At 40.9% G+C, this 72,089-nt stretch overlaps 1 long non-coding RNA gene across 1 annotated transcript; it reads left to right on the top strand.

Moving 5' to 3' along the window:
• Window positions 1-11,585: 11,585 nt before the first annotated feature.
• Window positions 11,586-67,118, top strand: LOC141572789 (uncharacterized). Its single transcript, XR_012498284.1, has 5 exons — window positions 11,586-11,659; window positions 38,334-38,469; window positions 40,979-41,039; window positions 43,459-43,540; window positions 66,787-67,118. It is a non-coding gene; the product is annotated as an uncharacterized LOC141572789 (long non-coding RNA).
• The last annotated feature ends 4,971 nt before the right edge of the window (window positions 67,119-72,089 follow it).

Genomic DNA, 72,089 nt, shown 5'->3' with positions numbered 1-72,089 from the left:
TATTCCATCCTCTGCTGCTAGAACACAGAACTCAGCTCCTTCTCTAAGGAATCTGTTCTGATCTACACTTTTATCTATCTATATCTTTATTTTACTTTTTGGTAAAACAGGGAGGAGGTCTTCTCATGAAGCACCTGGCCATCTGTACTTTACTGGCTCTTCCTCTCTCATTCTTTCTTACTCTTTCTTCTTTAAGGCAAAGCTTCCTCATTTTCCTGAACCTGAAGTTCTCCACTCATTGAGCTCCTTGGCACCTTAGCTTCAATTACAAGTAGTTTGCAAGGAATTTCTTCTGGACAAAGGTATTGCTGTCCTTCAAAGGAATCCTGGTAAAATTGATTTTCTCAATTTTGTTACAACTATTTAGTGTGAAAGGATTGAGCACGCAGTAGAGGATGTATCAGAACTCTGATGGAGAGGGCTTAATGCTCATGTACGTGTATTGCTTGTGAAGTGCCCATCACAAATTGGTCCCGTTTGCATCCCTTTCCAACAGTGCCCTACAGCCAAAATAAACTTTTTTCCCCCCAGTCTGTCCTTTCATCCCTCCCTGCCTCTCCTCATCCTGTTTATGTTCATCCTTCCTCTTCTTTTAGAAAATTTCTATGATTTTTTTAACACCCAGATCTATCGGTCTTATGATCTCTTTTTCTGTGAAAACTTCCCTGACTTCTCTTATCAGAGTAGATTGCATTCTTCTCTTAACATGTGATACAGACTCTACTATAGCATTTACCTTGTTGAATTTGTTTTTGCTCTTTGCTCCCTGCCTTCTTATAAAACATGAGCTCCTCAAGAAAAGAGGTGATCAATATACATGTTTGTGTCATTAGTTCCTAGACGAGTATTAGGCAAACATAGGGGTTCTGTAGATGTTTGTTGAATGAACTGAAGCCTACATCATGTCAACAGGGGGACAGAGATGTAACCCATCTGTTTTAACTAGCTTAAGGGACCAAATCTCTTTGAGCTACTATAATCCAAAAAGTTTTAAACAGGAGACTGAGAAAGGCATGTCATAGTTTTGTACATTATACTTGGAAAAAATATCCCTCTTCCGCCCCACTTCTTCAGATTGTTCTCTGCTTTGCAGGTAATTTTCTAAAAGTTCAGCTGGAAGAAAGGGTTACTCTGTGTAAAATTCCTGAAGAGCTTGCTAAACACCTAGAGATGTGGAGACTGGCTGAAAGCATGAGGCCAATGGCCTATGTGCTAAGAAGTAGGGTAGGGTTTGGCAGAAAACTTGCCCTTACGAATAGATAAAGGAAGGAATAGCCTTTCCCACCGTTCTTAATAGTATCTCAAGGTCTTTTTTAGGAACATAATATAGCTGTGATTCCTGCGGATGCCACATGAATGACATGCTTTGTTCTATCCTCTCCTCCGTTAGCATACCTTCTGTGGCAGACATCAATAAATGATCACAGAGCTCTCTCCGCTGAGCCATTCAGAGGCTCCAGAATCCTTCCCAAGATGGGATTTCAGGCAACCATCACCCATTAATCTGATCTGACACAGGATCCATGAGCTTAGACTCTGTGTTGGCCACAGAAATAGATGACTCGCCTCTTATTTGCTAGACTTCTAGGGCAGTGTTTCTTTCTCATCTCACATGCAGTCTTTGGTTAGAGGCTTTGCAGAACTTCTTGCTTGACTACCCTCAGACAGATAACTCCTATGACTTGGATACGTGCCATTGGGAAATGTGTTCCTCTTGTGCCTTTCCTCTTCTTGTGTAGACATCCACCTTCCAGGGGTTGAAAGAAGAAGGGTATAGATATGAATTCTGGCTATTTTCTCTTTCATATCCTTTGGCAAGTTACTTTAACCTTATTGCAACATTGTGAACTAGGTTTTATGATTTAATTCAACAGATTTGGAAAAGAGAAAGTTGAGTTAACATAAGCAAGTGCCTGACACAGGTCCCAAAACATTGGTGTTCGATCTATGTTAGGAGAAGGGCAGGTGGGAGGGGAACACACTGAAGTAGACACTATACTTATGTATAAGCAAAATAAAACAAATAGAAAGTCAAAACCAAGCTCTATCAATCTAAACCAAATTAAACCAAACAAAAATAAACTACAACAACAAAAACCCTTGCAGCTGAGTAACTCTGCAGCCATCTATTATCCAGCGAGACTGAAGGGGACTTTTCTTGCTATTATCCTTCTTCGCCCTCTGCCACTTAGAGGACCGTCTGTTCTCTATAGCTAATCATTAATCAGCACACACCTACAAGTCTCTTCTCTCTAATTCTCTGTTTCCCAATTATCCAAGGAAATAATTTGGCCAAGTGATGAAAACAAGCATGTTTGCTAACCAAGGGGTACTTCTGTCTCTGTGGAATAGAAACGAGGATGCTGTGAAATATTGTGTAAACAATTACTGTGGCAATGGGTGACCTGGAGCCCCCTTGGTTCTCAGGGAATCTTTGGTGTTTAATTATGCTGAGGATGTCCAGAATCAGCCTCTAGCAGTTTCCTCTGAAAACACCTTTAACTACTTTATGGAATCTAAGTAGAGGGATCAAGGTAATAACAGCTCAAAGAACTGATTGGAGTGTGGGATAATGAGCCAGCACCGGGTCCAGGAGTCAGGGCTCAGTTTAAGTACCAAGGACCATATAGATTAAATTTCCTTTAGCACCAGGGAGTGTTTGTTGTATAAGAGAGGACAGCCACCTTGGCCCCAGAAAATTGCCCCAAAGCACTATTTTAGCATCTACCCGAGGCCTGAGCTCCTCAAAGATAGTTTCCTGAAAGGAGAAAGCAGGCCATGCCTAACTGGCCTAAAACATTTGTTGGGTGAGTGGGCACCCGAGTCACTTCTAAATAGTCCATTTGTCACTGTGTTTTTTGTGATTCTAGGAAAACCTCCTGGTTTATTAGTAAGATTAATAATAAAGATGATGATATAACTGCTAACAGTTATTGAACACATTTCAGAGGTCATGGCATGTGGTAAGAACTTCACAACGTTTTTACTTTGAATCCTTAAGAACACTCCATAGGGAGATACAATTGTCTTCCATATGTGGCAGATATTTGAGACTTGGACCTACCTGAGCCTGAAACGAGTCTCAGATAGGATGATACCTTGCCCAGGGCCTCACAGCCAGGAAGGTGTAGAGGTAGAGGTCTGTCTGACCCGTGTCCATGTTCTTAACTGCTAGGTCACACTCTTTCCTTTTACACAACAGGGGATTAATCATCCACTGAGTATGTGAAGCCACTGGGAGCAGTGTAACCGGGCTGGGATGTGGCTAAGAACCTCTCCTTTTGTATTAGCAAATGATGGCAAACATTCGGATTCACATTGTTGACCAGGTGGGAAAGACTCTGGGGCTTCAAAATATGTTCTGTGTCTTACTATTTGGTGGCATGCTTTTGTGTCATTCAGATATGGGGCAAATTATGACCTGTTGGTGATGCTCGATGTGGCTCTCTGTTTTACAAGCACAGTAGTGAAAAGTGGCAAAGATCTGAGAAATCACTTGCTCTTGTGCTCATTTTCCACAGTTGAGGAAGACATCTTTGCCTTGTCCAGGGTCATGCAGCTCAATAAAGGAGGAGTTAGAACCAGACCCAGCCTACATCCTTCCAATACCCTGTTTACGATGTCAGATACACTGCTCCTCTGAAGTGGGATAGTAACTCACAATATTGTTACTTTACTGTGGCAGCCTTGGGGAAATCATTCAGAATTTAGGAGAACCAGAGGCGTATAGGGAAGGCAATGTGGTTGGTGGAAGGTAACGTGAAATGGATGCTCGCTCATGTTTTTCATTCATTCTTTCATTTATTTATTTGTTAAACAAATACTGAGTGGAAATGCTGATTCAGGAACCAATTCTAGTGCTAATTGTGTCATTTATGTTCAGCCTCTGGTTTCTCGCCTGATAAATGAGAATAACTTAGATATTGAAATACATCTAATCATTGAAATATGGAAACACGTTTGATCTTATTACTGGTCATAGAAATGTAATTTACGCACTACCGAGTTGCTAATTTTGTTTTAACCTATTAAAACAACAGAAACACATGAAAAGACAGTACCTAATGCTAATGAGGATGTGATGAAGAAAGCAGTCTCTAATAGATATTCGTCTACATTTTTGGAAAGGAGTGTAATGGTTTAGTAAAGCTCTATTAAAAGATCTATGCTCTTTGACCCGGTAATTCCATTTCTGGGGATCAATTCTAAGTATATTCTAAGAAAGAATCTATGTACACAAAGACATTCAATGATATTTTTAATATGAGATGAAACATGGAAACAACCTAACCACTAGATCAAATGAGTAATAGTTAAATAAATTATGGTCTATGCACACAGAAAAATGATTATACACCCAATGAAGAAAATGACCATCTTGAGGTTTCTATGGTAACATGGAAACTATTTGCTATAATGCTAATTGAAAAAAAGAAAATATTCATGATTATCAGTAGTATGTAAAATAATCAGGTTCTCAAAAGAGTTGTGGTAGGTGGCTTGATGGGTTGTTTTTATTTTCTACTTTCTGAAGATTTGGAAATAGGTTTACGTTACTGTTTTCTTTGGAGGCAGAATAGTGTTAAAGAGCTGGGCCAGGGTATCAGACAGATTAGATTTGAATTTCATCATTGCCACTTTCGGCAGTGTGATTGTTTAAGTTTCCTTCTGTGTGGAATGGGAGTGATAATTAGATATATTTCATAAGGTAGCTGTGAAGATTAGATAAGGTAGTGAATGGTGTTTGCACAGTGCTCATTGGTTGAAATCTGTTAATAAGTATTAATTATTATTATTTTATAAGGAATTTTAATATATTTCTGGCCACCAATGATGAAAAAAAGAAGCAAGTTGATCTCTAAGGGACTTTCTTGTTCTAAGTTTTAATACTTCTCATTTGAAATGTGTTGTTTAAATGGGCTTTTCATGAAAGATATATTTATAGATTAATATGGGGCCCAAATGTCGTGCCAAAATTATAGAGTTTTGAAAATATGGTTTTCCCCAGAGAATAAAATGAAATTATTTGTGTCTATTTATAATCTGAACTGGCCCTTTCTTGGGGACATGATGGAACATGTAGAGTTTTATATTAAGGAATTTGGGAAGCTGGTTGGTTAAGAAATGGTCATTTCCCTCACTTTTTTCTTCTAATAGCTGCCTTTGGTTCTATATAAAAATAAAATGATGGGTCATTATTTGTACTCTTAGGAACAATGGAAGAATCTTTATGATGTTATTTGTTTAGAGCAGTCCTAAATCTTGCATTTCCTGAAGGTTTTGATGTATTGGGCATTTGAATGGTCGTTCTTTTGGTATAAGAAAATTTACAATATCTCTTAAATATTTCTAAAAACAGATGTATAAACATTTCTTTGGAGTGAAATGGTTCTTTCAAAATGACTTTTGGATGATACATGTATAAGTGAATCAGACAGATATTGATTAAACATCTTTCCAACACAAAACAAATTGACCAGACGTGCAAAGGTTTTCACCAACCCCCAGCATTTGATATCCCCCAACGACATTTGGTTGCTGATTTTTAGCTAAGACTTGAAAGGTAGAAATTTTGCTTGGAAATGTTTTAGTGAAACAAGGAGAAGGCAGAAAAGCAAAGAGTCAGCTCTGAGGCAAGGAGAAGCTTCCAGCCATTTTATGCATATCCATGTAGATATTAAGCAAAAAAGGAAATAAATAAAGTGAACTTGGAAAAATTCTGAATCTTATGTGCTGATTTTCTTCCATCCTGGTGAGACAGCATGAAGGAGACTCAATGGCTTTAAAACCAAAGGCAGAGACTAGGTCTAATTCTGTTCAGAGGAACTTGAGAGGGAACACTGACCCTCTGAAAATGGAGTAAATCCTACATGAATTTCATAGTGTTTTACAGAATGCAAATCCCTCTCTGTCTGGGCCATCACATCATTCTTATCTGGTTGTACTCACTGTGGGTCTACCCTTGAACAGATGCTTCAATTCATCTGACGGTGATACTTTTTCAAACTCTCTTGCTTGCTTGTAGCAAGTTGGAGAATTACCAAACAGTGGTAGCAACTCCCTTGTATTTTATCTCTGGGGTTCCTATCAGCTGCGAGAATTATTTGAGCATCCCATCCAGGCACTCATGGGCCTTGGTGACCAATATTCAGGCTTGATCAGTGAAAGATTGGAGAAAGGCCAAGGGAAGTGTTTTCCAAAGACGGTGGTAGAGATGACTGCACACGCCACCTTAAGATGGGTCTTAAATGCATCTGGGATAGCACTTGATTCTAGAATGAGTATTTATGAGTGTCTTTGAAACTTGGGTCATTTTGGGAGAACATGTTGCAGGTGTGAGGTTCAACATCACCTACTTGGATAAACATTCATTATCACCTTTAAATTGTATCCTTTTCCAGCCATGTTGTTAAAGCCTGTCTTGGCCAGCAGCTCCCAGGTTGGTAATAGAGGTGTAAGCGCTTCAGGGGGACTCCTGGGATTTCTGCTTTAATCTGCTTTAGCTTGACTAAGGAATTCCATTTATGCCAAAGGTGGCACTTAGAGAGTTGGGAACCCAAGTAAGTATACAAGGTAAGTATTTGTTTTCAGTTCTGCCTGATGGACAGAGGCCATATCAAAATCCTCTGGAGACAAAACCAGCTCTTTCACTGTCCCTGACAAAGAGTTGTCCACCTGTTCCTCAAGATTTATACCACTCAGCAACATTTGGAGAATAGGACATTGTTAGTGTTGATGGGCTCCTGTTAAAATATCTTGGGTCACGTGCCTCTGGTATTGAGTTGATCATGGGGTCCTTAATTTCTGGCTCCAATGCTGGACCAAACATCCTTGACCCCTATTAATTTGGAGAACATAAACCTCTTGTTATCATGAATTGGTTGCTGAATAATTGACAGCTTCTATTCTATCCTTTCTTGTCCCTGGGAGACCCAATCTGAGCATGATTGGGAAATAGGTGGATTTTCTTTTAATGTCTCCAACCAGGAAAACTATCCTCAGATTAAATTAGTCTATTAAACTCTGATGAAATAGAGAAAAACACGATTGCCTCAGTAGTGATTAGTAGATTTGTGCAATGGCTAGCCCCTCACACTGTGGTGCTGCCCTGAATTCTCCCAGACCAATCTCACCAGGTCACATGGTCACAGCAGAAAGTGTGTTAACACTGGAGCAGAGGGAAGCACAATACATATAGGAATCTCTTCTCTCATTCCAAAGAGACCATGTTCTTGGGCAAGGCTAATGCTTATTGTCTACCTTGACAGATCCTGTGCTATTCTCTGATGAAGAACCCCAAAACTAGTACAAGAACCAATGAAACCTCCCCTCATCTCCACTGTTATTTTTGAGGATGGTCTTAATCTGTCCATGTTAGAATAATAGGATGGTGCTGAGTTGTGATACAGACTGAACTAAGGACTTGTAGGTAGATCAAAGGGTAGGAGATGAGCTCATGTTGTCCAGGGAACACAATTTCAAAAGGAAGCTCCTTCGGCATTTCTTCTTGCTGTCTTTATTTTAAAGGTGAAGAAGCCAACCAGGGAAAGCTGATGCAGAGCTTTTTTTTCTCCAAAAAAATATAACAGGGAATGGTTTGCTGGTTGCAGGGTGGGGATATTATCGCAATTCTATTTATAGTACCAAATCTCTATAATCAATCTTACCTTTATCATCTCCTTCTCTAACTGATCTATCTTCAGTTTGTAAACTGAATAGCAAAGAAAAGGACAGAGTAATATGAGAGGCATGAGCCCTCATGTGACACGTAAATAACTGATCAGGAATGACATTTCAAGAACAGTGTAATCCTTGGTAAAGCTGGTTTCAAAGATCAAAGCTAAAATACGTTGTACCCTGGACATGTTACATTGGGCCATCATATCTCATGATTGAACACAATTCACATGCAATTTTCCCAAAACATTCAGTGACTGGAACGTCTGATTTTATCAAACTCTAAAATACAATGTGGTGCTTGGGATGTCCTGGGGCCAGAGAGGCTGGTTGGGAGAACTGGTTTCACTACTTACCAGACGTTTGATGTGGGCCAAGTTACGGGAATCACTTTGCTTTCTGTAAAACAAAGATAATCTTCACAACCATGCACGGAATAGACACTGTTAATCAGCAAGTTAGTGTGGGCAAGCACTTAGGGCTAACATAATGCTTAGATAGTGTGGTTAGCACAGAATCAATGTCAATGATTACGATTAATTAGTGAATGCCTACTGTCTACAAGACCTGGCTTGTATCAGGCACAAAACTAAACTCTCTAAGGTATCAAAGCCTGTCTTGAAAAAATAATAAGGCTTTCAGTGCTACTGTTGACCTCCTCAGCTCATGAAGCAGAAAACCAGATAAAAGCCCTTTACTATTTGTAATGAATTCAAGCTAAATTCATGAACAAAGAAAGTTCTATGGATGTGAGTAATTGCTCCAACATCTGCTAAAGTTTTGAGTTCACTGAGTATTCCTTGGATGCCCTTTTAAATGACTAATTTTAGTGTCAAAATTACTATTTATTTCTGGTGGTGTAAAGTTCCACACCTCACTGCCATCCAAAGGTACATCTGTCTCTCTCTTCTTTGTGTCCGTCTGTTCTCTTCTTAGTGATGCTTGCATTAAGATGATGCTTTGTGCAAAATTGGACTTGTAATAGATGATGGAGTGAGAGATTGGGCACAAAAAAAATTAGGCTCATTTTTGGTGCATTCAAGTGCTAGCTACTGCCCCAAATGGTAAATTACAAAAATGACTGTGGTGCCCTGAAGAGCTGATGGATTTCCTTCCTCAAATTGCTAGACAGTCACATGACTGAGGGTGATTTTCTTAGTGTTAAGACTGTTCCTTTGGGGTGATTTTAGACACCTTGGGAAGCTGCATTAACTACTTTTGGTCACTAGACAGCCATTGGTAAGTGGGCACTTAGGTTTTCAAATGGCTGTAAAGTGGTGCCACAGTAAGAATAATTAGCAAAGATCTTTGGGGTGATTAGCAAATGCCTGGGAAGTTTTATTGGAAGAAATGTTCCGACTATATAGTTCTCTTGAAAATGAACCTTTCCAAAGATAAAACTTGTAGGTCAGAAACAGCTTGATGCTGCTGTCGGTCTTTATAACCCCTGCTAGAAAATCAGGCTTTATGGATTTCAAAGACGTTTTGTGAGCATTAGCTCACTGGTTAATCACAACAGTACTGTCAGCTAGGTTGGGGGCGGCGGGTAGTAAGATGTTGCTTTACAAGCTGAAGGCTGCAGGACTTCATAGGAAGAGGGGTGAATTTAGAATCAAGGAAACCTGAGCTCTGACTGGGCTTGGCTACTTCCTACTCATGAGTCCTTAAGCAGTTCATTTCCCCTCTTTTGGACTCAGTTCTTGTTTGTAGAACAATGGGATTGGATTAAATTAGGGATGGCACATTCCTGGCTACTATGCTACCTTCATCTCAACCTGTACCCTTTACAGACGTTGCTAATTGGTCAGGGCATAGTTTTAGGTTGAGCACCAAAGGCCTTAGGTCAACTTCACCTCTCTCCCAAGGTCAACCACAATATTGACCTACTGTGTAGGCATGTGTAATGGGAACAAGGAAGGTTACGGGAGATGCTGAAATGAAACACAGAATGCAGTTGGTCATTCATGCTCAGGTAATTATGAGTTGAATTTTTCCACCTTGACAACTGAAATCCAATATGCATTATGCACCCAGACGCAGAATGAGGAGTAGTGAAGAGCGTGGATCCTGTGTTCAGTTCCCAGCTTCACACCTTCTGAGCTGGTCACTTAACCTCTCTGTGCCTCTGTTTCTACCTCATAGTATGGTTGTGAGGTTAGGCTAAGGTTAGGTATGTAAAACATTCATGACAACAACTGAAATGCCGAGTAAATGCTAGCAGTTCAGAGCCAATCTTTGTTTTCTGGTGGGATAGTTAAGAGTTAATGAAGAAGACATTAGTTCAGGTAATTGCAACCCCTTGTAAAGTACTCTAGCATTGTTTCTGATAACATTGAATCCAGGAAGCCCTGTTCCAAAAGTGGCACTCACAGCACTCCAACCTTTCATTAGTGGCTATTAATTGACAGGATTCTTGGAAATGCTTTTGTTTTATTTTTGGAAAGCAAGCTTTTGGTGAAGCCTTATTTGTATAACCCCCTCCCTCAAATCCTGCACTTTAGTCACAAGGCTAGCATCTGTGGATTTTCATCCCCCTCTGAAACAGAAAGTGGTAAAAATTTAAAACTGCAAGGAGAGTGACTTGAATGTTGGGAGTTTGTAGCTTCTGCCTGGGTGATCCTCCGTCATTCTGAAGTGGTTCTTCTTATTTTTTTTCTCTCAGAGTGGAACCTCTTTCTTCTTGTGGTTCTAAAAATTTTTATCGTAATTTCTTACCTGTGAAAAAGACTCCATACTTATGTACCTGGTCAAATAAGTTTACTTATGTGTCTAGTCAAATAAGCTGTCACTGTGGACCTTCTTTAGTGGCTACCCTAAGAGAACCTCCCAGTGAGTTCAAGCATTTTTATTCCATGGCAGACCCTTCACTTCTGATGTAGAAAGACAACAAGCCAGACATGAAGCCAGTTGGTAAGACTGGACCTCCCTCTGCTCACAGCCAGCCAGACCCCAGGGGCTCTGAAGGTTCCTTTTCACCCTGCACAAGCAGATCAGACATACATTGAAAATTACAGAATGCTACCTGACACCTGGCGGAAGGCTAAACTCTTCCAAGACAAAAGGGGCTCTATTCATAGATGAGGAAATACAGGGGAAATGGGGAAGGCTATGTTGCTGAATCCTGGAGCCCACCAAAGAATCTTCTCCGGAGAAGCTTGACTATAGGCTGCTGGTGCTTCAGTGAGGAGACCAGAGGAGCCCTCCTCCCCACCCTCCCCCAATTCTGACAGAAGTTATTTCCAATCAGAGATGTCCTTGCCCACTGACTCAGCCCTGGTTTCCCTACCCTGCCCAAGCCTCTTGGGTTCTAGTCCTGTTTTATGAAATGTCACTAAGCCGACCCTGAATAAAACATTCTATGGATGTTTGAGAATGGCTACAGAACAGCAGGGGTTTTTGGTCTTTGTTTTTATTTTTGTATTTTTTCAAGCAAGAGCCACACTGTGCTCACTGGAATGTGGAGTATTTCCATAGAGTCTTATTTGCCTGCTGTTTCACATAATGAGAAGTGAAATTCCTGACATCTTTACCTCAGAACTTGTACAATTTTTATTTCTTTACCAGATGGCTCCTTTTTGTCATAACTCTAAATAGATAAATTTTACCGTGGATGTAGTTCCACTGCAGTTGACACCTCCTACGGTACATGCTTGATTTAGGGGTGGGGGGTCTTTATTATTTGGTTTAGAGACATATTGAGATTTCTACCAATATCTTCCTATCTATTTTTCTACTAATTCAAATTATTTACTTTCTAACCTTGCACTTCCCAAATAACTCTCCATTTATTCAACACATATTTATTAACTATTGTGTGCAAGGCATTGTTGTAGGTGTGGAGGATACAACAGAAAACAAAACAGAAAAAAATAAAAGCAAAATCACTTTCTCTCTGTTGTGGTCAATTGCAGGAGGAGGATGGAGCCCAACTGAAAATTTGGTTTGGCTGTAAAGACTGATAACGCCATACACACACCAAGAGGTAAAGAGAAGGGTGATTATTCACATAAAGAGATTTTCTGGGAATAGCAGGAAAGATCTCAAGCATATTCAAAAGTGGCTTAGAGAGCCAGGAAAGGAGACTGGCTTGGGTTTCTTATGGTGGTTAGGGACTGGGGCTGGGGCAAGGGTTCCACACTTGGTTGGGGGCTCCCCTCAGCACCAAAGTAGGGGCACCCAGGCTTTCTTACCAGCTTGCCCAGATGTAGGGCAAAAGGGGAAGAGACGGCAGAGAGGCTTAAAAGAAGTGAAAACAGTCAAACATCAAAAAATGGAGTTAGACTCTAGCTTATATTCTTTAAGTTTTTCATTTTTTATTTTAGTACAACACACACACAGTAAGCACACAAATCTCAAGCATATAGTGTATGAGTTTTTAAGTACATATGGACCTGTGTAGCCGTAATTAAGAAGAGACATAGAATGTTTCCAGCATGCAGATGGTAGCCTTGGTCCCTTCCCAGTTGTCACTCTCCCCCGAGAAGTAACCACTGTTCTGACTTCGTCATCAAAGATTAGTTTTCATAAATGGAATCATAGAATGTATACATCCAGTGATGCCTTGATCTTTAGTTACATGACCATACTTGTAGATCTGCTTCTGGACTTTATATTCAGTTCTATCCTTGCACCAATAGGACACTGGCTTAACTACTATAGCTGTATAGTAGTCTCAATATTTGGTAATGGAAGTCTTTCAACTTTGTTCTTCAGATTGTTTTCTATATCCTTTGCATTTCAATAAACATTTTAGAATCAGCTTCTCCATTTACACACACACACCCATTGATGGGCTTTTGATGAAATTACATTGAATTTACACATCAATATGGGGAGAATTGACATCTTCCAATCCATATTGACAATTTAAATCCGTTAATATGGACTATTTTCCTACTCATTTAGGTTTTTTAAAGTTTCTCTCAGCATTATTTGTTAATTTTCACTCTAGAGACCTTCCACTGCTATAATTAGATTTGATTTTTTAAAATACTCTTGTAAAGGATACCTTTAAATTTCATTTTCTAAGTATTTGAAGCATCTATCTATCTATATATGTATATATGTAATTGATTTTGTTATTGAGCTTGAATCCATCTGCCTTATTAAATCCACTATTAATGATATTAATGTGTATATCATTTTGCATTTTTGATGTGCACAATTATATCATATGTGAATAATGACAGTATTTCTTCTAACTTTCTAATCTTTGTATCTTTCTTTTTCTTGTTTCATAGTGTTGCTGGAAACCTCTTGTGCAATGTCAAAAGATGTGGTAATAGTAGCTACCCTTTTCTTGTTTCTGACCTCAGGGAGAAATATTTTCATATTTCACCATTAAGTACAATGTTGACTATAAATTTTTTGTAGCTTTCTTGGAACAGATTGAAGAATTTTCTTTCTATTCCTTATTTGCTATAAGCTTTCCACCTTAATCCTGAATAGGTGTTGAATTTTATCAAATGCCTTTCTGCCTCTGTTGAGATGATCATATAGTTTTTTTCTGTTATTATGCTAACGTGGTGATTTACGTTGATTGATTTTCAAATATTAAAATGTCATGAGTATTTGTAGGGGATTAGAACATGCCACCCCAAATTGTGCCTCTCTGCATGAGGATCATTTTGAGCTAAAGGCAATTGAAAAAAAAGCAGACATAGGATGAGCTCTCTGCCCTCCTCCATCTGCCTGAAAATTAGGGTATGAATTTCACTTGTGAAGGTTCTTCCCCACCCTTTTCTGTACCAGGAAGGAAAGAACAAGCTTATTACCTGAGATGAGATGGCACCACGAAGAGTCTCCATAAACACGCCTTATTAAAATAACCCTTACCTACCATTGGTGTTCCCTGTATATTTACCTCCCACGACATACCACCCTAAAAAATCCAGAAGCCCCTTTCCCTTATCTTGTCACTTCTCTACAAATTTGTCATCCTTTGTCAGAATAGTGTAAAAGCCTCCGAGCCCCGTATATTCTTTGGGGGTTTTCTCTTTTTCCTATGAAGCCCCACTCCCATCTTGTTGCCACATAAAATATTTAATATCGCATACAATTTTTTATGCTTTTCTCTTGTTAACTTGTTTTTTTTTGTCAGAAAAAGTAATTTCTCTCCTACATAATCTACTTTTGTAAATTGCTGGATATCAGTTTGCTGATATTTTATTTAGAATTTCAATGCTGGTTGTTTATGAGAGATATTTGCCTATAATTTTTCTTTTCTGTACTGTCTTTCTCAGGCTCTGTTATTCGGGTTTTCCTGGCCTCTGAAAACAAGTTGGGGCGTTTCCCTATTTTTTTGTTTGTTTGTATTTAACTGTTACAGTTTCTTTCTTAAATGTTTGGTTTACATTTTTTATCACCACAAAACCCTGTGAGTTTCTGTGATAAGAGACACTTCTGTTTAGCTTATCTTCAGCTCATCACGCAGAAGTTGCTTTCTCCTTGCTGATGAAATGCTGAAATATGCTCGGCTCTGGGCCTGGTTGACAAGTCTCGTTTCTGACCCCTCAATTTGGAAAGTGTTTACATTTTGTAAACACCATAATGATGACAGGATGGTCCAAAGACATTTTATTCTGTATCTACTGTGAACTTAGGATGGTGCAGCCTGAAACCCAAATCTGTGAGACTTGGAGTCATTTATAAGTTCACATTTTTTAGGGATTTTAGTAGAAAATGTTATGAGTGTTCAAAAAGATCGCTAAGCCAGAATATTAGGATAAAGTTCTGTGGTGGAAGTGGAATGAAAATGGGATTTCAAGGAAATAAATCAACGATATAAATTTTCTGTCTATTAAAAATACTGTTCAGGTATTTTAAAAATGGATAATGATGAGGTCCAAACCACTGTGGTATTGAATCCCATTGAATGTATTTTAAAGAGGGATCCAATCGTTTTATTTGCAAATGTCAATATTTGCAATATATGCTGGAAAACTGATTCTTTGTTACATTTGAACATATATAATGACACATTTTAGAAGTCAACTTAAGCATGTGAAGTTTTTTGCTTACAGACCCTCTGATAGAGTCTTGAAAAAGCTTTGAATAGTAGCCTGAACAAAATTGGGATTCTGAGAAGGAAGACGTGAGGAAAGGATGCTGGGTGTGCTGCCAACCCTGCCTGCTGCATCTCAGAGTCTCATAAAGACTTACGATGCTTATCAAGTCCGGTCCAGGGTCCAGTTTAGGGATATCCTTGAGTACAATAGTAAATCTCTTCGCCCTTCTCCTCTGTAAAATAATTACTGTAGCATCTACCTCATAGGGTTGTTGTGAAGATTGAATAAGATAATGCAAGTAAAATGCTTAGCACAATATTTAGTACATAGTAAATGCACAATTAGCCAGCTAATTTCCTCTACAAATGGAATCTACTTTGTACCAATCAGATTTCATATTTGGAAGCCTTAGAAATTGAGTTTGGATTGATTTAAGTAGAAAGACATATATTGGAAAGATACCTTACAGAATTTCTAGAAATGGTGATGAGTCAGGCTTGTATGCCGCACAACCATGAATAATGCCCAAATCACACTTCAGAATGGTTCTTGGGATGGCTGTGCCACCACCTCTGCCAGCCTTTGTCACGATAGCATAGAACCCTGGATGGTGGCCCTAGAACTGCTTCCTATGCTGCTTCTAGAAACCACAAGCAGTGGTTGCCACTGCCGCCACCTGTCACCAAATTTCATTCTAAGAAGTCCCAGCTTCATCAGGCCACTAGCCTCCGATTGAAAGTTGAGGGCAGTATAATTCAAAGTTGAGGTCACACATTCATGCTTAAGAGGCAAAGGAGTCTGGGAAAGTGAGTAGTTGACATTTTCAAATTCTACTGTGGGAGGTGTTCCTCACCCAGGCCTAGACCTCTGTCTTCTCCTTATCAGTCCCTGCCTCTGAGACCCCGTCTGCATCCAACCTATGGCCTTGTAGCTGTGACCCTATTGCAGTAGTAATAGTAAACACTCAATAACTGTTGCTGTTGTACCAGGCACTGTGCTGAGCATTTTGCATGCATTAACCTACTCAATGTATCCCCATTTTGCAGAGAAGAGGACTGAGGTTCAGAGAAGTTAGGTGAAATTCTGGTATAAAGATGGCAGCATAAAGTAATCACTCCACCCTCCCTACCCCCACACTACCCGCTTTTCTTCCTGGAAAGCATCCAAAAGCAACGTGAAAACATAACTTTATTTTTGATGAGGTTAGGAGATAGCTGAAACTTTGCATTCTGAGAAATTTCACAGCTGCCTTTATCTACTAATTGAGAAATTATGCTTACAAAAGTGTACGTATGAATTCAGAGACAAAAAGGATTATGTTTTGCTAGGAGCATGGCCCCAGTTCTGCCCTCACACAAACTTCCAGCCAATAACTTGTTCAGGAAAATCTCTCCTTTGGAGACAGATGCTAAAAAAGAAACAAGCACACAATCTATACAAGATGCTACAAAAAAAGAAGTAAACATTGGGACAAACTATGGTAGAAACCAGAAAAATATTACCATGTGTAGAGCTGATAAAAATTGTCACCAAAATTTTAACCATGATTTTTGAGGGGGGGTTGGGGGAAGAGAGAGAGAAGAGAGAGAGAGAGAGAGAGAGAGAGAGAGATGTGTTGTCAAAACTCAGAAAAGAAGTATGCATGTGTATGTGTAGGTGGGGGAGAAGAGATATAAATCATCATGGAAATGAAGAAGAAATTAGAAAAAAACACAAGGAAGAATAGACTGCTGAAAACATGATCAAGGACTGAAAGTAGATAGAAGAAAAGTAAACAACATTAAGATGAAATAGAGAAAGAATTAAAGCAAGTTAGAGTGAAAGTGATAGTAGGAAGGCAAATTAAATCCAAAGTATGTACAGTTGTCGTCCCCTCACCACCCCCACCAGGAGCAAAAGGAAAGTGATAGACAGAACAAATATTTTAAAATGCAATTTTAAAAAACTTCCCTGAAATAAAGTTGAATTTACATAATGATAAGATAGACAAACCCCAAAGGAATACAACTTTGGCAAAATTTTAGAAGCAAGAGGAAAACATGGCTAAGAGGAACTAATAAAAATACTATAGATGAGCTAGTCTGTGCATGCTTGCGTTGCTGTTGCTGACGGGGGCGGGGGAGGGGAGAGAGAAGGAGAGGGCGGTATCGTGGGGCAGACATCAGCCAGAGGCAGCGGAGAGGTTACATTGGAAGAAAGCTTTGGAGTTCTGTTCTTGCCTCTCCTCTCCTCAGGATTATTCTAAGGCAGCCATAGACCGCCCCCCTCATCTTGGATAATCAGTCATCTCTTGAATACATCAACAGTCACTATTGTTGACAGTGGGGGCAATAACAAAGTAATACAAAAGTCCTACTGGGGTTAGCAGATGGGGAAAAATTGTGGGCTGACTGTCTTCCCTCGATCAGTCCCTTCTTCACCTCTTCCTCTTGGCACCCTGGACTGGTGGGTTAAAGTATAAGGATACCGGGTCGGACAATTAAGTTCACGAACTTGTTGCAACAATGTTGCCAACCTTTTTTTTATATCAGAGGGATTCATTAAGAATTTGTTCCAACTGGACAAGCAGTTTACGAAGTTTACTACTTGGAAGTACTGAAAAGGCTGAGTGAAAAAGTCAGACGACGTGAACTTTTCACCAACAACTCATGACTCTTGCATCATGACAATGCACCAGCTCACACAGCACTGTCTGTGAGGGACTTTTTAGCCAGTAAACAAATAACTGTATTGGAACCCCCTCCCTCCTCACCGGATCTGGTCCCCAATGACTTCTTTCTTTACCCAAAGATAAAGGAAATATTAAAAGGAAGACATTTTGATGACATTCAGGACATCAATGGTAATACGCTGACGGCTCTGATGGCCATTCCAGAAAAAGAGTTCCAAAACTGCTCTGAAGGGTGGACTAGGCACTGACGTCGGTGCATAGCTTCCCAAGGGGAGAATTGCGAAGGTGACCACAGTGATATTCAGCAATGAGGTGTGTAGCACTTTTTCTAGGATGAGTTCACAAACTTAATTGTCCGACCTTGTAAACGTCCTCCCAATACTGTTTGTTTTTACTAAGTTTAAAATGAATCTAGGATCAGAAGAACGCTTGATGGGAAGGCAGCAAACAGGGAGACCCTCAACGACTCTCCAGTGCTTAGGACTCTCTTTGTCTTCTCTCTCCTTAACTCAATGGACTAAGGCTTGAACTTCAGCGCTTCCTTCTACTGAACAGAGTAGTTGTTACCCAGGGGACATTATCTCTCAGGCTAAAATAACTAGCCATCCACTGAATATAATCACTATATAAGAAAGACAACAAATGGAATGACAGATGCCAACCAAAACAGAATCATCAGAATGGATGACACTCCATGGCCTGTCTCAATATCAAGTGCTGTTAAGGGCCATGAGTACTGATGAGTGTCTATCTACTCCACTCTCCACATGACAATTGACCACCTAGACATCTGGGTGAAGCCAACCCTGGATATCCTACCTTGTCCCCCATTTTCCACCTGATCCCCCCACACTTTGTCTTAGATTCACTGTTCTTCGTTATAACTCTCTGTGCAGATTAATCTGAGCTGCATCTTTACTCTGTGCTCGTCCAGGGGACAAGCATTACTATCAGTACCAACTGCTGGAAAAGAAGGTTTTTATCACCTGCCTCCCTTTGTTGGGGAGGGGAGGGCAAGGCTGTTCTCCTTCTACTTCTTTCTGTGGTAGGTACTGCCTGGCCTTGGTGCCAACCCCCACTCCCCAGTCTTGAGAGACAACTGTCTTGTCTGCCAAGAAATGAGCTCCTTTTAAATTGCCAGCTGAGGTAAAGGCTGTGCCACAATTAAATAAATCTATAGCCACACAGCGATGTGGTAAATAAAGAACATTTCTCTTGCCTAAAACCAAAGCAATAGCCAGCAAAACGCGAGAACTGAGCATGTGCCTACATACACTTCTAGTGGTAGATCAGCAAACCCAAGCCAAGGATGACAATTTCTCCCCTACTTTCTTCTCTTCTGTTTTATGTGGGAGCCCTTGTTGCAGAGCTGATGTGCTGGGTGAGCACAGGGTGTGAGGCATCGGATCACTGAAAGAGTGGTGAATCCATGACAAAGTGAGCTGGTATCATTGGGGGAGGGGAAGACAAGGCAGGGGTGTCTGGGGAGAGCTACTCCCAGACATCCAGGGAGACAGGTGGCATCAGCAGGGGTTCAGACATTCTCTGAGGGCCTTTTGTAAAACTTGCCCTGCTTGGAAACTCAGTCCTTGATGTCTCCTCAACTGTAGGTTTTTGAAATCAAATTCCCTCTTGGAGGGGCTGGTTTCTTTCTGCAGAATGTAAACACAGCTCTTTGGACCAAATGATGTTTTATGGATCACTGAGGTCTTTTACATCGAGAGTGGGTCACTACGATAAAGAAAAGATATTTAAGGGAAGAGATCAGCTAGTAGATATGGTGATGAAATTATAAGGTGAGTGTTGGGTATTCTTTAAAGCTTGTCATGAGTTAATTCTTGGAGCTGGTGCTAAATTGGTGACATTTCCAGAGAGCATAATTTGAAGCTGATTGGGCATCTCACATCCTTTGAAGGTAGACTCTTAAAATGTTAAAAAACAAAACAGAGGAACTTAACGCAGAGAGCGGCAGAACAGTCTGACTGTTGACACGTCCATCTAGCATCACTCAGGATGAACAATGTGTCTGTTTGGATTGGTTTTGAGATGCAGACAGTGAGATGGCCAAATTGTCAGCTGGCAAATTGGATAAGCGTGTGATTCTGGCTCTTGGGAAGGATGACATACATTTGAGTACGTCTAAGACTTGTTTTGAAAATTCTCTCCACATTTAAAAAGCTGGCTGGGCTGTTCAGATTGCTAAAACAGAAAAGATTCACTCAGCAGCCAGCTCCCCCACCCTCCCAAAAACCCCTAGGCTATCAAAACCCTGTGCTGTGACTCACCAGGCAGACCCAGACCTTGGCTGTCCAGTTGTCCTGGGAGACCATGAAACAGGTGGTCTACGGCTATTCCAGATCATGGTCTTCTCTCTTCTCTAAAGGGTAATAGGAGATGGTCAGGACCATCGCAAGGGAAGATGCAGTGTTTGCTGTTCCTGGGACTGGGAGAAGAGAGTAACCGAATGACCATCTCTTATTCAGAATAATATTCTCAATGCCACAGTCCAGAATCAAACCTCACCATTCATTGGTCCAGTTGAGCAATTTCATGGTGACAACCTTCTGTCACTCTTTGAAAGCTTTTAACCAGTTTAATGAGAAGATGAAACTTTTAAAAATAAATGTTTATATTGGAATAATTTTAGATTCATAGAAAAGTTGCAAAGAGAACAGAGTTCCCTATGTATCTGTCAACCAGATTTTCCTAATATAATCTCATACATGACTGTGGTTCATTTGTCAAATCTAAGAGATAATTATTGGTATATTACTATTAACTAAACTCCAGACTGTATTTGGATTTCACCGGTTTTTCTGCTACTCCGTATATATATAGTTTTCTGTTTCAGGATCCCATGCAGGATACCACATAGCTTTTATGTTGGATGTCTCTGTGATCTCCTTTGGTTCTTATTAGTTTCTCAGTCTTTTTTTGTTTTTTATGAACTTGACATTTTTGAAGAGTAGTAGTCAGGTGTTATATAGGATGTCTCTCCATTTGGGTTTCTCTGAGGTTTTCCTCGTGTCTATATTAGGATTATGAATTTTGGAGAGTACCTCAGAGGGGAAGTGCCCTTCTTATCACATCATATCAAAGGGTACATGCTGACATGACTTGTCATAATGACACCTTTTATCCCTTTGATTCCAAGGCTCTCCATTGGAAAGTTACTGTTTTTCCCTTTCCATGGTCTTTGGAAGTGAGTCACTAAGTCCAGGCATTATTCAAGGTTTGGGGAGGGAATTAACCATCACTTTCTGGATAGGGGAGTATCTACATATGTTATTTCAAATTCTATAAAGAAGATATGTCTCTTCCATTTATTTAGTTAAGTATTTATTTATATTAGCATGGGCTTACGTATATTTATTTTATACTTTGAATTATGATCCAATACTATAGTCTTTATTTTGTTGCTTCAATTGTTCCACTTTTAGCCATTGGAAGCTCTTCCAAAAGAAGAACTTGGTTTCTATGTACTTTTGACAAACCCCCATCCTTTTGTATTTTCTTGAACACTTTCTTGGCTTTTGGCACAATAAAATGCCCCAGGCTCATGTGTTTTCTTTGTCTCCACTATAGAATCAGTCACTTCTCCAAAGAGCTCTGGCGCCTTTTGTTGAAGAACGGGGTTAGAAACCAAGATCTGGGCACAGGTGTGCTGGTTGCTGTCAAGGTGTCACTGCTTCTAGTCCATCTCAAGGACAAAGCTAGGGAGCTTATGTATGTACACTAATCAGGGTATACATACCTATCTATAATTGTTTCTGTGTATGTTTATCTGTATATGAGGTCAGGCAATTAAGTTTGTCAACTCACCCTAGAAAAAGTGCTCCATACCTCATTGCTGAATATCACTAAGGTCACCTTTAAAGTTCTCCCCTTAGGAAGCTATGCACTGATGCCAGCAGCTTGTTCACCCTTCAAAGCAATTTTGGAACTCTTTTTCTGGAATGGCGCTCAGAGCTGTTGTTGTATTACCCTTGATGTCCTAAATGTCATCAGAATGTCTTCCTCTCAATATTTCCTTTATCTTCAGGTAAAGAAAGAAGTCACTGGGGCCCAGCTCAGGTGAGTAGGGAGGGTGTTCCAATACAGTTATTCGTTTACTGGCTAAAAAGTCCCTCACAGACAGTGCTGTGTGAGCTGGTGCATTGTCGTGATGCAAGAGCCATGAATTGTTGGCGAAAAGGTCAGGTTGTCTAACTTTTTCACTCAGCCTTTTCAGCACTTCCAAATAGTAAACTTGGCAAATTCTCCGGTTATTCATAGTGAATAATCCTTCTGGTATCATAAAAAGGTTAGCAACATTGTTGCAACAAGTTCGCAAACTTAATTATCTGATCTCATATATTAAAACTACATGCATACTAAGCAAGTACCAGAAGTTTCACGCTCTCCTTTCCCCCTTGCTTATTTGTAACATCTTTCTCTGACAGTGAGAAACTTGACTCCATGAATGAAAGATTTTGATAGTTCTCATATTTTTAATTATTTGTGTTTAGAAGATTTTGATCCTTCTGCATATATCTAAATGTTATCAAGGAAGTTTGAGACAAAGTCATCAATTGCTGGCTCCATAAAAAATGACCATCCATATACTTGTCGATGACTGGAGATACTAATGGAGTCCAATGTGCCCTCTGATGCATTATGAAGTTTATATTCTGTTCAGTGGAATCTTCAGCATATTTTATTGTTATCAAATTCTCTGCACATTAGTAAACTCTCAGGTGATGTGTGAAAATCTCAGTTCAGCATGGTAGAAAGCAGGTATAAATATTACTAAGTGAGGCTGTAATTTTCTTTAACAGCTTTATTGACATACAATAAACTGAAGGTATTTCAAGTGCAGAATTGATAAGCTTTTACATAGGTATACATCTGTGAAACTATCACCACACTCAAGATAAAGAACATATCTTTTATCCTTAAAGTTTCTTCACAGCCCTTGGTAAATTTTAGCACGTAGGTGAATTTGCAATTATGGAATCTGAAAATGAGGGTTGGCAGTATTTGTCCATCTTTACACTAATACTACATTGTCTTCCATTACTATCTCTTTATGTTACGTCTTGAAATCAGGGAATGTTAGTTTCCTCTTTTGTTCTATTTTCTCAAAGTTTTTGGTGACTTGAGGTCCTTTGAATTTACATATGAACTTTAAAATTAGTTCATCAATTTTTACAATTGGGATTGTAATTTTTACAACTGTTGGAATTCTGGTTAGGATGACATTGAATCTATAGATTAATTTGTCTATTATTCCATTTTAATTGTTTTCTGTTCTGATCATCAGTATTACCTTTCTTCTACTTATTTAATTCTAATTTGGTCTCTTTTTAAAAACAATATATAATGGGGAAGCTGAGATAATTAGAGACTTCTAATCTACTCATTTAATGCTATAAATTTCCTCCTAAAGACTGCTTTAGCAGTATCCCATGCATTTTTATATGTTGTGTTTTATTTTCCTTCAGCTTAAAATACTTTTTAATTTCTATTTTGATTCCTTCTTTTGCCTATGGGTTTTTAAGAGGTGTGTTACTTAGTTTCTGAATATTTGGATATTTTTCAGAGATCATTCTGTTACTGATCTCTTATTTAATTCCATTGTGGTCAGAGGATTTACTTAATATGACTTAATTTCTTTACATTTAGTGGGGCTTTTTTGGTGAGCTGGAATGTGATCTATCTTGGGAAGTGTTCTACGTATATTTAAGAAGAATGTGTATTTTGCTGTTCTTGGATGGAAAACTCTGTGTCAATTAAGTGAAGTTAATTGATAGTATAGTTCAAATGTTCTATTTCTTTACTGATTTTATCTGCTTATTCTTTCCATTATTGAGAAAGGGATTCTGAACTACATCTCTATATTGAATTATATTGAGTAAAATTGTGGATTTGTCCATTTCATTTTACAGTCTATTAGTTTTTGCTTATGGGTTTTGAAGCTCTGTTATTAAGTGCATCAATGTTTAGAATAGTTATGTGCTCTTGATTAGTTGACCCATTTATCATTATAAAATCACCTCATTTATCCCTGTTAGTTTTCTGTGCTCTAAAATCTACTTTGTTATTAATACTGAATCACCAGCTTTCTTTTTATTAGTGCTAACATGCTATATGATTTCTCATCTTTGTACTATGTTATACAAACCGTTGTGTATTTATATTTGAATTGTATTTCCTATAGGCAAAGTATAGTTGGGTCTTGCTTTTTTTTTCACTTGAGTCTGATAATCTCCACCTTTTAAGTGTGATGATGTTTAGAGTATTTCCATTTACTATGATTATTGTTATGGCTAGGTTTAAATCTATCACCTTGTTTTCTATTTATCCATATGTTCTTCACTTCCTTGTTTCCTGTTTTTCTGCCTTCTTTTTGATTAAGTAAATACTTTAATATTTTGTGGTTTATTTTATGTCCTTTATTGACTAATTAGCTATAATGCTTTGCTATTGTCATTTCAGTGGTTGCTTTAGGTTTATAGTACATCTCTTTAACTGACCACAATCTACCTTCAACTGATATTTTACTACTTCATATTAATAAAGTGATGGGTACTTTACAAAGATAATCTAATTGCCCACAAACTTCATGTCAGGCAGGTATTCATGTCCCCATTTTAACAATGAAGGAGTTGAGACATAGTATTTTTAAAAATCAATAAACTATTTTGACATGAAAGTAGAATTTAAATTTGGGGAATGGAAAATGAGACAGTATCACTATTTTTCAACTTGATAGGTTTATAGGCGGAGAAACAAAAATGGCTATGTGTAGCATCTTAGCTAAGGACGTAGCATAAAGCGGCCCATCTGTTTCATAAATCTCAAATGTTTGGGGACCATCTGAAAGAAATAGTGAAATGTAATTTTATCCATTTTTAAAACTAGAAATAAAGTCTATTTACTACCAAGATCTAGCTAGATATGTATGTTTTCAAAAAATAAAAGAATAAAAGAATGGATTCCATGCTGCCGCTAATGTCCTTACCCTCCCAGAAGTTGCAATTCTTATTATTTTTTTTTTTTTTTAAGGTTTGATGCTTCTTTATCTAGGAGTCAGTTTTCTCCTGTATTCTATTTCAATTCATCCCAACTGTGATGGGAAACATATTATCTGCAGAGGACGCCAGGAAGCTCCCGTAGTGTCTGGAAGAGCAGATGAATGTGGGAAGAGATGACAGATACCAGTGTGCCATGTTTTGGGAGAGAGATAGGAACATTTTCCAATGTGGCCCCATTTATAGGAAGGGGGAGCGTATCTTTAGTTAATTAATATGTGACCCCCTCAGCACAATTCAATAGCTTAAGAGAATTTAATTAGCCGAAATTCAATGAGTAGTTTCCATGTGAGGCATATAGACCTCAGAATCACTATTTTATACTTGTACTATTAAACATCCAGGACCAATGCTTTTATGAAGGGTTTAATCATTTGGCTATGAAAGAAAATCTAAACCAGCAGTTATTAACCTGGGGTCCCTGGAACCTCCAGGAGTCTACAGATATGCTTTAGGTACATACATACATTTTTCCAGGGATGAAGGTCTACAGCTTTCATCAGCTTCTTAAAGGTGGATATAGCCCAAGAGAGCTGATGATCTTTTACACGAAAAAGACTTTTCTCCAATTATAGAGAAAATATTCAAAATAACTCAATAAAGGTGACAAGGTTTAGTTAATGTAATTCAGGCACCATTTCAAACATATCCATTTGGAACTCTAAAATGGATATAAACTTTGTCTTGACTGATAGGGTCTTTTTTTATTTATTCAATTAGCATCAGATTTCTATAAGCAAGTAAAATGGAATAAAAATTTAATTAGAATACTCAAATACTGTTTCTGGCACTCAATTTTTCATATGTAGGAAGCAAGTGACAAGAAAGATAATTATTATTGATTAATCAAAATCATTTCTCTAAAGTATTTTGAGGTCAGGTGACTTTTGTTTTTGGTTCCTTGCACAGAACTATAGATGGTCAGAAAGGTGACTCTGAGGCAAAATGTGGTCAAAGTCTTCAAAGAGTAAACTTGGTTTCCAAGGAAGCAAGCTGGGCTGAAGCATGTTAGAAAGATTTCAACAACGGTGGAAATAAAAAGAGGTTTCTCATTAACTCGGAAAGCATGAGAAAGTTTCGTCTCTCATTTCCTGAACACTAGCTGGTCAAGGTTTCACGATAAGAGAGTGTATTTGTATAGCACTTGGTACTTCACAGGGTTCTTCATTTACTTTTTCCTGCTCTCATGCCGGCCCTTTGCAGATAGAAGGCATTTGATGAGGAGGGGATGATCTCACTTAAGAATCTGAGGGGGAGATTTCTGATGGCCCCAATGTCAAGAGAGGGAGAAATGGTTCCTAGCCGCCCCAGCAGCAACCAACACAATAGTAATTATTTCAACACAACCACTATTTCTGGAGCACTTGTGCCATGCCAGACACCATGCTATGTGCTTCTCCTTCAGCCCCTAAGTGAGATAACTCAGGCAGTGTTTCCTTCTGATAGGAAGAAACAGATGGCATTCTATACTTCTTAAATGGGGATCATTCCAGTGTGCTGGGTATTTGGGACCTCATCTTTCAATTACAAATTTTCCCCTCAGATGCACACATACAGAGTTTTCTGAGACTTTTTTCTTCTGAGCATTTCAAATTATGCTAGCTGAGGAGAATCATAGCATTACCGTGAAATAAATTTACCCTCGACACTCTTTCTGGTCAACCGAATTAGACCTGCTTACCCTCTCTGCTCCCACAATGATAATGCTATAGCTAATATTTATTGAGCACTTTCTGTGTGTATGGCACTGTCTGATACAGTAAGTGCACTTTCATTATGTATTGAGTAGGTTCTCTTTCCCAGCTCCATTTTCATATGGAAAAGCCAAGGCTTGGAGACGTTATTTGACTTGCCCAATTTAGGGAAGCCAGGATTGCTATCTCCAGCAACTTGGCTTTTCTCCTTTCACACCCACTTCCCTCCCTCCCTCCCTTCCTTTTCTTTTTTTGGTGTATTGTTCTGTTATTGCAAATGTTAAACATTTACAAAAGTAGACAGAAAGAATAGTATAACAAACTCCCATCTAACGTTTACTCAGCTTAAACAGTTATGAGTTTCTGGCCTCACTCAATTCTATACCTTCCTGCACCCCCTTCCATATTACCTAGAAGCCAATCCTAGGTGGGCATATAGCGTTTCATCTGTAAATATTACACTATGGATCTGTAGGAGCAGCTCTTGGTGCCCTGTGTCACATCTGCTTGTCTACTTCCGATTTCAGCTGTGGCTGTGGCAGAAGTTTTAGTGGGAGCTCAGCCTCTTGGTGATAGGAGCAAAGCCACTCCTCCCACGTGTGCTGTGCATGCTTCTCATCCTGCCTCAAAGTCTTCTGTGAAATGTGGGGTGTTATCAACACTGGAGTCAACGGCTCATCCGAGGGAGAATGGGAGGGGAGAGTAAGTCCCAGACACCTGTGTGCACATGGACAATTCTGGGGGGGGGGGCACTCTGTGCCCTTCTCAGAGGTCTGCATAGACTCAAACCCCATTGCCACTGCTGTGACCTTGATAATACACCCTTTGACTGGCGTTTGTTCTTTCTCTGTCTTACTTTCCTTGATTCCTCACTGTTTACTCCTGGGATCACCTCAAAACTACCTGAACCCAGGTCCTCTTCTCAGGCTCTGCTTTTAGGAATATTTCTAGACCTTTCTGAGTCTTTTTAATGAACAGAACTAGGAAATATGTTCTGTTTTGTTTGTTTTAAAATAAAATACACCTTGAGTTCATACTGATCCTTCTTTAAACCAGTAATGTTTTTCTTCAGATATTGTATCTCACAACTCTATCTCTTTTCCCCTCTCTGAAAAACCCAGTTCTCAAGAACACCTGTGATATTGAATTAGAATATCACATAAATACTTGTTTGCTTTATCCCACAATACACATAAAAATCTCAAAATAACAATTTCAACTTCATCACTAACAATATAATTACGGTAAACGGTTTAAAATTTAGATTCTTGTTTTTTAGCATTTCTTCTTCATCCTTAGGGTTTATTCTGCAAGGGATGTGCCTCATAACAGGCACCTGAGGCTTTTAGTTTTCTGTGTAAAGGAGCATGAGGTATAAAGGACTCTCACCAGGAAACAGGTCGGTTATCCACACTGCCATGTCTCTTTGGAATTTAGGGCCTCCTGTTGACGTAGTAGCAAGCAAGAGCAGCTGAATTTGATCTTGATCGAGGCTGACGTACCAGCCGTCAACTGGGACTATTTCACATATGAGCCTAAGGAATTACACTGAGAGGTGTGGCTCCTGTGTCCCTCTTGAGTTGACAACAGAAGCCCAACTCAAGGAATTAAGGAATTAAGAAATTCCTTGTATCAGAAGCCAAGCAGACAGTCTCTTCTTATCTATTAGTTTGGAGCAAATCTGACTTTGGAGATAAAGAATCCCTAATAGGAAAACAAATCTTTGCCTCATACGCAGCTGTTCTACTGAACTGCTCAGGCCCAACTTCTGGGACCAGGGAGTCTAGAAACAGCCTCTTCCATCAAGTATTGATCCTAGTATATTTATCTTTTTTTCTTTTTTTGAAGAAAGGAATTAAAGCTAAAAATAATTAAAACCTGTCTCTCGACCCTATATACACGTGATCTATCCATGAAGCTGTCATAACTCAAAAAGACCCTCCGTGAAAAAATAATCAACTCCTCTATGCCGGACTTTGGGATGCAGAGAAAAATATGGCGTAATTAGCCTTACTTATTGCGATGCTTGTGGATTTGCTCTTCTCACTGCTCTTATTACCCCAAGTTGCACAGGCAGTCCAGAAACAGAAGCTCTACACATGTTTGGTGTAGATCAGTATTCCATTCTCCATCCTTGATCTGCAAAATGACTGCTGCCCGTGGGAGTGAGGGGGTGAGGCAAGGATATTGCAAATTATCCCGGTGCCCCTGGCTTCCAGTCTTTGTTGTGCATTGATAAGTGGTTTCAGAAGATGAGAAACATTGACAATTGAATACATTGTAATATCTGGAGGGGGCAGATAATCAACACTCATTATGTTTGCCACCAGGTACAAATTCTTGGGGTCTCTGGTTGTCTCCATGCTGCTCTTTTTGTGTACCCTCCAAACCCTGACAATGCCTCTTGTGAAGCTCCTCTGTGTGGTGATGATGAATTTCTTTTTCGCTGGTTGGAATTTACAGCAGGTGAAATTGCAGGACTTGAAGAGCATGGACTTAATATTGAGAAAAGAGTAAGATCCCCCATCCACACATTTTGATCTGTAAAACAGTCACTGGGAAGAAAATAGAGAAACTGCACTGGGAACCAGGCATATTAATTCATCAGTGTGGTATTAAAAAAGGAAAGAATAAAAAAAGAAAAAGAACCCTCCCATTTTCTCCTTTGTCGCATGGTTGTCACCATGCCCAGGGATAGGCAGCACAAAATTCAGAATTCAGGAAAATGCACCATGAACTTTCCACCATCAATTTTAATTCCCTCTTTTCTCCCCTCTGCTTCTTTCACAGAAACTCAGAACATGTCCCTTATCTACTTGGCTGGGATTTTCTTCTACCCCTCCTTGCACTGAAGCCCACACTTTAATCACATTGACTCCCTGAAGTGTCCCCTAAATTATGCCACAGTCTCTGCCCTGGAGCTTCCTTCCCTGCTTCTCACCTGCTAATTTGCCCTCATCCTTTAGGTCCCTGCTCAGACATCACCCCCTCGGGGAAGATGTTTTCCCTGAACTGGATTGGCTGTCCTTCCTCTGAACTTCCTTGACAATGTCACAACGCAGATGATGATCTTTTTAGGAGTCCATCTCCTTCTCAAGACCAAAGGCTCCTTGAGCGCTGGCCTGGTCAAGGTTGATGCACCATGTCCCCAGTGCCAAATCCTACAGCTGGATCATGGGAGGAGTTTGGTTCAATTTGGTGACTGAAAGATGAATTGAGATGAATGAGTACCTGTCAGTTGAGAAGAAGGCTTCCCTGGAAGCAGACACTAATGACCATGATTTAGCCATCATGCTTGGATATCTGTGTGGCATCTTTTATACAATTCATTGAACAAGTCCATCATGTAAGGTCTTTCATGCTGGGGGTGTTCAGTGTTATCTGGCAAAGAGATGGCCCAGTGAGATCTCATTCCCCTCCCTTGGATTGTTTGGATGCTCCCTGCCTTCAACCAGCAACCATAGTGATTTTTCCAATGTAATTATCTGGCTGTGTCATGCCTCAGCTTAGCATCCTCCTATGGCCCCTCACTCCCAACTCATTTACGTCTCAGTGACTTATTGAAACATCCACCTCTCTTTGTAGTTAGAACTCAGGTGGCCTTCCCAGCCCCACTTTGTGCCTCTGTCTCTCCACTCTCCCAGAAACACTTCTTCAACTCCAGTCCTACATATGAAGTGATTTCCTTTTTCAGAATGTCCTACTTTTCTTCTCTGCCTAGAGAATTCCAACTCTTCCTTTATGATCCAGTGCAAATGTCACTCTCTCTGAGAAGCCTCTGCAGGTTTCTTCAGAGAGCTCTTCAGTTGCTTTTCTGTATAGCCATAACTGTTTTTCATGTTGACCCCAATCTAACTGGAGAGCTAGAAATTTTAAAAGGGAAATCCTACACAGTGTAATAAGCACTTATTTTTCACACTCTGTGCTTTAACCATTAGAGTACACTATTCCTTCTCTCCACATAGTCTATGATAGGTCCTCAATCAAGGCTTGTTGCAAAACAGAACAACAGGCAAACATAACAGGCTAGAGAGTGTTCCATAGGGTCTATCATTCCTCCAGGAGAAGTGAGGGATGTTGCTTCACGTCAGTAAGGAGACAAGTCTCCTTCTCATCACTCAGATTTCTGCTCCCAAGGCATCTCCTCCTAGAGGCCTTCTGTGACCACTTGCCTAGAGTCGCCCATTGTTCTACTTTGTTTCTTTGTGATACACCATACCATCTGAAATCACCTTCTACATTTGATTGTTTACATGGGTGTGGCTGATGTATTTCTCCCCAGGATGTGGGTCTATGAAGGCAAGGATTTACTCTCTCTTATTTGCCACTGTGTCACCAGCCATGGGAGCAATGTATACCAATTGGTAAATATTTCTTGGATGACCAAAACAAAAAGTCACTGAGGAACACACTTCAGGAATCACTGGGGCTGGTGGAGAAACGGCTGCCTCTTATAAGGATATTGGTGGGATTGTGGGGCTCTACACAGGACCTGGAAGTGACTGTGAGTACCCCACCTGGGCTAACTTTCTACTAAAACAGATATATCTCAAGGTGAAATCTGAGATGCTTGGAGCAGCATCCAACCATATGACTGCCGACTACATCTGCCATCTAAAAGAGAAGATCCATCATACTAACTCCTGTAGATTTCTATAACCTGTGATTGTTCCCATTTTTGTTATTTTTTTCTCCCCAAAGATATTCACCCTAAATTCCTTAAGTTGGAAAATAGGAGTACGATGAGAAGGAGGAGCAGGAGGGCGGGAGGGAAGGCCAGACATTTAAAATACATTTGGCTTCTCCTTTTTTTGACTTTAGATTTGGGATTACAGGAGAGTCATGTTGGGTGCATTTCACCAAAAACAGTATGCTAGCTTAAAAAGAAAGGGAAAAAACATGTTTTTCTTACTTATCCACCAAAGCCCAGCTGAAATATCATCTGTTCCATGGCCATTTTTGACTACACGAGCCTTTCTTTTTCTTTTTCTAGCCTGAATTCCCTACAGAATTTGTACCTCTAACTTGGGCCCTTAATTAAAGACTGTATTGAATTAGTGTCATTTTTTAAAAAATTAGTTTATTGGGATGACAATGGTTAGTAAAATTACATGGGTTTCAAGTGCACAATTCTGTAATACATCATCTATATAATCACATTGTGTGTTCACCATCCAGAGTCAGTTCTCCTTCCATCACCACATATTTGACCCCATTTACACTCTTCTACCGCCACCCTCCCCCCTTACCCTCTGGTAACCACTAAAACTAGTGTCTTTTTTTTTTTTCATGTCTCTACCGTGGGCTTTTTGCTCACTATGGATTGATGCTGTGCCTTGTGGATCAATATATTTCCACTGCAATTGCACCAGGCTGGGCCCTGACCTCAGATGTGATGGTTGACTGCTGCCAGAGTGCACAGAAGCCCCTGGCCACAGTGCCTATATGTATACAGAAGGTGCCAAAAATGTGTACTCATTTTAAGAAAGAAAAACTGTATTAAAATTGTAATACTCAATATATACCAATAACAAAAGACGAATACAAGTCACGTTTGACTTCTGCAATTACAAGAGATGCTCAAAGTGGTCACCATCAGCGTCCAGACACTTCTGATTATGGTGAACTCCTGCTTGAGCAACGTTGATCAAAGTGTCCACTTGTATACATTTTTTGGCAACCCTGGTATATGTGGTCTCATTTAATCTTTGCAACAATGGTCTAGGAGCAGGTATTATTTTACAGGCAAGAAACTTGAGGGTCAGAGAGGTTGAATCATCTGCCCAAAGCCACACAGCTCACGACAGGCAGAACTAAGACTACCAGGACTCAACCTGTGTCTTTTCTTCTGACTTGGAGAAAGTGCTCCTGGCGGAAGAATACTCAGAGGTAGGCTCAGTGACCGTAGATGGTGGACATGGAATCCTCCTTCTGAAACTATTTTTAGTCTCAGGTCCATAAGCTTTAGGCTGGCTTCCAAGTGATAGCAATAGATGGCCCTCCACCTCAGGGCCCATTTGGAGGTCATGAGTGGGGGAACTCTGGGTCCCCACAATTGTGCCAAAATTCACTGGCTAGGAACAGGATAAGGGTTGTTGTACTCTGCCGTGTTCTGTCTTGGAACTTAGAGCAGCTGGGGGAAGAAATAGAGAACTGGCTGGCAAGGAGTTTGAAGTTCTTGTTAATAGTAGGCCCAATATCCCTTCCCTTGAGTTTAGCATACTGGGGGAAAAATGTCCTCCTAATTTTAAAAAGAACTTTTTTATTTCTAGATATTTACATTTAAAAGTTCTCTTTTGATCAGAAAGAACACCATGGCATTTTATTTTTAAGTTATTTATTTTTTTGAACACAGAATTGTAAAGAAGAAAATAAAAGTCACTTGTATAGCAAGTGGCTAGCTATAACAAATGTCACCAGTGGTTATCTTTGTTAGAGAGATTATTATTTTTTAAACACTTGGGATCATGCTTTATTTATATAAAAATGTTAATCCTGATTTATTCATTAAACACATCATAAGCTTTCTTCTCATGTCCTTAAATATTCTGCATGAGCATAATTTTATTGACAGCGTCATAATTATTTTATGGATATACCATTATTTGCTACCATTTGTCTAGCACTGGACGTTTAAATTCTTTCTAGTGTTATGTTTCACTGAGTTCCTAGTAGCTCTGTTGGAGTTTTTATTGTCCTGGTGGTCGCTGGCAAGTCACCAACCTGTTAATCATCCTAAGGCCATCTTGAAAAGCCTTGGGTAGCCGTCCTAAATTCCCATCTATGTGTCATGTAACAATGCCATGTAAGTACTTTGGAAGTGACCCCAGGAGGTCATTGTGGCTGAACAATGGTCCATGAGAACTTTAAACATAGTCGTTGGCATATGTGTGCTTTCTAGGAAAGAATTGCTCTCCCCTAACTAAGTTTCCTGAATTAATGCAGTTCTCCAGGGAAGCCTCGGGGAAACAAGATCTCTTATTTAACGTGTGCCATCAGCTTAGCTCAGTTAATGCTGATTTCCACATCACCCAACAGAGCTTGGGAAATGATATTCTCTTGCTTTTGTGTGTTTTTCTGTGGAATAATGATGTTCACACCTCTAGGAAAGTTGACATCCAAACCTGAAGTGGAGACTGTCATTATTTAAAACATCACGATTATGTAAATGTAACCAGACTTTCCTCTCTAGTAAAGTTTATTGCCATCTTTTTTAGTTCTTTCAATGCCTTATTCTTGCCACCTCCCCCATAGAGTTGGCTGGTAAAGTACTACGGTTATTTATTTATTTATTTGTTTATTTATTTATTTTTTAATGAAATTGAAACCAGATAAAGAGGTAAGAAGATTTTCAAGGGGGCAGCTATGGGATGGGCTGGATTCAACTGAGTTGCCCATCAGCCTGGTTCTTCAGCCTTGCTGGTAGTGTGCTTCTATCCCCTCACGCTCCTTTGGTTTCCTGGGCTTGCCTTCTGGGGAGAAGCTCCTCATTCTCTGGATCTTCTCTATACCTTGCAAACCCAGATGGAACAGCATTTTGACACCTTGGAGCCAATGATGAAGCCAAAAGGTGTCCTAGCCCCTCCTTCATCTCCAAATATCAATAGTATTAATACTATTGGGAAGAAAATAACAGTAATAACATGGACAAACAGCATTTTCTTAGTCTGATGTAAAGCACCTTTAGAAAAGTCTGCCATTCCTATTGATCTGTATCATATGGTGTAAGTAAAATGAGTGTGCTTGCTGTACACATGCCGTTTCAAGGCAACTGCTTGCCAACTAGCATGCTGCCATCCGGCCCCTCCTGCAAACAAATCCTGGCTCTGCTTAGAGAACTGGCTTTTAATTGACTTTTGGATTATGGGTCCCTTTGAGACTGTGATGAAAGCTGTGGACCCTCTGATGTACTCAATGTGTGTGCAACTTTAGTCCTGAAACTCAGTTCTACTGTTCTAAGCCCAGTGTCATTTCATAATATTACTTGTTTATTGGAACTTTAAGACAAAATACCATTTTAAAAAATATATTTTCCTTAGAGACTTCCTAAAATGTGTTCTCTTCTCTTGCCCTATATGTTTTATGGCAAAACACATGATCAAAAGTCTCACGTCAGAGCAGATTCAATGAGGCAGTATCATTGCAGGTAATTCAAAACTGCCTCCTGAAACCAAATCTTCTGAAGTGAATTTTCCTGAATCTTTATGGGCAAAATTGTTTGTGGTTGACATGAACAAATCTCCTATTGCAATGGGGTCTCATCTCAGCAGTAGAGCAGAGGGACCATTCCAGGGCCACAGTTTGTCTCATGATACATGCTACTCTGTGGGATTCCAAAGCATTTTATTATAGTGTTTCATTGCCCTAACCTTTCCAAAATGGCAAAAGAGACATTTCTTTACATTTTAGTGTTTCTCAATGCAAATGTTAGCTTGCAGTGTTTTATTCTCTTACCCTCCAAAGAAATCTGTTATTAGAACTTTGGAAACGGAGATAAATGAAACTATCCTGCTATCCCTTTGCTGCAATACCATTAATTGCTAAATTACCCCATGGTGTTGGTCTTTCTACGATATATTTTGTGCTCAAGTTAAGGTCTGGAATAGGTAAGGTTCTCTGGGTTGTGCCAATAAGATTATCACAAATCCTCTTTCTAACAGCTCTGCAAGCATTGGCACACATCAAAATATTAGATTCAGCTGCCAGACTCTCCATATGCATAAATGTCTGCATGTAAAAACTAGGGTTTTATTTGCATATGGATCAAAATGCATTGTGATGTGGGTTTCCTTACAGTTTATGTTCCCTAAAGTAGAGGTATAAATGGGCTACATTTTCATTGCACTTTTATTTTTACTTATGTTTCAAAACATAAGTTTATTTTTATTTATAGTTTTTTTGATTGTAAAAATAACATGTGCTTATCATGAAAGTTGGAAAATGCAAAATAATAGTAAGAACAAAAACATCTTCCACAATCGCACCACCCAATTGCATTTTGATGTGCCTACATTACTACAAGGCTTTTTTTCCCAGAAGTTGTCAGCATACTGTATATATATGTGTGTGTGTGCATATTTATATATATGTATATACACACACACATATATATATACATATACATATATATACGTATACATACATATATACATGTATATATACATATATATGTATATATGTATATATGCACAATTATACTTTTATTTAATATGACAATACTTGCATCTTACAGTGTTTTGAGATGGTGTGTATACATCATTTTTAAGGGCTGCATAATATTCCATCACATATGTACATCATAACTTTCTAGGGGCTATTTAGAGCTTTCCTTATATTATTTTTATTATTTTTGCTGCTGTAGATAATACTGCTTTGAAGATTTTTATGCACTAAGTGTTGGGTAACTGCCCTCAAATACTTCATCAGATGTAGTGTGACATTCAAAACGTTCTTTTTTAAGTGTCTCAATATAAATGACTGGTTTTCTTTCTAAAAAAAGTGGAACCAATGAACACTCTCACTAGCAACATATGAGAATGTTTATTACGTCCCAATTTCACCAGCTCTAATGTATACATCTTCTCAAATCTTATAGACAAAAGTGCATCTCATTGTTATGTAAACTTAAAACATCTTTGATTGCAAGTGAGATGAAACTTTTTCCGTATGATTTTTAATGAGCTGTATTTCTTTTTCTATGAACTCTCTTCTAGTCATTTCATGGGTTGTCATTTAAGATTAAAGCTGAGCTCCAGGAGAACCCCCTTGTATGAGGCTTGTCTGGAATAGAACACAACAGAACTACAAAGCCACAAGTGCTTTTCTCTGTATCAAGTGGATGCTGCCAATCCTCCATAGAGATGCATGAGCATGAAGTGGCATTTTCTTCCTGTATTTGAACAGATATAAGTTTTTCTACTTATGACTGTGAAACAAGTCTTAAACGGACGCCTACAGAAATGCCAAATGTCGGTTACCGGCACTGGGGTCTCATTTGGAATGACTGAAATAACGTTCTGTAGTTAGCCTGGGGGTTGTTCTAAGAGACAGGCAATCGCTTGAGATAAGGTCTAGCACAGTGGAGGTGGTCCTGAGCAGTTTCCACCTGACATATGCCAGTAATGAGATGTCTGTGCCTGAGGGTTCTGTTTAATTGGTATCTTCCTCCTCCTCTTCTGTTCCCATCGAAAGGGAAATCAACTTGGGACATTTAAATGGTGCCTTCTCTGAAGTCTCCTGCTCAGTGTTATCTCAGAGAAACAAAAGCTCTATCTTGCAGGGCTTAAGTAACTGGAAATATTTGACACTTGGCATTTCCCACCTTCATGAAAAAGAATCAAAGACAGATGAAGGTGAAGAGTACTGATTTTTAATGTATCCATTGTTATCTCAGTGGAGTAGCACTCCTCCTGTGTGTGTGTGTGTGTGTGTGTGTTCTTGTTTGAATAAACTATTTTGCAAAAGACCCCCCCCAAAAAAAAAAGAAAGTGAAAATACTTGGTATTAAAATCTAGAAAGTTGATGTGATCATTTCATAATCTCACTGCGTTCTGACTTATTCTGAGTTAAAAAACAAATGTGCCCTCCTGGTTGTACTGGCGCTGCCAAGACTTAACCCAGCCATTTGCTGTCTACGTGGTCTTTAGAAAAGGAAGGCCTGGGAGCAGAAGTACTTTACCCAGCTGTAAAGAGAAGTTGAGCTATTGGTCTATAAATTCCTTTGCAATATATTTTTGTATACCGTTAGACTTCATGACCCATCCTCAGAAGGAGACATCCTTTGACTTGTTTTTTCATCTTAGGATCTCATCTGCTTGAAATTTGTTGCCTGGTCTCTTTGTGACCTAGGACATTTCATATCTGAGATGGACGGCTGGGTTAGGGGTACAATCTGTGACTGGGGAGCAGTATTCCTGTTTATGAGTCCAATAGGCCGGTACGGCTCCCAGGATTCCTTTATCAGTACCACATGCTAACCGCTGGGCTGTCCCAGATACAGTCACTGTATCTTTTTGGACCCCAACCCAGAGCTACATATCTGGAGGCCCCATAGAGCTTTCCACTGGAGTCTAGTTTAGATTGAAGCCCCACTTAAAAAGAAGCTGAGATGTCCATTTACCAGCAGGAAGTCCTGGGAACCGGAGGCCCAGAAATAGAACTCAGATCATGGGACCAGGTCAAAAACAAGAAAAAGAGTCCATGTGTACTTATAGCTAGAAGCCACCACGTGGGTGGGGGGTCTTATGGGAGAGAAGGTAGATTAAAGCAAGCAGCACAACTGATAAACAAAATACTAAAAACAAAAACAAACAAAAAAAAACCTACGACCTCCTTTTAAGCATGGGATGAATTTGGAAAACAAAATTTTCTTTCATTCATGTATTCATTCAATGCTTATTGAGTGCCCTCATCTGCCAGCCAGTAATGGTGCCAGTCTAAGACTAGAGAGGCAAGACAATGGTGTGTGTTCTGTTTGGGCTCAGACCAAGAGCCACAGGTTTAAGATAGGAGCTGAATGAAAAGGATAAGCAGGAGAAGGGACACCTGGATAGTTTGATGGTTGAGAAATAACACATTCCCAGGTAGAAGGTTTGTGTAGTTTCCTATTGTGTCTGAAATTGCTGCCACAAATTACCACAAACTTTGCGGCTTAAAAGAAACACAAATTAATTTTCTCACAGTTCTGCACGTCAGAAGTCCTAAAATGGGTCAGCAGGGCTGCACTCTTTCTGGGTGCTCTAGGGAAGAATCAGTTTTCTTGCCTTCTCTGGCTTTTAGAGGCCACCTACATTCCTTAGCTCATGGCCCATCCTCCATCTTCAAAGCCAACACCATAATATCTTCCATTCTCTGTCTTTGTCCCTCTACTTTCATTGTCACATTGTTTTCTGTTTTGAAAGGACCCTTATAATTACACTGAGTCCATCTTGATAAAACAGGATACTGTCACAGATTCCTTAATTTAATCATGGCTGCAAAGTCCCTTTTGCCATTTAGGGAACATATTCACAGGTTCTGGGGATTAGGGCAGAGTCATCTTTGGGGGCTGTCATTCTTCCTACTATAATACAACAGCAAAGAAATGGGATATTTTGAGACATGATAGATTATCCTTTACAGTTATTTGTTTTGGGGTAAGGACAGGGAGAGGCAGACAGTGACTACTCTCATACTCCATCTTTGTGTCTCCCCCCCCCCCCCGCCCCAACAGAATACAGGTGGATGGTTATTTCCAACAATATTGCAGAAAGGAGAATTGCAAGTGAAGGGATGAAAGATGGAAAGGACATCTCATTTACAGTGCTTCCCATTGGAAATGTCTCCGGTCGATGAACGTGCCCCTTCAGGTAGGCCCACGTTACTAAGTTCCAAATTAGTGATCTTATAGAAGAGGGCAGCATGCTGACTGAGGAAAGATGGGCATTTTCTCCACAGGATTGCCTTTTGGTTTTACTCTGCCAGGCCTGAGGTACAGGGGTGTGGAAGTGAGTCAAGTAGGTCTCCTGCCATCAGATCTAGGAGATCCCTTCTACCACACCACTCTTGCCACCCTCACCACAGGCACACATGTACCTGTATATACACATTCACATTTAAACATATACCAGTGGTAATTCTTTCTCTACAACTTTTTAATTAATAGACCTTTTTGAGCAGTTTTAGGTTTACAGAGAAACTGAGTGGGAAGTATGTCACGAGAGTTCCCACATACTCCCTTATAATCCCTCCCCTATTATTAACATATGCATTTGTGTGGCATATTTGTTACAATTGATAAGCCAATATTGATGCATTGCTATTAACTAAAGTCCATAATTTATATTGGGGTTCACTCTCTGTGTTGTACATTTGATAAACTTCTGTCAAACGTAGGACATGTATCCACCATCACGGTATCACTCAGAATAGTTTTACTACTATAAAAATCCCCTGTACTCTCTACCTGTATCATTGAAAAACTTCCTTTTCTATGAATTTTAGTGAAAATTTGGGTCTTTTTGCCCTAAGCAATGCGTGGCTTCCTCAAAACCCTATAGTGTAGTGTTCTTGCTCATATATGGGATTAGCTAAGAGTAGCAGTTTGCCCTGGAACCAGAGATGGAGACCATAGGTTGGGTATGTCTGAGTCAACTCAGTGGCTTATGTCTTGATAATTTTGTGGGGCAAGGGCCATCCTGCAAACCCTGGACTGCTCAACTGTGGATTTACAGGAAAGCGAGATCAATTTGTATCTTCTCTGAGCTACCGTATTGTGGGATATTTTTGTTACAGCAGCTTATCCGATATCCAATTAATATAACCTGCTCATTTCTTGCCTGTTTGCTCTTGCTCAACACTTCCTCACCTGTCCCCACCCCAGACGTAGAATGAGAATATACATATAAGATGCACCTATTCTTATTCTCTATATTCTATTTTCTAAATAAAAGCCAGCGTGATCTTTTATCAAATCACTTCATTCTCACTGAAGACCTCATTGGACTTAGAATAAAACCCAGACTCTTTACCATGCTCTAGCCTCGTTCAACTCCACTAGTCTCTCGGGTCTTTCTTTCTCACTTATGAGGCTCCAGTTATGCTGGTCTGCTTTTGTCCTTGGAACACGCCACCGATGGCACCTTTTCCTCACCCTTCCCTCTGTTAGGAATTATGGCTGACTTCTTATCACGTTTAGTTCTCAGCTATCGAAAGTCTTTTCCTATCACTGTTTTTCATGGTATCACCATTTTATTTCTTATGGTACGTTATAGAATTTGTCACCCCCTGAAAGGATCTTGTTTATTGATTGGGTTACTTGTTTTTAATCTGTCTCTCCCAGTCAGATATAGGATCCATGAAGGTTGGCATTGATCTGTTTTATTCACTTTGGGGCACTCTGGGTGTGCTGTGGTCCCCCTTTGCAGGTGCTCTATATATATTTACCAAGTGAAAACCTGTTTCTACCACTGAGCAGTGTCAGTCTTGCCTCTGTCCTCAAACAGCTTATAATCCATCTGCTGGTGGCCTGTAAACCAGGCTGCCTGCAAGACCAGAACAATTTCATGTGGCACATTCTTGGACACAGTCTGCAGAGACAAACACTAGTTCACAAACTGAGAATTAATTATACTACCAAAGCAACACAATGTATTTATGTAAATTAATTGAGTTTAACTTAATTTCCAATTAGATTGTAGTCCTCCCTCTTTTTGTTTTCTTTTGAGAATTTCCACTTCATGAGAAGGTGAAATGGAAAAATTGTTCAGATTTTCTTCAAGAAGTTTGTTAGACACCAGAGATGATTCTGCATGTACTGATGTCAGAGTAGGGAAGGCCAGAGCAGGACGATGACTTCTCCAAGCCAGTATTTAGTCTGCTTCAGTTGACTTTTTCCAAATGTCTTCTTGGTGATGCTAAAGAGGTCTTTTTGCTTTCATCAGGGGAGCTGATCAGCCAGAATGGGAAACTGCTGGTAGCTGTTTCACAGAAAACCCATCTTACATTCCTTACCTCTGAGACTTCGACTGAAAATCTACTTTGAAAAGAGTGAAATGTCTTTAGAAATGTTTGCACTGTTCTTATTCCAGAGTCACTGTCAGTCTCTGGCATTTGGGGCTCAGATGCACAGGGAAACCTCTCCCTCCCCTGAATCAATATTGCCTTTTCTGTTAGACCACAGAGCTCCACAAAATGTGCAAAGAAGTTGTCTCTTGATGTGTTGACTCCTCTCCGAAAAGGAAGACTATCCCCAGCCCTCTCTCAAGCTGTCATTGTGAACAGTGCTAGAAGGATGGATATGCCAAACGGCTGTCAGAGCTGACACTGGACCAGCATCAGCAGGGAGCCTTTGATGATGTGGTCTTTCCTCCTGCACAGGTCCTGGGGTTCTCTCCTACTGTTTGAACCAATGACACAGACCTCAAGCCCCAGGAAATAGGTAAGTTATTCCCCAGCTGATTCTTGTAGTAAATGGTGAGAATGAGCAAGATCTCTCTTTTTAGCACCTGGCTAAACCCACTTACGGAAGTAGAGGGTGGGTGTATTGGGCTTGCTTCAAGGCAGTTTTACTCAGGAAGTTTGCCATGAATGACATTGGAATTTAGGTTTCTCTCTTTTGTTACTAGATAGCTCCTAAATATATACCTGTTTCTCTCACTGCCAGCCCTGTCAAAAGGGCTCTCATGATAAGGAAACATGGAATAGGAAAGTCTACTGATTAGAAACTTTGAAAAAAGTGCTCTAACTTGGGTATTTGTATTCGTGATTTATGTTGCTATTTGCAGCGGGAAACAGTAATTGAAAATAATAATGCAATAGAACTTTATAGACACTTGGCTATTTCAGACAGAAATCCACGTTGGCCCCATTATTCCAAGTGGAGGATGGCAAGCATTTGGTACACGGTGTCAATTCCTGCACCTCTGCCACAGCAGACATTGCTGAATGATCACAGCATTCTTTCTTCTTAAGCTGAAAGGCAGCAGGAGAATCCTTCAGAACACAGTGTTCTCAGCAGCTACTATAATCTATCAGAAATGTCATGCCAAATGAAACCCATTTGCCATTCCTGTTCTAAGTTAATGAGGTCTACTGTATCAGGGTGAGCGCAAGTGCCACCTGGGATGGCCTCAGCTGCAGTGCTTTCATGCTTTTCATTTTGACTCCAGATTCACCTTTTTGGGGGACATACTTTCCTGTGCAAAGTGAATCGGCCCTCCTGTTTTACCCTCACCAATGTGTCTCTCTGGGCTCATGTGAGTGTGGATTAAAGGGTAACTATGAAACCTTGTTGGGAGCCCCTCTTCCAGTGGCCTTTAAAAGTCAATTCCTAATGAGAAACAATACTCCCACAAACTAAACAGAAACAGTCTCAGAGGTATAGGGAAAACCTGATGGTTGCTAGATGGGGAGAAGGTCAGGGGATTAGAAAGTACAAATTAGCCACAAAATTGCCACAGGGATATGAAAGATAGTTTGGGGAACATAATCAGTAATGTAAAGATTTTGTAGGGTGTCAGATGGTCACTTGCCTTATTAGGGAGACCACTTCATGGACTGTACAGATGCCTGACCACTGCGCTATACACCTGAAGCTAAAGCTGAATAATAATGACTGTCAACTCAAATTTTATATATATATATATATATATATATATATATATATATATGGTCACGGGATGTGGAGTACAGCATCAGGAATAGTCAATACATGTAACAGGTATATACGATATCAGAGAGGTTGTAGATTGGGGGAGGGGATTATCACTTTGTGAGGGGTGTAAATGTCTAATTATTACATTGCTTTTTACACCTGAAACTGAAAGAAAGAAAGAAAGAAAGAAAAAGAAAGAAAGAAAGAAGGAAGGAAGGAAGGAAGGAAGGAAGGAAGGAAGGAAGGAAGGAAGGAAAGAAAGAAAGAAAGAAAGAAAGAAAGAAAGAAAGAAAGAAAGAAAGAAAGAAAGAAAGAGAGAAAGAAAGAAAGAAACAAGTCCTCCCAAAGACAAGTGCGTTGGAGGCTGGGTCTGGCCCCAGCTTCCTTAACGAATCTGTGGTACACAGATCCATTGTCTATGTTCTCATTGCAGTGTCCTATGACTGATCTTATATCAGAGAATCATACTCATTTTGCAGTAAATTACAAGGCAGGTCTGGTTTCTGAAATCAGCCGAAGGCTAATTAAGGTTTCTTTCCCTGGGCTGCAATGTCATCATAAATGACTCTCCAGAGCAGTGGACGGCTGACATTTTGTAATCCAATGCCATATTTTGTGAGTGATTAAAATCTTCTCAGTCACCTGCCGGACCAACTGCCAGTAGCCACAAAACAAAAGGATTACAGTCAATTCATATGCATTAAGAAAATGGCTTGAGGCACTATCAGTGTAGGCTCATCTGATTTCAGGAAGAAAGAGGAGGTGTGCAATTAAAGGAGAGAGGAAAAGCAGAAAAGAAATTCAAATGAGCATATTCCCCAAAGCCCCAGGCCTTTTTGGTTTGTTCATTTCCAAAAGGATTTTTTAAGTCCCTGTCAAGTTCTTCCTACTATGGCAGACCCTGAAAAGGTACAGAGGAAGGAGAAAACATGAGCAATGGCTGTCCTTGGAGTTTGCAGTCTAGTGGGGGAGAAATACCACACACTGAGGAAGCAGCCAGAGAATTACTGGATTCCTGTTAGCAGGAATTTTTAAAATATCTTTTAGGTGCCTGGCTCCGTTGGAGAAAGAAAAGAAGAGAAATGAAAAGTGATAGTTGACATTTACATGGCTCTTGCTACATGCTTGGCTTTACATGTTTTACACATATTAACTCCGTCTTCACAACAACCCTTGCATACCACTATTATCTCCATTTTTACAGAGGAGGAAACCATGCCCAAAGAAGTAAAGAAACTTGCCTGAGACCATACCATCAGCAAGTTGAGGAGCTGGGATTTGCACAGGTAGTCTGGCCCTAGAATCTGAAGTTTTAACCGTAACTCTATGTTGCCTCCCAAGGTGATGGGGTTAGTCCCTACCCTTGAGGAGTTACATTCTCCCTGGGCAGGGGTGGGGGTGGGGGTATCAGACCTGGGCATGTGGAATAGTTAACATAGAGGTAGAGGATGGAACAATGGAGACAGGAAATGGAGAGTGATGACTTCTAGAAAGGAAGTGGGGGGGGTAGTCTGAACTGAGTATGGATGTGTCTATGTGTGGGGGGGAGGCTCTGCCTAGAGAGATAGAGAAGGTTCTAGACCAAGAGAAGTGCAGGAGTAGAGCTGACTGAGAGCATGGTGGTAAGTAGTGGCTCAAGGCTTTGCAGCTGCCCAAGAAAGAGGACTCATTAAATCAAAGACTGTCTTCTCACAAGGACAGGGGTCATAGCACTGGGGCCAGAGCAAGAAGTTGGAATCTGACACTAGGCTTAAAGCTCGATTGTGCCATAGGCTCCTCAAGTAAACTTGAGTGAGTTACCTAACATCTATTAGCCAGTTTCCCCAAATGTAAGGTAGGAAGAATGGTTACAGAAGACTCAGGGCCATCTTGTACCTCGTAAGGAATTCATTTATTTACTATTTCTTCAAAAATATTCAGTCAGTACCAACTGTGTATAAGGTGCTGTGCTAGATGTTAGAACCATGAACAAAAGAAACATGAGTGCTGCCCTCCTAGAGCTTGCATTCTAACTGGAGAGGCAAAATAACAAATAAGTGGGCAAAATAATTTCAGATTATGAAAAGGGTTTGAAGAAAATCCAGAATTGGGGCCCAGTGGAATTAATAATGGCTTTTATAGTGCCCCCCATCCCACACGGTGTGTGTAAGAAGCAGTCAATACTGCTTTCATTTTATATGATATCAGGTAGTACCATCTTGGAATTCAATGTATGAGAGCAAGCCAGGCTGTCAGATACTCTTCACTGCCCACCCAGCAGGCATTTCTCCTTTCTTCCTTACTTACAGACCCCAATTTAATCCAAGATTCATCTTCCAGTGTAGGGAAATATCCCAGCCAATCATGGTAATCCTGCTTAACTTGCCATATGACTTGGTTCTGGCTGAGGTGGAAGAGGAATTCTGGGTAAGGTTCCTCGATCTAAAAACAAAGAGACAGACAAACAAACAAACAGTACATAGAGAAAACAAGCCATGCTGTCTCCTCCTGATACTTGCATGTGACAGTTGAAAATGCAGTGGCCTTCTTGGGGCCATGACCTGGCCTAGAGGGCAAACCACCATGCTGAGTGTGGCATAGAAGAAAGCGGGAATGGATATGGGTTCCCAATGCTTGCTGGGACACTAAATTAGTCACCTCGGAACCACCCCATCACACATCTCTTCTTATGTGAGATAATGAATGTGGTACTTACTGTTCAAGCCACTCAGGGCTGGATTTTCTATTATTGGCAGCCAGAGCATCATGACCTGTAGAAGTACAACGTGGAAACAATGAGTGATCCTGGGAGCAGGGTCCTGGTTCTTCCTAACGGTTGTTGATAAAAGGAGAGGAAGAGAGTTAGACTGTTTTATTGACATGCAGCTTTGGAAGATCCATCCCCATATTTGGCAGAACAATTCTTTAAGTAAAGTGGGGACGTCCTTGCTGTTCCCAGGGCTTGTCAGTCTCTCCTGAGAACACTACTCCTCAGCGTGGGCTTGCATACCCTAGGGAAGCCCCATGGGCAATGTACTGAGTGTACAAGAAGCCCAGGACAGATGTCACACATCTTCAAGGAACTACCACTTCCTACCAAAATGTGGGAAGAAACTCTGGAATGCAACTTTATGAGGACTCAGACCATAGTACTTACGTTCACTGCTTTTCCTTCAGTGCCTCAGAACTGTTCCCAACACAGAATAGGGGCTCAAAAAAAATCTGTGAAATTAATAAATTAAAACAAACATGGATATGTTTTATAGAATTACAGAAGTGTGGCATAAAGTTTTAAAATACACACAGGTAAACATACTGGGAGTGTATCTTTATATTTTCTACCACTAATGACATTTGTTGAGAAATGTTTAAAAAGCTGTCACTTAGGAATATCCAACTTGGCTTTAATTCGAGCCTTACCACATATCATTGAAATCTTTTCTCAGTCCTCCTCCTTGGAACATGTTCCTATCCAGACAGCCCCAAGTTCTGCAGGTCAGCTGCAGCTCTGAAAGAGTCAGAGAGCACCCTGGCATTTGCTTCCTCATTCCTTTTCCATGAGTCACCTCAGCATCCTTCATCCAGGATAACTGGAAGGAAATAGGTCTTGAATGGCACAGTTGGTGGCCTTTGCTAGTGCTGTTTTTCTCCCCTCCCCTGGTCTCCCCTTGCTTAGAGCATCCCTCTCTATCCTGGCAGGAAGCCCATTTGCTTTCCTCATTTCCCTAGGCGTCAGTGAGCTGATTCTCATGTCTCTTAATCTGCATAATATGCTGTCTATCAAAGGCATTTACATATCAAGTGGCAGCACAGGACAGAGCCAGGCAGAGCCCACAACCCATTCCCCCAACAGGACGTGCACGCTGTATGATGCAGACACCAAGCCTCCTACTTTTTCACATCTCCTGCTGTACTTAGAATACTTCTGGGGCAGGTCCTGGTGATAGCAGCTGCCAGAATATTCTTAAATGTTTGTGAGCTTCAGTTATAAAGTGTGTATTATACTCCTTCACAAGGATATTGTAAACATCAGAAATAAAAATGGGTAAAGCAGCTCCTATAATATCTAGTATTAGTTTGCACTCAAAGGTGACTCTAATGTTATGTGGTATGTGGTAAGTGCTCAATCTCTGTTTGAGGATTTATTGAATGATATATTCTCTGATAACTGAAAACAGACTCAACTCTCTCGCCTTATCTAGACAGTAGAGCTCCTGCTGCATTTGAAACACAGAGTTTCTCAAACCCCGCTCTGAAATCGTTGTGGAGGAGAAGCCAGTGGTTTCAGGGGATGGAAATCCAGGGGAAGCTGGGCCCGCCTCCATTCGCTGAGAGTGGCCACCTGTCCCTGGATTGACAAGGGCCATAGGACTAGGAGATAACGTGAAGAGTTGCCAGAGGCTGTTGGGGCTGACAAGGCCTGCACCATGAGCTGTATTCTGGAAGGTGAGATTACCAAAAACCAGGTGCTCCAGGAGCCCTTGTAGGGTCTTGCAAGGAGGCAGTCTGAGAACGACTAGCCCTCTGGCTGGAATATGGCTGATTCCTTCCCTTTGATTGCTCTTTGTTATTGGTCTCACTGTGACGGCACCATGGTAAGGATCAGGCAGGAGACTCATGTTCATTATGATTCTCTCTGCCCCAGACACAAACAAAACTACTAAGATGCCTACAACCAAAAAAGTCATTGACTCATTGCTCACCTCTCCAGCCTGAGTGTTGGTCCAGGCCTGACCCCCAACGAATTGCCCACTGTTGAAGTTCGGTTGCCATATCAAGCCTACCTTGAGGACCAGGTGGTGAACGGACAATTGATGCTGATTGATTCTTTCAATTATTGATGCCACCTCCTCCTTATACAGATGGGGAAACTGAGGCCCATAGTGGAGAAGGGACTTGTACAAACCACATGGCCCATTGAGGTTACATTTGGACCCAATTCTCCATCATATGCTGTTTCCAATCCGAAATGTAGTAAGAAGCCCACTTCTGCTCGAAAAAGGCAGAAAATGGCTCTGACCCTGATTTTACACAACCAACCCAAGAAAACTAGATTGCTTCAGCGCTGTCTTTGTCCCGGACCCAGAGAGGTCCGAGACCGTGAGAAATGGATGGATGAATTCTCCTACCTTCTTGTCCTGAGTCCTTTGAAGCTTTTTTGTAATCTATGAGGTGTGCAAACCTACACATTTGATGCTCTCCTGCAACGTGGTTTTCACAGGAACATGGGCCAGGAAGAGGTTCACCTGGGGGATGTAGCTACTACTACAAAAAATGATAACCATGTCACAGTTCACGCAGCATACTCACTACGCAAGATGCTGTTCTAAAGCCTTGGGTGTATTCTTTTCCTCCTCCCAATTTAATCACATCAGACCAATTTATCAATGAGGAAACTCAGGTATGGAAAGTAATGAGTCTCAAATCGTTCTGCTTGTGATCTGTGGAGCTGGGATTTGAATTGAGCGAGTCTGACTCCGCAGCCCAGGATGCATTACTGACCCTGGTGCTGCAAATGGCTCCTTAGAACAGGGCAGTACCGTTTTGAAAGGTCTTCGCACACCAATCCTGCGTTCCTGTCCTTACGGACCAGAAGTAGAGTGGGCTCAGAAAGGCAGGGACTTTCCTCTCTCCCTTCTCCCCCTGGGCTGCGGCCCTCAAAACCCTCTCCGTCCCCCCTCTCCAGGCAGCACTGCTGCTTCAATACTGCACTCTTGGATGCTTGCCTTCAGGGGCAGGGGAGGTCAATATTGGATTGCGTTTTCATATTCCCTTGGGGTAAAATTTACAGATTCTCAGTTGTGCAGTGAAAAAATAGGCATTTGATCTCCCTCAACTCTGTATGAATCTTGTGAACTGGTCTCTAGAAACCACTCGCATGACAGGAAATAAATAAAAGGAAGAGTTAGAAGGCTGGAATAATTAATCAAGGCCCCCGATCCCTGTGCATGCACACACACACACACACACACACACACACACACACACACACACAGCAGTCCTCCACTCTGCCAGAGGAACATTCAGGTTGCCTCTGTATTATGTGTCTTTGATTAATTTCTGAGGAAAAAGATCAGCTCTGCCAGAGCCTATGTTGTGTTTTCTCTAAATCAGGGCAAATAACATTACTTCTCCAAATGTTGCTATTAGAATGAGATTTATATTTACCTAGAGAGGCTGCTCCTGAGAGAGCGGCAGCGAGAAGTTTATGCTACAGACAGAATCATCTGCCCTGCTGAAATGTGATTTGCTGCGGAGGACTGTTTGGAGTTTGGATAAATGAGCAAGATAAACACGATGACTGCTGGTGGTTTTCAGTAACATGATTACCTCTGGGGAATAGATCTCTCTCCCTCTTTCTGTGTCTCTCATCCTCTCAGCTTGTGAATGAGCCCAAACTAATAATTTTCCAAAATGGAGGACTGAGCTGGTAAGGCCATGACATGTGCCCGTGTCCACAGCCAGCACGTTGCCCGTGTCCACAGTCACACACTCACTTGCACACACATGTGAATGTGTACACAGGTACACGCATACAGTGACACTTGGACCTCAGCTTGGGCCGCCTGGTGGGCAGAGGAACAAGACTTTTCCTGCCACGGTCCTTTTTCCTCCACCTCCCAGTGGAGCAGGTTGGGTCCTGGAGACACTACTAATATACCGGCAGGAAACAATTTGTCCCACAAGATAAAGCTGTAACATTCAGACAAAGTAAAAGCAAATCCGGCTATAAACCCCCTAGGTGCTCAGAGTTTTACTATTGTGGTTTCAGGCCATGGAATAAAAGTATTTTATGGATGTAGTTGGCTTTGCATTACTCCTGTGTGTTTTATAGTTCAGAGTTAGAACTGGAAAGAGGACCCAGGAGTCCTAGATCCAGGCTCAATCTTCTGTTTAACACTGTGGAGCTTTCACTCATGTGCTAGGCTGGTCTGGGTCTCCAAGGAGGAATCAGATGCGGACCCTGCCTCAAGGTACCTCAAAGCGTGACCCCAAGTAGACTGCATATAAGCTTAGAAAGTAAGAGGTATTAAATGAGAGGCACAGAGGGAAATCGCTGCAAGGGAAGCATCACCTCTGGCTGGAGAAGGAGGGAGGGGCACTGTGGACTAGCCCCCGAGTTGCATCGTGGACATGGTATAAGACTTGGACAGGAGACGATGGAGGTGGGAGGTCATTTCTGGCAGGGGCAACGCCATAATTAAGGGTTCAGAGAGAGGAAAGTGGGGATGTGTTTAGGGAATAATAAATAGGCTAGTCTAGGACATGAAACACATGTGGATGTGAAAGAGAGGAAAGTGGGTGGAAAACAAAATCTCTTTTCTGTGTTCCCTTTTCTCCCTGTCGTCGACCACTTCTGCTTAGGCCTGTGTGGTCCTGTCCCAGGTTGCTGATCTGAAACCCTTTTCCCACTCTCACCAAGTGAAGACTGTAAGGATCTGTAAGGGCTCTGAGCTCAGGAAGGCACCAAAGTGGAGGGTCCTGGAGATGTCTGGGGGAGGAAAAATGTCCTTTATCTACCTACCTACCTACCTACCTACCTACCTACTGCTGCTACCCACATTATTTACTTTGCCTGAACGCTTCTTCCTTTCCATTACTTTTGCCTAATTCATAGCATCCTCTGAGATGCAAATCAAATGCAAGTTCCACAGGAAGTTCTTTCTTAATTTCTCCAGACAGAAGCAACTACTCCTTTTCTGGGACCTTGAAATCCTGTGTGCCTCTGGAATGTTAATGGGATTCTCCTGTAAACAGTGGAAAACCCCCTGTAATGCTCTGGGCCCCAACTCCCAATTCTATGTAGTCTCTGTGTGTCTATTTCTGTAAAAAGTCCTTATTATAGATCTTAAGTCAACTGCCAAACTGGGGCTTAATAAACATAACATGTATAAAACAGAGAAGATTAAAGGGTCTAATGCAGGAGCTCTGAACTTAGAATCAGCTCATGGAAAATGTGCCCAACAGGGTGAGAGCGTGACAACATTGTTATTCCAGCTCCTCTGATTCAGTCTAAAGGCCCGGGTCCTCCAGCAAGGCATTGAGAACAGGACGTACCACCACCCAGAAAACAAGAAGAAGTCCTTAAATGTCCTTATCAACAGACTAGAAGGCACAGCATCCATGGCTCCAGCCTGGGTTCCTCCAACTGGCTCAAAACCAAACTAATTACCTTCCCTCTCCCCAAACCTGGCTTCTTCTCATGTTTCCACTATTTCAGTCAGAATCAACACCATCCACACAGCTGTGCAATTCAGAAAACTAGAAGGCATCTTGGCCCCTTCTCCTCATGTTCCATTCCTAATCTACTGTCAAATCTTGTCATGTCCAACATGGATGGATCTTGAGAGAGTAATGCTGAGCGAAATAAGTCAGACAGAAAAAGCAGAGAACCATGTGATTTCACTGATATGTGGTATATAAACCAAAAACAACAAAAGAACAAGACAAACAAATGAGAAACAGAAACTTATAGACACAGATAATAGTTTAGTGGTTGCCAGAGGGTAAGGGGGTTGGGGGGTGGGGGGTGGGAGATGAGGGTAAGGGGGATCAAATATATGGTGATGGAAGGAGAACTGACTCTGGGTGATGAACATACAATGGGATTTATAGATGATGTAATACAGAATTGTACACCTGAAATCTATGTAATTTTACTAACAATTGTCACCCCAATAAATTTAATAAAAAAAAATCCAAGAGCTTAATAAATTGTAATTTTTAGTAAAGTTCTTTATGACATGGCAAAAAAAAAAAAAAAAAAAAAAATCTTGTCATGTCGTGTACATCATTCAAATCCATCCCCGCTTTCCACCTTTTCCTCCAGTGCCCAAGCAAACCATTATTATCCCCAACCAGGATAATCACACTTACTCCTACCACTTTATCCCCACACTGTCTGGCCTCCCTCATGTCCACCCCGTCAGCTAGTCTGACATCAAATCTACAGTGCATTCTTCAATCACTGCTCCAAGCCAGCCCAAGGTTTCCTGTTGTTCCCAGGCCAGGTCCAGTCATGCAGCCTGGGAGGTCATGGCAAGGAATTTGAAACCATTTTACCTCTTCGGTCTCATTCTTCCTGACTCTCCCTGACTCTCTGAACTTCAAATGGCATGGCCTTTCCTGACGGCATTTAAAGACTACCTTTCTCTCCACTTGACATGTGTGTCCTCCTGGTTTGAGTTTCAGCTTAGTTCTTAGTTTTTAGTTTAATTGTCATTTTCTCAGGAAGGTCTTCCTTTATTGAACAAGAAGACCATGACCTTCTCTTATGGCCTCTGAAGTACCCTGTGCTTCTTGCTCAGCACGCTTATCACAGTTTATGATTAGATATTAAACACTGACAAAATATATCTTTTGTAGTAAATAGAAACCGCATCAGGAATTGAAGGCACCATGGCTTATTTCTCATTATTGCATTCCTGGGAGATAGCACCAGACAGTCTATGTTCCTGGCACCTAATAGTGTCTAATGCACATTTATTGTGGATGAACGAGTGGTTGATAAATTAATAAGCAAATGAACCACATAGCTATAAGTAAAGACCAAAGGTAGCTAGCTACTCCTTGGGAGAAAACTTTATAAGGCTGATAGTTGCGCTGGTCTCTAGTTGTTTTTTTTTTTTTTTTTTTTTAATTGCTCCTGGACAGCAGAATGTGACTTCTGCAAAGAACATGCACGTGTCAAGCCCTGGAAAAGAGACTGGCTCCAGTTTAGGGGCTGGGGTCATCCTTTGGACACAAACCCATCCCTGGATCTTGGGACCTGGGCTTTGTGTGGCCTGCCTCAGAACTAACCTCTTATCTCAAAATGTCATCCCGTCTTTATATGAGTTAAGTCAGAGAGTTAGGGCCAGCATTCAGTATTATGAGCTTTCTATACTTTGCCTTAGAAATGGCCTCCTAACTTGTCTTCCTGGCTTCAGTTTCTCCAAAGGCCAACTACCCCGACACTACTGCCGTTTGCATTCTCCTAAAGCAGAACCTTCAATCTGTTATTCTCTTGCACAAAACCCAACAGTGTCCGCTCTGTTTATAGGATGAAGCCCAAGTGATATGACTGAGAACAATTTAATCCTCGTTGCAAAGTATTCTTTCCCTCAAATGTAAAATGATCTTTAAGTCACTTCCCAGTCTCATCATGCTATAATTCTAACCCCTGCATGTGGCACTGAGGGCTTTTTCTGGCCTCATCCCAGTCTATCCCAACCCATTTGTAGCCAACCCTGGTTCCCAACACACACCCACTGATCTGGGAGTTCTCTATTCTGGCCCTCGCACGTCCCATGTCGTCTCTCCCTGGCAGAATTGAAATAATCAGGCGTATAATAAATTATGCCTTTGAATAAGGCATAATTCCTCCTCACCTTTCCTTGTGTGTCCTTCTTTTAAGTAATATCAGACCTCTGTGTTAGTTAGGTAGGCTATGCCATGCTGTATTAACAAATTTACCTAAAATTTCAGTGCCTGAACACACAATAAAAATTTTGTTTTCCTCCATAATACATATTTAGTATAATTCAGCAGGAAGCTTTTCTCCTCAAAGAAACTTAGGAACTCAGGCTGACAAAGGCTTCATAACCTGGAATGTTTCTGAGAAAAAAAGGAATGTAGAAAGTTCATGTGCTCTTTTTGCTTTGGCCCAGAACAGATACGCATCACCTCCCTTCATAGCCTATTATCCAAAATGAATCACCTGGCTTTGCCTCAATGCACAAGAGCAAGGATATGGGCAGCATCTAGATATTCCGTGAGCAGTAAACGCATCTGCCAAGGCAGTTAAAACATCAGTGTGCACTAAGTTCTCGGTACAGGTCTGCTCATAGTGGGGATGCAGTGCTAACTGATTTTCTCTCTGTTCTGAACACAAACAATATTTTATGCCTGGAGATCTTATTAATTGACTGAAGGCCAGACTTTGGCCTTGCCTTGATATTAGCTCTGTATTATGTTTGTCTGGTTTCTCTTATCAGATGATAAATGCCTGGGACCCTTTCCAATATTAATAAATAACTTCCTCAAGCAGCAGGGGGAGAGGAAAGCACTCTGGATGCGAGTGGAGCTTTGTCTCTGGTAAGTTGCTTGATGTTGGGCTAATTATTTACCCTCTGAAAACTAGCCTAGAATTTCAGAGCAAGCACACAGGACTTCCTTAGCTTAAATACCAGGTCTGTCACCCACTATATGTGCAGTTTTGGGAAACTTAACAAATCCAACCCGTTTTTCACTTAAAGACAGGCCAGAGTGAATCATATTTCTCTCTGAAGGTCTTTATTTTCCTCTCAATAAATATCTTGTTAGCTGCCTGGCTGGGCAGGGCTTAACATTGACATGCTCATTTGGTCAACCCTGTTTCGGTTATTAACCCTGGTTTGGTGTTGGACAGTTGAAGTGCTGGCTCCTTCAGATCACAGCTAACAGACACACTTGATAGGATAGGTACATAGCAGGAGAAGGAGAGACTTAGCCCTGGTTAGAAAGCCCCTTGCTGTAGCTCCTATTTGAGTCAAGACCCTTTACAGCTGCCCTCACGTAGGGCAGCAATGCCTTATTAGCCCAGCAGGATTCCAGGCTTCCACATGCCCCTAAATCAAAGGGATCTGTTGTCAGAAGCCAGAGAAAGGAGGAAGACATCCCGCTTATCAGAGTACATACCCTGCTTGTCAGGACCGTTCTACTGATCTTCTCAAACAAATCCTAAAAAGAACATGGACAGAAACTACCTTGAGAACCAAAAGGGAGGTCTGGGCACCTCAGCAGGAGAGGAAGAGAGATAAAGAGAAGGCAGAGGGGGAGGCAATCCTACCCACAGAAATAAAAGCGTTCATACAATGTAAGGAGAGGCCTTTTCCTCTCTTGGGATCGTCCACTCCACATCTTGGAGTGTATCTGCCTTTGCTAATAAACTTCTTACTCTCCTTTACCTGCACTCAATGCTGTCTCTCGACTGAATTCTTTCCCTTGAGAAGACGAAGAGCTGAGGAATATTATTACAACCGGGTAACACATTCAACAGCCCAGGGCTATTAATTTGGTGGGGAACCTTGTCTTCTCATTCATTGGACAACATTCACTACTTGTCCTACAAAGAACTGTGAGGGACAAAGAGAAGCATTAGAGGCGACCGGGATGGCATAATGGGCAGGCATGTGGGTTAGAATGTGTTCTCTCCAGCCAGATACCCTAGGTATGAAGTGCTGCTTCATCAACTTAGGACATTTCTGGACCTATTTATGTTCATGTTGTTGAAATCAAAACTATGAAGTACTTGGCATGGTGCCTGGAAGTAAGTAAGTAGGCAGTGCATTCTAGCATCGATAATGATTATTCAGTGTTCACTGAGGACTCCAAAAGCACCTATTACAGGCCAGGGGCTGTTTTGAATGCTTGGGGTATAACAGGGAACAAAACAAAAAGTCATTGTCATCACAGAGATTACATGGTGAGGATGAAGATGAAGATGGAGGAGGAGGAGGAGGATGGTGGTGATGTTAATGATGACCCTGAAGATGGTTTAAAATGTACTGGGGGAAATAAAGTAAATCCCCATGTTGCCATCTCCTTATCCTAAACTACTCGCGGCTCAATAAATGTCCCCTGCTGCACAGTGAGATCACAGACAGTCCAGAGAACACTCTACTCATATCTGGACCTCCACTGCCTGATTTTCTGAGTGTATTAATGAGTCTCTTATAGTAACTTTTCAACCTCTTGATAAGATGTGGCCTCTCATGGGTGAGGATGGCTCATGGAGGCCCTATTAACACAGAGGAAATACGCTGGGGTGTTGTAGAACACAGGTCTTTTATTTATTCCTCTATTCATTCAGAAATATTTCTCAAGCCCCTAGGAGGTGGTAGGAATTATGCCAAACACAGTGGGGGGGCCCAGAGATGAGTGATGAGTCACATATCACCAGAGCCCATGACACATATCAGTGGCTATTTCCTGAAGGTAATTGTGTGACGCCTCGTGCCACCATTTCCAGCCTTCATCCCATTCCTTTACAATGAGGTCCCTCCCTTAGGGAGGAGAGGAGGGCTGCTACTGGTGGAAGTGTGTTTGGGCAGAGAACTACCTGTTGGAACACAGACCCAGGGAAACTGTTCTGTCCTCTGCCATCTGACTGGGAACCGTATTAGCAAAGCCAATGTCTCCAGAGAAGAAAATCAATTATGTGAATAACTGACCTGTAATTCAGTGAGAAATGTTCCATCCCTGAGTCAATACCTTCTACAGTCGATCTTTTGAGAGTTCGTTGGGAATGACAAGAGATGTTGCAGCAATTCGAGGGCTCGCTGGTCACCCTTAGATTGTGTATTTGTATTACAATCAACTCCTGGTGTCATCTTGTCAAGGCCCTGATATTAAAGACAGGATGAGGTCTCAGGATTGGAATGACCTCTTCAGTGATGAGCATTTGAGGGAGGAGGAGGAGGGGGAGAAAGAGAGATGCTGACACTTTACTTTTATAGTGCTACCTATTCTGTAGGCAGTTATAACCCAGGAGAGTGGACAGGAAGGGTGTGTATCTCTTAGTGTTAGTTTCCTCAGTTGTAAAAAGGGGCAAGAAGCTTTCCCAAGGTCTCAAAACTAGCAATTGTCAGAGAGGAGTCTAAAATCCAGGTCTCCAGACTCCAAATTTAGTGCCTTTCCCACCATTCCAGCCAGCTCACGGCTTGTGACATGGACTTGAGTAAAGAAACTTCTGCATGGTTTCCCTAGGACACTAGTTTCTCAAAAATGTTAAAATTATCACACACACACACACCACAGAGAGGCATTTCTTCCAAATGAGTCAGGGACTGCTAGAAGGGGGAAAGTTAAATGGGCTTCTTTAATGCAAGATTTCTCAGTGGCTTTATACGCTCATATAAGTGACCCCTTGAGAATATTCTAGGCAGGGGGAAAGGAGACAGTGACTTCCTGGACCACAGAATTCTTTCTTCATGGACCATGTAAAGGACTAGTTTTCTAAAAATATGTTTGCAGAAACTTGGCTTTATCTTGCATCTTTCTTCTTCAGTTCCCTCTAAAAACGACAGAGAGACTCCTCTATGAACCAAGGAAGACTTTGGGGAAATGGTAGTCCAATGATCAGCAGCAAATTTGTTTCTGGCTTGGGCAACCGTCACATCTAGCCCTTTGTTTATGCAAAGTCTGTCCTTCTCAGGCCCCATACACCCATAGAAGAGAGCTGACCTGGAGGTCGGGAGGTCTGCCACCAGCCTGCAGTATGACCTTAGTCAAGTCAATTTCCCATTTTAGTCCTCAGATTCCTCTCCTGTAAAGGGAGCATGAGACTGACCAGGGCACTTTGTTAAGATACAGAACCTTGAGCCTCACTCCAGTGATTGCAATTCAGTAGATTTGGGGTGAGACCCTGGGATCTGTATTTGTAATTATCATGCTGGGTTACTGTGGTGTGAAAGCCTGTCTACAGCAGGGCTTGGGAGAGATTTATTCAGACCAATGAGGACCACAGAGAGGCCTCTGAATATATATGACAGAGATGAAGTCGTCAGCCACCTGATGCCAGGTGGATACACCCAGCCTACTTCCTGACTCTGAGAAAATGGCCACCCCCCAGCCTACATCTTCTTCTTAACTGTCTATTACTCTTTTTATTCACCTCTTGATGGTAATTATTCACTAACAGCCCTCTTGGGAGAGAGGAGAATCTCTTTGTTTATCTATAATTCACTACCTCTTACATGGCATTAAAAAAGGCCATAAATTATATCACATTTTCAAGTGTGGATGCTGAAAACACCACCATGATAGTAAAATCCATTTACAATCTGCTGAAAAGCTGCTTTGAAATGATGGTTTACAGAAAAGAAGTTGGCCCTTTTAGAAAATTTTTTTCTGCGAAACTGAGAGTTATGTAATTCCAACCTCTATTTGGAGGCAAGCTGCCAAAAGTTTTGGTTGCTGAAAAAAGAATCATTTTCCAATTTCACTTCAAACTGGATGTGGTTAATGAACTTTAAAATTGGAGAGATTTTCAAGTGAACATATATTACTTTGGTAATCAAACGTAAGTTATTAAAAAAAAGTTTAGAGACAGGAAATAGGACCAGGAATATGAGAGTATTGAAATCTTTTCCCCACAGGGCAAACTGGCAGAGAAGGTTCTGACTATGAAAAGCTCTTGGTGGAGGGCCCCACTTCTAAAACCAAGATGGTCTCCTTCACCAGTTTTCCCAGCTTGCAGAGGGAGAAGCAATAGAAATAAGCAAAGGATACACAGGTGTACCTCTTAGTTTCTTGTGCTTGTATTGCATACATGCTTTTTACCCTGCTTTTTCACATAATATCATAACACAAGTGCTTAACCTACTTGCTACAAATCCTTGCAACAGAGTATATAATGGCTGCATGTTTCCTGTCACACAAATACACTATAATTCATCTAACTATGGCCCTCTTGTTGGACATTTTGGTTATTTCCATTTTTTCCTTTTGTAGAAAAATATACTGTGATGAACTCTTAGTGCATAATGAGTTTTCTGTATTTAAAATTATTTTCTTAGGACAGATTCTAATACAGATTGAATTCTAGTACCACAGTAGTATAAGCTGTCCTCTTTACCTTCTCAAAATGTTAGGTAGAGTTTTTGAAGACAAGCTGGTCTGAAGTCACATCCTGGGAGGGGTCTGACTTCAAAGTAAAGATTTATGAAAAGAAAAAAAATCTAAGCAACTCTAGATTTGAAATCGGAGTGCTACTAACTACTGACTGATAATATTTATGACTTAATAACAAAACTATAAATTGAGTTCTGTATGTTTAATTCTTTGAATGTTCTGCATATGTATCATCTTTTCACTCATTCATTGTAAAGTAACTGCGATGAAAGAGTCATCTGAATGTTTAGCCAGAAAGTCTAATTCACAGTAGCAACAGGGACATATTTCATTATATTCAACTTATACATTATACCTGAAATGACTCTGAAACAAGTTATTTCTCATGTGGCCATTACTAGCATTAGGAGAGTCGTTTAGTTATTATTTGACCATTGTTCAGACTGAAGAACCAAACACAGCTTGGAGGAGGGACTTGTCCAAATTTACAAGGCAAAGCAGAGGCCACATGAGTATCTGGGGCTGTATTTCCTGATTCCCAGACCTGTGGTTAATGGGAATACTTCATCACTAATGTATGTCAGCCGTGGAGGTTGCCCCTGGAGGAGCAAGAGACCCCAACCCCACACCTACCTCCCTTCCCCAGCCCAGAGTACTGGTGCCAGGAAAAAGAGCCCTCATAAAATTTGGCTGTGAAAAACAATTATCTGGGTGGGACGGAAGGTTGCTGGGAACCCAGACATCCTCTTAAGTGGCTTGCACACAGACTCACTCACAGACACTCACCTTGGGCTCCAGCAGAGGCACAGTAACTCAGGGAACATTGGAGGCATACGGAGGGCAGACTGAAGTATGTGGCTTCACAGTGAGGGCTGGAGGACAGTCATCATTTTTCCTGTGTGGCGTCTTCGTCCCCTGCAGCTGGCAGGGCGCCATCTTTCCTGTGTTGAACCCTCCCCCACCGGCCAGATCTGAATCTGATTGGTCTGGTGAGCTCTGCTGCTCCACTCTGCTGACTCATTGGGACCCTGCCCCACCCAACTTGCCCAACACCTGAGGCAATTTCTTTGAGAGCAGTCAGTTCCACCTGCATGGCATTCTGTTTTGAAAAACTATTAGTCTGTAGGACCCAGGCTGGCAACAGCTGGCCATGGTGAGCTCTGAGACTTTTGCTGAGTAGCTTCAGGCTCAGAACTGGCACCAAACCTGAGTCTACATTAACCTGTTGACCACAATTCTTCCCACTCTAGTGACTCCCTGAGACTCTGCCTCACCCAACTCGTGTGCTGCACAAGGTTTTATCAGCAGCTGAACCTTAAGGGAGTTGGCAGTTGGCAACAGCCATCGGGGTTTCCTGACTTTTTGTGGAGCTACCCCAGGCCTGGTAATGGTGGCAGCCATGCTCAATTTGTAGCATAGCATCTCCCACAGACCTCCAGGGTTAGCACAGGCAGCAAATAATCACTGATCACTTTGTAGCTCCTACCAGGTAGTCCTCAGCTGGTCGCAGGCAGTGGGAGACCTGGGCCTGAAATAGAGCTCCTTGCAAGAGGCCCCAGAACCAACATACTTGGAGGTTGGCTTCAGCCCACAGCAGAACATCACCCAGTTAGCCCTACACATTGCACAGCCAAAGGGCAGCCTCAACACACATCAGAGCCCACTGGAGCGAATCCCACTCAGTGGGGTAGGCCCACCACACAGCAGCCTGTAAGCTGTGGATGTGACCAAACCCCACAGCCAGTCAGCCTGAGGGTCAATCCCACAAACTGATGTGCCAATAGCAATCAAAACTCAACTATAACAGGAGAGCACACACAACCCACAGAAGGGATACTCCTGGAGCACCCAGAGCAGGTGACCAAGGAGACTGCCAGGACCCCACCAGGGCACCTACTGCATAAAGCCACTCAGTCAAGACTGGGAGACATAACAGATTTACCTAATACATAGAAACAAACAGAGAGGCATCCAAAATGAGGAAACAAAAAAATACCTCTCAAATGAAAAACAAAAAGGAGAAAATTCCAGAAAAAGAACTAAACAAAATAAAGGCAAGCAACCTACCAGAGACAGAATTCAAAACAGTGGTTATAAGGATGCTCAAGGAACTTAGTGAGAACTTCAACAAAGGGATAGCAAGCATAAAAAATGACATAGACATGATAAAAAAAGAACAAGTCAGAAGTTAAGAATACAGTAACTGAAATGAAGAATGCACTAGAAGGAATCACAAGGAGACTAGATGAAGCAGAGGATCGAATTAGCAACTTGGAAGACAAGGTAGCAGAAAACACCCAATCAGAACAGAAAAATGAAAAAAGAATCCAAAAAAAAAAAAAGGAGGATAGTTTAAGAGACTTCTAGGACAACATGAAGAGTAATAACATTCACATCATAAAGGTACCAGAAGGAGAAGCAAGAAAGCAAGGGATTGAGGACCTATTTAAAGGAATAATGACTGAAGGAAATAGACATATAAATCCAGGAAGTGCACAGAGTCCCAAACAAGATGAACCAAAAGGCCCACACCAAGACACATTATAATTAGAATGGCAAAGGTTAAAGACAAAGAGAGAATGCTAAAACAGCAAGAAAAATTCAACTAGTAACTTATAAGGGAGCTCCCATAAGATTACCAGCTGATTTCTCAACAGAAACTTTGCAGTCCAGAAGGGACTGACAGAAAATATTCAATGTGATGAAAGGCAAGGACATACAACCATGATTACTCTACCCAGCAAGGCTATCATTTAGAATCAAAGGACAGATCAAGAGCTTCCCAGACAAGGAAAAGCTACAGGAGTTCATCACTCCTAAACCAGTATTACAAGGAATGTTAGAGGAACTTCTTTAAGGTGGAAAAAAAAAAAAAAAAAAGATCAAAATGATGAATAATAAAATGGCAGTAACTACATATCTAACAACAATTACTTTGAATGTAAATGGATTAAATATTCCCATCAAAAGACATAGGAAGGCTGAATAGGTAAGAAAACAAAACCCTTACATATTCTACCTACAAGAGAACCACTTCAGATTGAAAGACACACACAGATGGAAAGTAAAATTATGGAAAAATATATTTCATGAAAATGGAAACAAAAAACCTAGGGTAACAATACTTACACCAGACAAAATAGACTTTAAAACAAAGGCTAGAACAAGAGACAAAGAAGGACCCAGTAATCCGGCCTCAGGGTATTTATCTGAAGAAACCCAAATGCTACTTCAAGAGGACATGTGCATCCATATGTTCATTGCAGCATTGTTTACAATGGGTAAGATAGGAAGAAAACCTGAGTGTCTGATGGTGGAAGACTGGGTTAAGAGTAGGTGGTACATAAATACACTGGAATACTGATTGCTCAGCCCATGGAAGGGAATGGGTTCTTGCCATCTGCAGTGGCATGGATGGACATGGAAGGTACTGTGAGCAGAGTGTCAGATAGAGAAATACAGATGCAATGTGATTTCGCTTATATATGTAATCTAAAGAACAAAATTAACAAACAAAACAGAAACACACTCATAGATACAAAGAACATACTGATGGTTGCCAGATGGGAGGAGGGTTGAGGGTAATGAGAAAAGGGGAGGGATCAAGAAGTACAAATTGGTAGTTACACAGTAGTTATGGAGATACAGGGTATAGCATAAGGAATATAGTTAATAATATTGTAATAACTATGTATTGATGTCAGATGGGTACTAGATTTGTTGGGGTGATAGATGGGAGGGGGTTAGGGGCAGCATGAAAAAGATCAAGGGATTAAGAAGTACAAACTGGTAGTTACAAAATAGTCTTTGGGATGTAAAGTAAAGCCTAGGGAATATAGTCAATAATATGGTAATAACTACTTATAGTGCCAGGTGGGTGCTAGACTGGTCAGGGGGATCACTTCTTAAATTACATAAATGTCTAATCACTATGCTGTATTCCTGAAATTAATATAAAATAATATTGAATGTCAATTGTAATTGAAATTTTTAAAAAGGGGGGAAAATGTGAAGCAAAATAAGAGGTCAAAATTTCCAGGTATAAAACAATAAGTCATGGGGATGTAAGTACAGCATAGGGAATATAGTCAATAATACTGTGACAGTGTGGTACAGTGTCAGATGGCTGCTGGACTTATCATGGTGATCAAGTCTTTAAATATATAAATGTTGAATAACTATTGTGTACCCCTGAAACTAACATAATATTGTATGGTAGCTATATTTTAATAAAATTTTTAAAATAAAAAAAATCATAAAAAATAAAAGAAAAATAAAATAACACAAAAGGAAAAAACAAAAAAGAAAAGAAAAGAAGTTGCCTCTGTGATGTTCAAAGTAAATCCAAGTGGATGTGTGGTAGCTGGAGACGTTAGCCAGGATCTCGGGGCAGGAGACGGAGATTTGAAGGTCAGCTCAAATGCAGTTTGTGTAGTTGAAGACCTAGAGTGGGTGGGATCATCCAGAGAGGACAGGAAGAAGGAAATAAGAAAGGAGAAAGGAACCACAGTGGGGAAATGCTGACCTTTATTAAAAAGAACCCAGTGAAGGAGCTTGAGAAGGAATGGGAGAAGAGGCAAGAAAGAGCAGTGATTCGGAAGGAAGGGGAGGAGAATCTTTGATGTCTATGCCTAAAAATTCCCTGCTAGAAAGAGGGTGGCTGTGTAAGTATCACCCAACCAGGCTTCTTTCGTCCAGCAAATGCTAAAGTGGGCAGGACACAAGGACCACACAGTAAGCCCAGCCTGCCCTGGGGAAACCTAGATGTGCAGCTGTCCTAGATGACAGGGAAGCAGACCGAGGTAGATGGGGTTGCCCTGGGGAAAGTGTCTCAGGGGAGCTGCTACAGAACTTGGCCTTTCTCATTTTCTAAAGCAGGTTGGAGGGGGGAGGAGAAGGAAGGAAAGAAAACACTCACAAGTGGTCACTGGCTCTCTGATTGGTGCTTCATTTCCTTGATCTCATTTAATGATTTCACCAATTACAAGGGGTGGTGCTGGTGGTATCTGATTGAGGAACCCTTTCCTCTGTCCTCATGTTTCCAGGCTTCCATCACAGACCTTTCCAGTCTCACACTCCTACCACCAGAAGAAGCTGTTCCCTTTTCCCATTGGTGGGGTGCCAAGGCGCTTCACACCCACTGGCCCACTGTTCTTTTCCCAGTTGATTTGAAGCCATAGAGTCCCTGTTTCCTCTTCTTGTTTTGGAAGTGATCTCATCCTCTGATCCCCATTGTCTTCTTTGTTGATTCTGAACATGTGTTTTTTTTTTTCTAAAGTCTTCATGTTTGGGCCAAGAAAAAAGTTTTAAGACAGATAATTGTGACGTACTGGGAATATACTCAGACCAGTTCCAACAAATCTAGGTTCAAAACTGTCTTCCAGTCTTACTCGAGGCAAAGTGATTTAGCATGAAAAGTATGAGATTTGGAATTCAAAGAACCAAGTGCAAAACATGCCAACAGTGCCTTTGGGGAAAGTAGATGATTATGACTGTCTAGCTATTTTGTCTGAATTTGGTTCAGTTGTTGGAAAGGGTGAAAAATTAGGAATTACTGGATGTAGATCCATGCTTCATTCCTAAGTCCAGAAGTACCAGTTATTAAGCTGATGTAGACCCTCTAATTTGATTCGTGTCTGTTTTAATTTCACTCAGATTCTTATTTGGAGGAGAAAAACATTATTTGCTCACCTGTTCAAATCCCAAGATAAACCCATTTTATATATGAGGAAGTTGCATTCACTCAGTTTGTAACTATTTAGAAAATAGTTAAAAGCAACTGAAAGCAGGCAGAGGAGGATAACAGGTATGAAGAGTCTGTCGCTGACCAAAGGCAGGAAACTGTTGGGTTTCCTTTTGAATATTCAGAAGTCAGAAGTATTCCCAACATCTCTTAGGTAGCACTGAGGCTCACAACCAAAGTGAGATGGGAACGCTGTGATTACTCCAAATAGACTAAGTATAGACATTTAAAAACATCCAAATTCACCCTGTGAGTTGTCTGTGAAATCTATGTGCTTTGAGAGCTGTGAGACATGATGAGTTGGAGACCAACAGGACTCATAGCTGGTAGTTGCTGATGGGAGAATGCCGCGCTGGGTCTGGCTGCTGCAGAGATCCAGTCAGTGGGTCTCCAAGGCCTTCTGGATACAGGTGCTACGTTTCTACTTAGACCAGGGTGAGGGCTATGGGGGTGAGGGTGAGGTGGAGTAGGGAGGGGGCATGGGATGAGCTGCTTGAGAGATACAAGCCAGGGCTATTCATTCCCATACATTTTTGCACTTTCAGAAATCTTTAACAAACAAACAAAAGCCAACAACCTGCAGCCACTATATGTTACATTTGTAGACCTTGATAAGATAACTTGAGGACACAGAGGCCAAAGACTCATGAGTAACCCTGCACACACTGTGTATTACTTTGAGTATCAGTGTTACATCAACAAGTATTGTCATTATTTTAAAATGATAAAATAATGAAATATAAAATAAGAAAAGTTTAAAATGTAAAAATAATAAATCTTGAAATAAGACAAATAAAACAAACCATCGGTGAAATCCCCCCATTCTTCTCATGTAGCTGGAACACAGGAGAGTGGAGCTGACCTGGAATTTTGTATGGGATTCTCAATATAAGTTTTAAATTTTATTTTTAATGACTGCATTTTTTGTTGTTGCTGTTCACTTCCAATTTGGAAATACTTGAAACACAGAATATTTGATGTGGGGGTAGAAGTAAGGATTTAGTTTGTATTGAAATCTAAATTATACATTCCTTGGCATTGCTCGTTCAAATAAAACAAGTGAAGGGATTAAGAAATACAAATTGGTAGTAGTTACAAAATAGTCATGGGGATGTAAAGTACAGCATAGGGAATATAGTCAATAATGTTTCAACAACTGTATATAATGCCAGGTGGGTACTACACTGAACAAGGGGATCACTGTATAAAGTATATAAATGTCTAACCATATGCTGCACACCTGAAACTAACATAAAATAATATTGAATGTCAACTGTAACTGAAAAAAGATTTTTTAACAATGTATGGTGGAACATGTTTTTCAAACTAAGCTTTTGAAAGAACAGACACCTGGGTCGGGCCCAGTGGCTCAGGTGGTTGGAGTGCGGCGCTCCTAATGCGTAAGGCAGCCAGTTGGATTCCCACAGGGACCAGCGAGCTGCGCCCTCTACAGCTAAGATTGTGAACAACGGCTCTCCCTGGAGCTGGGATGCCGTGAGCAGCCGGAGGTTGGCATGTGCCGCTGTGGGGCTGTCCGTGTGCTGCATGTGCTACCAGGAGCGGCCTGTGGCCAGCGTGAGGGGCCAGCTGCCAGCATGGGCTGCTGTGTGCTGCCGTGGGCTGCCGTGGGCTGCAATGAGTGGCCGGTGGCCAGCATGAGTGGCCGGCAGCCCCCGAGAGCTGCCATGAGCTGCTGCAAGCTGCCAACCCATGACTGGCAACCCACTGCCTCAGCTGGTGGGGAGCACAAGGCTCATAATACCAACATGGGCCAGCGAGTTGGGTCCCACACAACTAGACTGAGAAACAACGGCTTGAACCAGAGTGCAGGGGGAGGCGGGAGAAAGGAGGGGAAAAAGAAATAAAGAAAGAACAGAGACCTGAAATGTAAATTATCTTGTGGATAATAAATGGTTTAAGAATGTTGCAAGTTAATAAAACTGTTTCTTGATTATTAGGGGATCCCTCATTAGGATGATTTTTTAAAAAGGAAAAGGAAAAAGGAAATCTCAAACCATCTACAGAAGTAGGCAGACAGGTAAACTTTGGACTCTCCAAACCTATTTTAGTATCTTATTATTTAGCATCTTCAAAGCATGATCTGAGGACCATTAGAAATGCTGAGTATTAGGCCCCACCTCAGACCTTCTGAACCAGAACCTGTGTTTATCAAGATGCTTAGATGACTCCTAAGCACATGATACTTTCTGTGGCTTTGGTACTTTGAGTTCTCAGAGCTGAAATTTGGGAGCAATCCTAAACTAGACGCCAGACAAGACCTCTGGAGTCACAGGAGGAGACATTACTGATGTTCGAATGATGGTTCAGTTCCCAAACACAAGACAGACATATTTCTGTGAGTGACCAACTGTCCTTTTGTGTAAGTGGCTGCCTCTGGTCCTGGGCTATGGGTGAATCAGAGCATGTGATTTATCGGACAAGGGACATATATTTAGAAAGAAATGATTGCCAAAGGAAAGGAGGGTATGAAGAAATAATATTACTCATATCTGGTTTTCATTATAAAATAATATAACTGCTTTGCATGCTTTCTAGTCTCCTTAGGGTATTCTATTGCCACTCTGAGGTTTTTTCCTTTCTTCTTTTTTTTCTTTTTACCAATTTAGAAGCTATTTAGTAGCAACATTGCTGCATGGGAACAAAAATATTTTCTCACAAAATGTTCCCATTCAATAAGTTGCCACATATTTTTGTTCCATATGGTGCTTCACAAACTAACAGTGTCTGTAGGCAATACAATTGACAGAGCAGCAGAGGGGTATATTTATATGCTACAAGTAGCTATATGAACCCATGTCCAACAATTTTTTGCTTTAGACAAAAGATAATTGATGCTTAATTTAAAAAATGTAATGTTAAAGAGGAGTTCAAGCTGAATTTCTAAAAATAACTGCAGAGAAAGTAAATTTATTCATTTCCTCTTGTACCAAGAGTAATGGTAACCCCAGACCCATGCCCTCTGTATAATATTCCTCTGCTTTGTTTCCTCCACAGAACTTATTGCCACTTATGGTAGCCAGCCTCCCAGACAGTCCTGAGAATCCCTACTTCTTGGTTTTCAGGCCATCCTATAGTCCCTTCCCACATTTTATCAGGGTTAGGAACAATGGAATATTGAAGCAATATTCTATTCCTAGACTCGGTAATAAAAGATACCATGGCTTCCGTCTTGATCACTCTCTCTCTCTCTCTTAGATCACTCACTCTGGGAGAAGCCAGCTGCCAACTTGTGAGCAGTTTTCTGGAGAGATCCACATGGTGAGGAGCAAAGCCTCACGATCACGTCACATGAGTGAACTCGGAAAAAGATCCCCCAAAGCCAGACAAATATTCAGATGAGACCACAACCCCCATGACAACCGGACTACAGCCACATGAAAGACCCTGAGCCAGAACCACCCAACAACTCTGATCCTGGGCTCTGACTGTCAAAAACTGTGAGATAATACATCTTTGTTTTTTTTGAGGTGCTAAATGTGAGATAATTTGTTACACAGTAATACATAACTAATCTGGTACATTATACGTTTACATATTTATTTACTTACTATCTTTCTTCCCAAGCAACCTCCATGAAGGCAGTAACTGGCTTTGTTCACTGCTGTATCTCTAGTCCCTAGAATACTACCTAGATTATAGTAGGTGCTGAGTATACATGTATTAAATAAATGATTCAAGCCTGCTGACACTCATTCTAATGATTCGAATGGGGATTTATAGTGTTGTCATGTACGTGGGAGGTCCTCATGATGGGAAGGACTAGCTTTGTTGCTCTTCTGACTTAACTGGTTGGGAGTTTGGTAAGTGAGGAACCCCACAACTAATAGAAAGAACCCAATCATTGTTTCCAGAGAACAAAAGCATAACTTGAGAGGTAATATTTTTGTTCAACCACAACTCATAGGATAACAGATTTTTTTCTATTTAGGTTCTCACCAAAGTCAATGGCAGCAGACCACTGTTGGGAATGGCCATCAACACAAAGTGGTGATGGACGACCAGAGCTGGCTGCTTCCAGGAAATATGGTCCCTGAAAATATGAGCCAAAACAAACTCCATGGACATTGTAGTTCAGTCCCTTGCTTTTAATTGCCTAGCGTTGGGTCCTTGTAGGGCCAATGAGGGCCATAGTTCTTCAAAGCTGAGAGAACCCATGGACCAAATCTAAGCCATAACTGGGGGAACCCAAAGGTCAAGAGTTCAAGGGCAAACATGGAGACTAAAGGGGCAGGCTGATGACCATGGGCAGGTTGAACTCACTGGGGACTGAGGAGAAAACAAAAACAAACCAGGAATGCTCAAGGGGAGTCTTAAGTCATAGCTTTTAATATTTCATGCCTGCCTGCCCAACAGAACCACTTGGAGGAACGGTGCTGGCTATTAATTCTTTTTTTTTTTTTTTTTTTTAATGCATTTTTCCAGGACCCATCAGCTCCAAGTCAAGTATCTATTTCAATCTAGTTGTGAAGGGCACAGCTCACAGTGGCCCATGCGGGGATCAAACCAGCAACCTTGGTGTTATTAGCACCGCGCTCTAACCAACTGAACTAACCCCGGCCACCCCAATTCTTGTTTCTTACTTTACACCTACCCTCCTATGTACTGTTTTGAAATGCTGCCGTTGGGATTCCGCCAACAGCATTTCCCCTTTACCAGCTCTGCCAACAGGGGGCACTAGAGGAAACTGAAAGGATGGAATTTGGAGAAGGGCTTGTCCTCCACCCTGTTTGCTTTCTGTTCCTATCAGTGTCATCCTGGCCAGAGCAGTTGGTTCCAGTAGGAACAGCTGGTTTTAGTTTCCAGTTTTTCCACAATCCTAGAACCGTTTATATCTGAGATACAAGCTTTGGCAAGCCAGTTCCTCTGAAGTCTGGGTCTCATCCAGCTCCTTCCTCTGAGGTCAGGTACCGGCAACATATGGTAGCACACCCCTCAGAGGTCAGGGTCTCAGCTCTGCAGGGCCCCTTCTCTGTGCTCTAAATTTTAATAGCCCTGATTTCATTCCTTTGTTTTCCCCACACTTAGAGGTAGTAGCTGCTTCCTGCTTTCCTCAGTAACTGGTTAACTTGTTAAAAATTATTTTAATTAAGTTCTTTGTTTCTGTTTTCTGCAACCTGACAGGACCCTGTGTGAAGGTATATAAAAAAATATACAGACATCTGGATTGTCCCACAAGCTAATGTTGTTGTGCTTTTTTGTTGTTGTTGTTGTTGTTTTTAATTAAATTTTATTGGGGTGACAATTGTTAGTAAAGTTACATAGATTTCAGGTGTATAATTCTGTATTGCATCATCTATAAATCCCACTGTGTGTTCACCACCCAGAGTCAGTTCCCCTTCCATCACCATATATTTGATCCCCTTTACCCTCATCTACCACCCCGCTGCCCCATTACCCTCTGGTAACCACTAAACTATTGTCTGTGTCTATGAGTTTTTGTTTCTCATTTGTTTGTCTTGTTCTTTTGTTGTTTTTGGTTTATATACCACATATCAGTGAAATCATATGGTTCTCTGCTTTTTCTGTCTGACTTATTTCGCTTAGCATTATAATCTCAAGATCCATCCACGTTGTCACAAATGCTCCTATTTCATCTTTTCTTACCGCCGAATAGTATTCCATTGTGTATATATACCACAACTTCTTTATCCATTCATCTATCGAAAAAGGATATTTTGGTTGTTTCTGCTAATGTTGGTTTAAGTGGTCTATTGTGATTAGACACAAGGCCTTTCAAAAGTCTACAGGTGACTTTCATGTACAGTCAGGGTAGAGGACCACTATACTAAAGTATTCTTATTTCTCTCTATGGAATGGTCCAACAGACTTAAAAGATAGTGGGTGAGATGTACTCAAAGTAGGACCTTGACCTGTCCCCATTTTAAGCAATTCCTTCAGCTGCCTATACTCAAGTTTAGCAGAAACCATTTTCTTTTCAATTTGATGGAGTCCACTCATCCATCGAAGAGTAAGGGTTATTTGGGCCATTCACACTTCCAGCTCTTTTGTAGATGGTACCAACCATTTGGGCTGGCTCCACCCTTCTGCGTCCATATTCAGAAAGTCCTCTAACTTCTAGAAGACCTCTGGATATCCCATTCTAGGAGGGATCAACTAAGGCAGGAAATTACTAAATCGATATTTCCCTGTCACCAAAAGCAAAACAAGGGACAGCTCTTGGGTATTTGCAAGGGAAGATATTTCTATTCTTTAGAAAAAAAACAACCTGCATTTGCATTCAGAGAACATCCATCTTACACAGGTTGTTTTTGTCCAAATTCAACTCCCTCGCTCCTGATTTTCATTAAATATTTCATGTGTGTGGGGAATATTGTCAACATTACTAATGGGGTTTCTGTTTAATTTCTTGATATAATTTATCATCAAATAAACTCCCGGAAAGGAGTTCTGACCAACTGGATGGAACCTCACAGAGAAGGATGGGTTGTTTCTGCAAAGGGAATGATTTCAATTTCAAATAAGCAGGAGCTTGGGAATGTAAGGACCTGGTGACTTGGCAGGAAACATTATGGAAAGCAGCTAGATGGATGTTTCCAGCACAAAGGCTTGCTATTGCAGGTTTCTGCATAATGTACCTCTTTGAATCAGATAGGGAGAGAGGCACTTCATGAAAATTACCACCTTCTCTCTGAATGGACTTTTCTCTGTTTAGCTGTCTTGCACTAGACCATGGAATTATGCTGATCTAAGATGGCATACAGCTCAACAGATAGCATGTGTAGATCCCCTCCTCACCTCTTCTCAAATAAACCACCTAACCGTTCAGAATAAAAGGGAATAAGCAGACTCACAGGAAATTGGTAAAATGACAAAAGATGTGCACACACACAGACTGTAAATCAAGCCACGCACACATTTATGTGCCCTGCTTCTGCTCCATCTCTCAGAGAGAAGCCTGGACCCAGCCCCTCTTCCACCTGTTATTTTTTTTAAGGAAATGAGATTTGAGACATGATAGACTATAAAAGAAATGTGTTTAAGCAAAGCTGCTTCCAACCTTTCAAGTGTTTCTAGTTTTTGCGATAGAGAAAAACATGGGGAAAATATTACCAAGTGAAAGGAAAAAAATCTTGAAATGGGTTGAGAACAGGATACATTTCTTTGATCTTAGAAATGCTTCCTTTGGTTTATTTATGGTTTGGAAGAAGTAGCCTTAGTGGGTGAGATGTAGATTTGCAGAGACAGGAAGAGTGGTTGGGACAAAGGATTATTTGAACTAATTTCTTTGGTGCCACTGATAGCAAATGAAGCAGGAAACCTTCCACGAAGTTCTCCTACTCAGAAACCTCCAGTGACTCTCCAGTACCTATAGGAAAAGTCCTTGAATTTGGATTCCACCACGGTTTTGTACCGATTTTCATTTTTCAGTTTTGTCACCTGGAACTGTGCTGTGCAAATGTTCCATTTTAGCCTAAGGATTCATGTCTTGTACTAGTAGTTAAGAGCACTCTGTTTTCTATCTCAGCTCCCCATGTATTAGCAACTATGCAAACTTGGATGTGTTCCTCTGCCTCCTGACCTTTCCTGGTCCATAGTAAATATGATAACAATCGCTATATGTATTTTACTTCCTCTTACCTAAGCATGCCTTGCATTTCCCCCTCCATGTCTATCAGTGGAGTCTCTTACCCTTTCACCTTTGCTTATCAAAATCCAATTCATCTTATTTTCCTGACCAGACTGGGCACTGGTAAGGGTGGGCCCCGTTTACTCAGACTTGTGCTTCCTGCAGCCCTTGGCAGAGTGCCTGTCACATGGTCAGTGGGTGCCCCCTGCATGTTTGTTGGTATATTAACTAAAATCAAGTTTTCACTTTAGGAAAAAATTCACATCTGTAACGATATAAAATGTGCAGAAAATACACTTGCCCTGCAAGTGTTTGCTGCCTAAGAAGCAAATGCGTGCCATACTGGCAAGATCTATTGCCAAACTAGCAAGTAATAAACTTAAGAGTTGCTGTATATTCACTTTCACAATTGCTATTGAGCGGTTTTAACATTTCCTTAACTATCACATGTAAAAGGAATAGATGTGTCGGTCAGAGGAATCAGACTTTCTTTCTAAGTTCCTTGTAAAATAGTTCAAGGAGTTTTTGTTGGCATCACCAGAAGAAATTCTAGCACTGCAGGGTCATGTTTTTGCACTCAGTAGAATGTTTTAGAAAGTTCTTTTTGGAAGAGATTGTATTTCACTATTTCCTTTGTGTAAATATAACACTTAATTACCAACACAAAGGAACCATTCTCTGGGAACTAAATTGCTTATTAACAAAAGATTTGAAATGGACTTGAGTTTCAAAAGAGAGCAGAAGAAATTGAAGATGTGTATCTTTAAACAATAATTACACGGCTGAAAATCATATACTGAACATAATTTTGCAGATTCAATTTTCTTGTTATTGGCGGAAAGACAGACGATTAATCCTATAAATGTAAAAGTGTCTGGATTTGTTTTTCTCAAAATTTGACTTAAAATGT

This window comes from Rhinolophus sinicus, linkage group LG07, assembly GCF_036562045.2.
Source record: "Rhinolophus sinicus isolate RSC01 linkage group LG07, ASM3656204v1, whole genome shotgun sequence".
In the NCBI taxonomy this organism is placed as follows: domain Eukaryota; kingdom Metazoa; phylum Chordata; class Mammalia; order Chiroptera; family Rhinolophidae; genus Rhinolophus; species Rhinolophus sinicus.
Note: the sequence above shows the minus strand (reverse complement) of the source record. Positions and strands in the feature narration are given on the sequence as shown.